This window comes from Podarcis filfolensis (assembly GCF_964270895.1).
Source record: "Podarcis filfolensis genome assembly, chromosome: 1".
Lineage (NCBI taxonomy): Eukaryota > Metazoa > Chordata > Lepidosauria > Squamata > Lacertidae > Podarcis > Podarcis filfolensis.
The window spans coordinates 36,035,069-36,107,157 of NC_139604.1; the positions used below are offsets into that span (position 1 = coordinate 36,035,069).

General features: G+C 42.1%; 1 long non-coding RNA gene across 1 annotated transcript; it reads left to right on the plus strand.

Moving 5' to 3' along the window:
• The first annotated feature begins 27,887 nt into the window (after positions 1-27,887).
• On the plus strand, positions 27,888-56,760 carry LOC310746225. Its single transcript, XR_014540520.1, has 4 exons — positions 27,888-27,940; positions 29,877-30,084; positions 50,563-50,770; positions 56,581-56,760. It is a non-coding gene; the product is annotated as an uncharacterized lncRNA (long non-coding RNA).
• The last annotated feature ends 15,329 nt before the right edge of the window (positions 56,761-72,089 follow it).

Sequence of the window (72,089 nt, forward strand, 5' to 3'; positions counted from 1 at the left end):
GAACTGGTTTTCAGTTCCGAATTCCATGGCACACACATGGGAAAGCCTTACGTGCAGGATTTCTCACCACCAAATTTCATATTTTATACTCTAAATAAGGGGTAGTCAACCTTTTTATACCTACCGCCCACTAATACATCATTTTTGATGGTAAAATTTCCTTACCGCCCACCAGTGCTCAATGGAAGGAGGATTCAGCTTGTGCAGTAGAACCCCTGACCACCCACCCAGAATTCTGAAACACCCACTAGTGGACGCTAGGGACCAGGTTGACAACCACTGCTCTAAATTGTCTAATGAAGAAGCCTTCATTATATAAGTAGCATCTCATAAACCAGATGAAGGAAGCTGTCCTAATTTTGTTGGAGAAATTGTAGCATTTATCTATTATCTCATTTGTTATTTAGGGGACAGTACTATGGAAAAATCAGCCAGGATGGGCAGCTAAGAATGAAAGTTGAGTTGAGGCTGGTCTAGGTCCTCAAAAAGGGACATTCCACAGGTGTGGTGGGAGTGGGATCAAAAGCCAGGGGACTTAGGCTGGGCTGTAAGCACATTCAGCTCAGACACGTGACCCGGCAACCAAGTGTAGAACACTATTTTAAAGGCTTGTTGTCTCTCTACCAGTTTAAGACAGAGCAGCAGCAACAGCCTCGATGTTGAATGGTGAGCTGAATCCGGTTACATCAACTTGCTTTTTGCCAGTTTCTTGTGTGTAGGCTTGTTCCTTAAGCTGTGTGTGTGTGTGTGTGTGTGTGTGTGTGTGTGTGTATATATATATATATATATATATATATATATATATATATATATATAATCACACACATTATTTCCAATGAATCTACCTGATAGTTTGTTTTATTGGGGGGCAAAGGAGTCTTTTCTTAGTCATATAGTTTGATATACTTTTATTTGTTTTGGTGATTTCTGCTGGTATCATTACTACAGGCTGTATCCAATGCTAATCCTACTCGGAGCAGACCCACTGAAATTAATAGACATGACTAACATAGTCTGAGTATGACCAGTGGGATGCAATCCCATGAGCTGTGTTATTTTTCTGGGGAAAAGAGGTGCCCAAACTCACCATAAATGCCTCCCTTGTTCTCTTATAATTGCAATGGTGCCCACATGACAGGTGTCAGCACTGAGTTCCATTGAGTTCCTGCTGAAATCATCATCATCATCATCATCATCACCATCATCATCATCATCATCATCATCATCATCATCATCATAATAGAAAAGAAGCCCTCCCTATGAGTAATACTACACTCTTAGACTTTGCTGATTTGGTCCAGTTTTTTTTTATTAATGTCATTTTTCAGTCTTTAAGCAATCGATCCTCATAATGTGTGGGGAATATTTTATTGCACTGTTGCTGGAAACTTTTGAAGATTTCTATTATCTTTACCTCACTGTTCTTCCATGGAGCTCAGGGTGGCATAGAGAATTCCCCTCTTTTAACTTCACAACAACCCTTAGAAGTAGGCTGGCATAGGAGAAAGTGACTGACTCAAGGTCACTCAGTAAACTTTGTTGCTGATCAAGAATTTGAATCCAAGTCTCCCAATCTAAATCACACACTAAGTACTGTGTTGTTGTTTCTCTGCAAAGCAAATAAAGCAATAAGCATCCTGTCAGCTTAGATGGGCCCCTACACATTTTGCTGCTTAACCTGAAAACACAGCCAAATTTTGGCAGTGGTTGCCATAAATATTTATTTTACTTAGTAACTGAAATAATGGTTCTGTTGTTTTCCATTTCGTTTTGGGGTCACTCTTCTTCCTTGCCAGGTAAATATATTTAAACAAACAAACAAATAAAATGTGCTCACATTTCTCTATGGAGATGAATTCACTAGAGAAGTGGAAAATGTTCTTAACTTAATCTACCTTAAGTGGATTCTCTTCGCTCTAAACAGGTGAGCGTTAAGTCATTTTCTCCACATTTAATGCTTGAATTTCCTTTCAGACTTTTGATGGAAGCATTTTTTTTTTGACTACTAAATAAAGAAGCCATAAGACAATATTATATTCCTTTCTCACTCAAGGTAGTCATTCACTTCCATAAACCCAAAGGTAATAACTACATAAAGTTGACTAGTCACAATGCCTGTGGTATTTTTCTTTGCTTTCCAAATTATATGATTAAATTTTATTTCTTCCTGTGTTCCCCTTTTATATTACATTTCTTTCTCTTTTTTTTAAAAAAAGCAATTATAGCTTCTTTTATGCAGTGACGTTCTTATTGATCATTCAAAGATATATAGATTTGTTTTGAGACTCTGGTTGCATTTTTGACTATATAGTCAAAAACCACCATTTGTGTGGTTATTAATTCCTCCTGTATGTTTTATGACAAATGCTATTAAGAACAAACTGAAATTTTTATAACTGAATCCTATGCATGGCATAAGTCCCATTGTATTCTGTGGTGTTTGCATAGGCTTGCAGCTTTAAAAATGCAGCAAGCTTTACAGACTGAAATTTTAAAACAAAAAAAGTATTTTTCAGGCATCAACTTGTCCATTCATGAGTAATGTGGGTTTGTTCTAATATATGAAAACTTCTGCATAGTAAGGGACTTAAGAAGACCCATGGGCATTAGGTAAAGTCCAGAAATTGGAATGGGGTTCAGCTACACCCTCACAGAATGGGACCTATAGTCCTAGGCACTCCCAGCCAAAGAAGGCACACACCTGACAGTTAATACATTTTTGACAACAGCACATACAGTGGTACCTCGGGTTACAGATGCTTCAGGTTACAGACGCTTCAGGTTACAGACTCCGCTAACCCAGAAATAGTACCTCGGGTTAAGAACTTTGCTTCAGGATGAGAACAGAAATTGTGCGGCGGCGGCGCGGCGGCAGTGGGAGGCCCCATTAGCTAAAGTGGTACCCTAGGTTAAGAACAGTTTCAGGTTAAGAACGGACCTCAGGAATGAATTAAGTTCTTAAACCACGGTACCACTGTACTTACACCAATTTCCATGTTTCCCCTCAGATACACACAACCACATACTTCTAGCCTCTAGGCAGCTGACCCGATGTCTATACCCCACAGAGCAGTTGCAGCAACAGTAGGCCCATGCCCCCTCCAGCTTATGTACCCTCATCTGATGAGCTGTGCATACACAACCTGAGGCTTCACCTACATTGAAGTTGTTGATGCTCTTCCCTCTTCAAGCCCCTTCTGGTTCTAGGAGACAGGAGGGTGGTAAGGATTTGAATGGCCTGCTCCTCACCCAAACAGCCTCTTCCTCCAACACATCCTATGCATCCATCTCTGTTTCTGATAGCTCTGACCATTCATCTTCCTCCCCACCTGGATGCCAAACCCTATAAATCGCTGGCCCCCTTCCCTGGGTCAATCCCCTGGACTCCTGCCTCCACCACACACACATCAGAGCCCTGCCAGTCCCTGACACCTATGTCCACCAACCACCTTCCTCCCAGGTTAAACAGTTGAGCTAAGCCAGTGTGGAAGCTGATGCCCAATAGTCATGCCAGGATGACTAAGTCCAAAGTTCATATCTATGTGCACCAAACTAACTGGATGTTTTTGGGTTGTTATCAAGAACTCCACCCCACAAAGGAATCTTCCAGCAGGAGTAGAAGCCTTTCTAGAGTACCCTCTGCTTTCTGATGGACCAGCTCTGGAAATAAAGAGTGGCTTCCAGGACAGGGAGCTGGACGGATTTTCACCTTCCTATCTCTGCTTCAAAGATTTTGAGGTGTGAACGGGGTTCTAATACTAGTTCTAATCCACACATGGCAGTAAAGGAGCTCTCAGATCCGTCAGTCTGTCACGTATGAAAGTTCTTGAGGAAACCAAGAAGCTGTATGAGATTCCTAGTGCCTGAAGTTCTTTACATGATGGCAGTGTATATGTACATTGAGTATCCCTTTGCTGGATGGATCTGTATACTTGAAATCCTCCATCCAACATGTCTTCTGTTATTTATCCTGGAGTTTGCGTGGGGTGGAATCCAATCATTCTATTCTCTGTCAAAGCCAAAGTTTCTGCCCATCTCTTAACACCCAGCTCTGTCTTCTGGATGATCTTTTCTTGCCTGTGCCTGCTTGATAAAATGAAGGTTGAGATGTATTTCCCTGTGTGCTTTGCAAAAACGCTTTTAGAGTGGGAGGGTGGCACCTGACTCACTCGACTCTTAAAGAATAATGAAGAACATTGAAAAAGTCATCCAATATTTAAGGCATACATTTTTGTTCAGTAGAAGTGTACTTCTCTGGTTGATATTATATTTTGCCTTTTTCTTGTTATTAGGAACAGGCTGCATTCACAATAATTCAGGTAGCTGCAAACTTTGGCTGTCCTTTAATTCACAACCACTTACCCCCACATATACTTCCTTTTCTCTGCAACTTGTCAGCTGGGAAAGTCATTATCTGAATGGATAGCCTCACATCTGTCAGCTGGGAAAGCAATTATCTCAATTGATAGCAGTTGTTTTAGTTGAAAATAGGCAGGTATGTCTCTTTAAATGTCTCAGAATGTTGTCGTTTCATTATATAGTCAGTTGACATTACTGTGTTGTAAACATGACAAAGCTAAACAACTACAAAGTGTTACAGCCTATGGGAAACAGGGTGAAGGGAAACTCTCAATTCAGAACTGATCCTTTCAAAAGTAGAACTGCATCATCTTTTATTACAAGAGTCATGAATTTTGAAAGTGCATGAGCATACTAGGTGAATAATTCTCTTGTATGGAGTATTTTTTCCACTGTTCTTAATACCCTTGTCACCTTGCTTTTCACCTTGCCATTAAATGTAGTTTATTAGGAATTAGGCATTAGGAATTACTCAGTGCACACCAACCTTCCAGTCTTTCACTGCTGCTACTACTCACAGTAGTACAGTATAATAAATTTCTTATTTAATAACAATAGTGACAGCAGCAACAATAGTTAAACTACACCCACCATATCTGTACACAATGGTAACCCAAGATAGTACTCAGAAGAGGCTTGCCAAGTGGAGTGGCTAGGCTAGGGAGAAGAAAGAGGTTGGCAGGAAGGTCAGTGTAGTCTAAACATACTGTTGCGTGGCAAGTCCCCTCCCCCATGTGAAATGAAGACTCCAGACACATTATTTAAGATTAATGGGCATAAAAAGGCCACAACTTTATTTATTACAGGAGTTGAAAGGTATTGGCCTTAGGCATTGGCTCCTATCGACTACCCGGCACGGAGACCGGGAAGGGTTATCCACAAGCCGTGGGAGTCCTGTTGAAGTACGCCAACTAGGATCCCACGGGTGTCACCGCTCGGGGGCGTACCGGAGGCCCTTACCTCCCTAGGTTTCGGACAAGGCAACGCCCCCCGGAGTCCTCTACTGGACTACCCTTTTCATTGGGGGAAGGTGATAGTGCGCCAAGTTGGAAAAATTCCTACCAGGCCCCTTGCGGCGACCAACCGGAGTCCATAGCAAGGTCATAGCTAGCTAACCTAGAGGGTGGGTGGGATGGGAAAACCCGATCAGCTGCAAAGGGGCAAAGAGGGCGGTCCCCGGGCGCGCCTGGCCTTAAATGGGCTAGGCCACGCCTCCCCAGCCCGCCAATTGGCGGGCAGGGTCACAGGCACGCCCGGGGATTCCCTTGTTCTCGCGGGGGCAAAAGGTCAGCCCCCGCATGTGCGGGAGGGGGTGGCCCACAACCCCCTCTCCTCTCAAGTTCGGAAATGGCTTTGTAGCCTATCTGCCCATCTGGCAATCTTGCCGTTGTGTTTACACTGCACCAACCTCTCCACTGCATCATCCCGCTCTCCATCCTGGTAAGCAACAGCAACCGGCCACCAGGATGCTGGCTCAGTGGCTCCGCCTCACCTGGCGATCTGCTTCTGAAAGACAGGCATTATATTGTGTCAAAACTTAATCGCTCCTCTTTTCCTATCAGCAATAATAAGGCATATTTCACGGTTCTTGTGTTCTTCACTGGAGTTATACAGGCACAATGCCTCTTCTTGTTGAAACAGTGCTTTTTTCTAAAAAAAGATATTTAGGGGGTACTCTCATTTTCCTACTCATATTGAAATACTGCCCCTCAATGAGGCCAAACTTAGATTCACAAAATGTTTAGGGGTATGCGTACACCTGCGCCTCCCCAAAAAGAGCACTGTGTGGAAAACAATAACAATTGAAAGCTTGTTGTGCATATAGAATAAATCCCAAAATAATATAATCATAGATCGATGATAGATGATGATAGATATATAGATGATAGATGATAGATAGGTAGATGATAGATGATAGATGATAGATGATAGATGATAGATAGATAGATAGATAGATAGATGATAGATAGATAGATGTACCTCACCCAGGAGGACTTTCCAAAGTTGGGAAACTGCCACCGAGAAGGTCTTGCCATGGGTCCACCAACTGGGTCTACCAAATGGAGGGGCTCTTTTAGGGCTTTGTACTATCACTAGTTGGTACTATCACTACTTTAATTGGGGCCAGTAGCTCATTGGCAGCCAGAACAGTGTTTTCACAACCGGTTGGTGGTGGTTGTGGTAAATATGCTTGTTTAAGACTCAGTGATGGTGACAGAGGTAGCAAAAAGAGGGTTATGGTAGTTCCCTCCTATACACATAGCTGGGTCTGTGAATTATTTCTTCATTTTTTTCTTATGTATATTACTTACTTACATCTCAGATATCAAAGGCCAGAATAAAGAGGTGCATCTTCAGTACATGCCAAAAACTCAGTGCCATTTAGACTGCAGTACTATTCACAGTTACTTGGGAATAAGTTCTGCTGTGGAATTTACTTTCCAAAAAATACATGAAGAGAGCTTAGTTTCAATGCTAGTGTTCTATTACTTCACTGACTCCCTTCTCATGCCATTCCAGTTCCATTGCCACTGGCCAGGTGTGCAGACTTCGAAGACTTCTGGGTTACAGAACTGCTTCTGGGAAAAACGTATGTTCTTCACATTACTTAATTTCTTGATACATAGGTAAATACAGGTGTACAAACCAGCGCTGTGTGGTGGCAGAAATGCAGTGAACAAGAAGGTCAGTGAATGCACATAAGAGGTTAGGTGCTTAGTTACCTACCTGTTGTTCTGAAAACCTATGTGGTGTTAAGGCTTCCAGGGGGTATAGGGTTGTAGTTGACACCATCTATATCAACAGGCTTTAGTTCAGAGAACGTGCATTTAGGATGGGCGCTTTAATGTGAAATATGCAATTATTTATGTTTCATAAATCTAATATGTGGGGCAAAGCTTAGGAGTGCACATTGCTCTCTCTCTCAGCCATCAGGAACAGATTTCCGATACAAAATGCACATGCACAGCATTGCATGTATTTAGACAGCAAAATCCTCAGTTCATCCATTCATAAATTATCTCACGCTTGTATATTTTGTGCTCTGAAACCTGTCTCTTGGGGCTTTACTGCATGTAATGTTCGTGATGTTGTGATGAGCCATCATGTTGTGTGTTCAAATATCAGCAGTGGAGGTGCGTCATTGGTTATCAATATTGCAGAATGCCGGGAGTTGATGTTCAAGTCTACGCACAGCTACAATTGCCATGAAACACCCCACCTTCAGCAGCCCAGCAGCTATCATTAAGCAGGGAAAACTCCCATTGTTACCAGTGGAAGGCAACCCCCCTCCCCAATGCTATTAGCTTCATGCACCCTGGGAGAGGATTTCACAGAGCTTGTAGGTGAGGAAAGAAGGCTTAAACGTCAATTCCCTGCATGCTGCAATCTTAATAGCAACCTTCATACCCTACTATTTACATACATACATATATATATATATGGCAAGATTGCTAATCACATCATTCACGTCACATGTGGTTAGGGATGTATTACAAATAAAGTACAAAGTTGTCTTCAGCACCTTTGGTGCATCTCAGGAATATACATGGATAAGATGGTGCATAATTTAAGAATACAAATTAACAATTTAAGGGAACTACTAATACAATGCCGCTACTGTGAGATGAGAAGGAAGTTGAAAGTTATGACACAAGGCTGAACTTCTTGATTTTCCGTAGGTTATCAATGCACAGTAGGATCTCAGACACCAACCTTGCCATTAGTGAGAAACCCAGAATAATGGAGTGGTAGCAAGTTTGCTTGCATAATTCATGCTTCCAGTGCTGAAACGTCAACTGCTCATTCGCTCTAAATATTAACAATATTCTAAATAAATGTTTTGTTTTTTGCTTTGAACTAAAACCTGCTAAAACCTATCTGTGGAAACTGGCATTGTTCTAAATACGCTCCCCTTACATTGCACGGTCTTATCTGTGAGGCCTTTATGTCTGGAATCCTGATTTGTGGCAAAAAGGAGTAAATATTTTCCCTGATGAGAATATCAAAGCCATGTGCCATTTCAGTGAAGTCTGGATGACACCTGCGGAGAAGCAAGTCATGACATTTTAGCTGACTGGTTGTTTTTCTCTCTCCTCGTCGTGGTTTGTTACTTCATTTTTATTTATGCTGACAGAGAAAAAGGACCGTACATGAATCCATTCAGATGAGGCCTTGGCATACTTTTCCAATAATTCACATGATTCCTCCCCCCTACCTAACCATTCCCTTGTTAAGTAAGTCAACTGAACATGCTAGCCTTATCTATGTGTGACAGTTCTACTGAGGAGGAAAGACGGTGAGGAGGAGAGAAACTTAAGGACATTTGTTTTAGCAGTCATGGAGCTTCGTATCCATCTGGATTTCTCAAGCACAGCCACCTTTTATCAAGATAATAAGGTTTGGGTTTCATAATACGGAGAGACCTATTTACATGTCAGCTTGGCAAAGTCATGACTGACTAAGGCTCTGTGATTCTTGAGAAGATGAAGTCAGGATCGATAATATTTATTACAGACCCATTTATAACGCAGGAGTCATGAAGAGCCTTGCAAGAAAGCTAGGTCTATTAATGGAACACACTCTAGGGGTTTTTCATATTTACCATGGTCTAATCCTACTTCTCATTGGTCTAAACAGCCCAAACCCATCATAGGTGCATTCATAATGGAGAAACATGGGCAGGACATGTTATTTTATGTGATTTACATACACTGCAATCCTTATATACAAATCCCTATTGGCTTGGCAGGGTTTATTTCTGAGTAGGCATACTTCTGATTGCATGTAGTTTCTGTTCTCATAGCCTTCCAGTAGGGTAGCCATTTTAGTCTGTCGTAATAAAACCCAAGAGTCTTGTGACACGCAAAGGCTAACAATTTTTTTGTGCCAGAAGCATTGGTGAAGCACAGTCCACTTCATCAAACACATTAAGTATAATCAAACATACACAAGGTGGGGGGTGGGGGGACAGCAGTGGCATGTGAGAAGAAAGCAGTACCGGCGATGCCTTCTTGGCAGTGGTGGCGCTGCACTGGCTTGGATGAGGATGGGCCGAGGTGAAGAGGCACCAAGGCAAGGGAGCTCTGGGTGGGTTGGTGGCGTCATCATCCCCACAGAGCGGCAGCACTGCTACTACCAGGAGGCTGCTCCTGCTACACCCCTCTCCTCACACACCACTGTTGATAGCAAGTGGGGAAATAATAGTCAAGTGAGTTCAGGGGAAATTTAAATGCAAAAAGCAGTGATAGTACCTGAAAGCAAATAGGTACAGTGGTTAATTAACCGGGTGCTACAGGAGCCAAAGGGAGAGCATTTCAACCTACTGGGACAGTCTGCAAGTGAGCTTAAGGGGGGCCAACTTGAACAAAGGCATGTCAGATGGAAACTGTGGGAGAAAATCATTGAATTACATTTTATCAGGCAATTCCATTCTGTCACTGGTGTCTTGAATTGAGTTTAAGGTGGATTTATTTTTACACTATATGTGTTAATTAACTTACTCATGCCAAGATATTTGTTACCACCAACAATGCCTTGTTAACTGGTAGCTATAAATATTTTTATTTCAGATGACCACATTTTTGTATTTCATGTGTGTACACACTTGCCAGTTCAAGGTTATTCTTCATGCATCTTCATGTGGACTATGGTCTACAAAAGATTAGGTCATAATAAATTTGTTAGTCTTTAAGACGATGCAGGACTTGTTCTTCCTACCCACCAACCATTTCTCCCCAGGATGTTTTTGTTTTGCTGTGGGCTCTATTCAAGAATACAATAAATATATTGTAATAAAACTGAAATAAAAGTTATTGCCATAATTTAAGTTCCATTTGCTGTGCAATATGGCAGTGTATGATAACTTTATGCCGCCATCATAACTATACTACCAATTTAGCAATAGCCCTACTGTGCTCGTGCTATGTTCCTCTGAGATACAGTGCAACCTTATTTGACAGTTGTAGGTGAGATGCACACCATTAGGTGTATGCGTGTATACATATGTATACATAGGTGTGCACATAAGGCTGTTCTATTTGGTGAGAATCAACAAACCAACCAAGCAGAAGCAGAAATATGGGGATGAGAAATGCATCTATGGAGATTCCTGGTGGCTCCTGCTGAGCTCTCTGGAATCATTAAATGACCAACAACATGAAGCTCACTTGAGATGGAGCAAACCATGTTCCAGATATTGTGGTCACGGGTAGGGATAAGGTTTAGCCTCCACCCTCTAATGACATTGCTGAGTGTACTCTTGTACTTTCTCTCACTAATGTATTCTCTTGAGATTTGCAGACAATATTGTTGGAAGCGCAAAGACTCTGCCACCCTGAAATTACATGGGCTGGCCTTGGCTGTAGCCTATGGGGGATCAGAGAGCAATAGAGTTGCAAAAATGGGTACTGAAACCATCATACAGCATCAGAAGGAATGAGCCAGCACACTTGACACCAGAAAAGGCGTCTGGCTGGACCAGGGATGGGGAAGAAAGATTCAGTGCATATTTTAATGTGAGTCTCCCAAATGCACACTTCCCCAAAGCAATGGGTGAAGGCGTATCTGAAATTTGCCCTTCTCTGAATTTTCTGATACAGCTTTCCAACAAAATGTGTAGACACAGAAATGTATACGCTAGTGAAAACAATGTATAAAAATGCATTATAGAGGTTTTTTATTTTGATTAAAAATGCATATGCTGGGCAAAACTACACACACAAGTGTGTGTGTGTGTGTGTGTGTGTGTGTGTGTGTGTGTTAGGAGAAATGTGCCTGAAAATGCATACAAATTTTCATGCAGGATCTTTTTTTTAAAAAAAAGAAAAAGAAAATATATGCAGAAATGGGGCAAACCAAAGTTAAGACTGGGAGGGGGAATGAGAAATGGAAATAGACAAATTCACTCATCCCTAGTTAGAACAAGGCACTTATTTTAAACATGTTACAGCCACCCTTCCTATAAATATAATTTTGGATGGAAGGAATTTGTTTACTGAAAGATGTGAAGTAGACAATGAGTCTCTATTTGTTCGGTGACATGTACATTTATGCGCAACACACACACAAACACCAGTATTTTAATAAACACTTTAAACCACCTTAATGACCAGTTTCTTATACCAGGGAGCTCATCAATATCTAGACAGGCATGGAAGCAGCTAGGAGGCTAGTCTGTTAATGAAATGTTAATGACTGAATTAGACCTGTAATAACCGAGGTAGGGTATACTGCTGTGAGTCCATTAGCATCAGCAGACCCTGCTGGGGAAAAAGAAAACATACAATGCACAATGGAAAAAACTTTTTACTTCTTCTAAAAACATTTCATGCAACTATATAAAGGTGTCCATGACCTAGAGTTGAGTTTTTATAATACAATATGGAAACTCAGCTGACATACATTTAACAACCTGATAAAACACATCAGTTGGCATTCATGTATAATGCCTCCAGTCCTGGAAAAACAGAGCTTGTGTGAGTCTCATTATTTTCACTGCGAGTTGCATGCATATAGCTGCTATAGGAATTCATATACAACACTTATAAACTGATGGGCGAGAGCTCCCTAGTCAGATTCATAATTTGGCTCGAGTGGGGGCTGATTTTCCCAAACTCGGAAAATAGTGTGGTTCTTTTGAATCCCATTTTGAGACTATTTTGCATCTTGTCCTGTCACCCCCAAAAAATAAGTCATTGGGAGAGTAATAGGATTTGCTACCTCTCCCTTGGGAGTTCAACATGTCCTCATCCACCTGTTCATATCTATCATGGTTGCATGTGCAACTGAGATGTTCCATACCAGATAAACTTCACTTTGGAAATCCACTCAGCCTTTCTAGACCCACCCCTTAAAAAAGGAAAGAACTGTTTCATGGTTTTGTCTCACCTTCCATTCCTGGTGCCACAGAGCTGGTGCTACATTTTGAAAACCACATTTTGAAATGGACTGTCCCATCAGTGGAAGACCAGCTCAAGGACTTGAACTTGTGTGATGGGCTTTCCCCTCTCTCCTTCCCCCAAGCCCCCTTGTGCATGCCCCAAAACTGGCTTGGGTGGGGGTGGGAGAAGCTCCAGAACAGTGCACAGGGGGAAGAGAGGAGAATCATTCCATCTAGCAAGCTGCAACGCTTGCGCAGACAGAACAGTTGGAAGAGCAGAGTGCTGGAATCCCACTCTTTGTTTTTAACTGTATGCAAGCCAGAAATGAAACGAAGACTTTATTATGTTTATTTATAACCTGCCTTTCTCCCTGGCAGGACTCAAGGTAGCTTACAGATAAAAGCAAGAATCACTGAAAACATAAACAAAAAAATAGACTTTATCATGATTATGTTATTAACTGAACATTCCAAACCAGGGTTATCCTTTCAAGTTTTGCTGCACTAGTGCCAGGCTGGTACAGCTAAGGTAGGGTTACCAGATGCCCCCGGTTCCCGGGGACAGTCCCCGGATTTGCAGATCTGTCCCCGGAAAAAATCCATCCCCGGAATGTCCCCACATTTGCAAATCTATCCCCGGGAAACATGGCACCGGCAGCCTCAGCAGCCCAGAGCCAGCCTGGTAGCGCAGTTGGCTTTGGCTGGCTTCAGGAGCTGCCCGCTGCTGTGGCGCCCGCCATTTTTCCTCGCTGGAAGTCCCCATATGATGTGTCTTGTGCGCTGTACCGGGGACGTCCAGCGGTACAGATCTCCTACCCCCTTTCCTCTTTGTTTTGACTGATCAGGGGAGGCTCGGGAGTTGCAGGAGGGCAACCGTTGCCCAGGTTTTTTTTAAAAAACCTCTGCGCATTTATGTTTCACAGGGTGTGAAAGAAGGGCTTTGCTCCTTTATACAATATGCATGTGTGCTTGGGCCCAGGGTCTTTTGCCTCACCATCCCCACTACTGACTCCCTGTTGCTACTCAGCTTAAAAAAAAAAAAGTGTCCCTGGATTCATTGAAAAAAATCTGGTAACCATAAGCTAAGGGGACCAAATCAGGTCACTTTCTTGAAAATGGACTTGTTCAGGTTCCAGCTGATCCATGGTGTGTCCTGCTCTGCCCTTGTAATAGCCCAAGTATTTTTTTCCCCTTCATACTTTTTACAGCTATCTTCAGTAGAAGTGCCCTCCTCTTCTGCTTGCTGTTAGAGGCATGGAATTTATCCAAAATCCTAACCCCTTCCAGCAACATCGAGGGTGAGGATTGCAGCCTTAGATCAATAATAATTCAAGCAAGTATCATTGTTTGTGCTGTGAGTACAATAATGAAATAATCCACACAGGATCATGCTGGTTGCTAGAAACTAGAGATTGTATAGACTCCAACATACCTATAAACAATTCCATTGGATTCTGTAGTGTTAACCTGATGGGCCTTAATTGTGTGAGCAACCTAGTGAATAATCTTCACTTCCCCCCCTTTCAGGAAGGAGAGTTGCCAGAGATGTGTACAAAACGTGTCATGCTCTCTACAAATTGCTTGTCAGCTACGCTGTTTTTCTTGCTTTTGATGTTTTGTGTTGTTTTTTTTTTGAAAAAAGAAAAATAACTTGTTTCCTGAAGCCTTTGTCAGCTCTCTTATTGAAATTGCACTTGGTTATCAAAATTGGAAGGAACTCTTTCTTGTATAGTACTCTTGACTGAAAACTGAAATCAGGACTGTGAGATGAAATAGCCTATGAAGATAAGGTTGAAGGTAAATTGCAACACATGACAAAGGAAAAGGTCTTATTTGAGCCATGCTAATAGAATATGCTCCTTTATAGCATATCTGACACCTGTGAGAACAGTGGTGCAATTTGTCAAAAGCCACAAATATTCCAAAGTCCAGAGCACGCCATTGCATCATTACATGGGCCATCACAAGGCCAAAATAAATTTCTTCAGTTGCCTGGTTTTGCTAAGTGATTTCTGAAGCATTGTACAAATGTAGTTATTGTTTCATTCTAAGGCTTAGCCCTAGCCCTATTTCTGGCTTTGAAAGTCCTTCAGCATGCCATATCTGTTCATGTACTCAGCATCGCCTCACAAAACAGAGCCTTTTGTCCTGGGCCTAATTTCCCCTTGAAGTTGATTCTTAGTGAACGTAATTTGAAGTTAGTCAGAAAATATCAGATGGAATGCTTCCTCAGGAAAAATCGAAATTGCAAATTTTCTGCAGGAAATGTTTGCTTTCGTTCACCCTGTGGAACATCTCTTGTAGAATCGTCCATATTGATCGGAGATGAAGATGCGCATAATTGCGGCCCAGTGAGGCTTGCTTCAGCGCAAGCTGCACCTCCCGCAAAAGATGGACTGCGTCTGGCAAGCATGAATAGAATGGAAACGCATATACCCAAAGCAAACTTTGAAGGCAAGCAACAGTAACAACAGAATGTTTTCATTCCAAAGAAGGATCACCAGCCTCAGGATGAGTTGAAGGCATAGACTGACTGTGACAGTAGTTCAGTTCCACATAGAAATGCCTGCCTTCCACTTCATGTGAATAATATTTATGGACTTCATCCAAGAATAACCTGGGGGAGAGGAAGGGCTGTAGGATAGTGGGAGTCATGTGGTCACGCTTCCAACAAGGAGACATGACATGGACAGATCCATCGAAAGATGGCAAGCAAATGAACCTATTGTATAACCTCAGGAAAACATTTTTTGTTGTTGTTTAGTCGTGTCCGACTGTTCATGACCCCATGGACCAGAGCACGCCAGGCACTCCTGTCTTCCACTGCCTCCCGCAGTTTGGTCAAACTCATGCTGGTAGCTTCGAGAGCACTATCCAGCCATCTCATCCTCTGTCATCCCCTTCTCCTTGTGCCCTCCATCTTTCCCAACATCAGGGTCTTTTCCAGGAAGTCTTCTCTCCTCATGAGGTGGCCAAAGTATTGCAGTCTCAGCTTCAGGATCTGTCCTTCCAGTGAGCACTCAGGGCTGATTTCCTTAAGAATGGATAGGTTAACAGTTAAATTTGGAGGAAATGACAGGCCACAGGCCACAGCTTCTGATGCTGATGTTGAAGTTGAGTAGGTACATACAGGATGAAGATGATCCTTAAGATATCCTGGTGTCATGTGAGGCTTAAAAAGTTATTCCCAGCACTTCAAATTGAGCCCAGAAACTAACTGTTAAGCACTTCATTTATATAATATAATATAAAACAATTGTGCATTCATACTGTTTGAACTGCTTCACAGGCTGCTGAACAAATGGTCTACCCCAAAGAAAAGGTGACATGACTCTTCCGAGCACACCAATGTAAATATTATAACTTGTAATACAAGGAATATTGAGCAGCATTAATCTTTGCCCAGCTATTAAACAATGAGAAATATTGGGCTGTTTTTTTTTTTTTTTTGCTAAGGACTGAGGAAATGCTTTTGGAAAGAAACCATCATTTGTCCCTGCTGGAAATTCCCTCAGATGCAATGCATCATTATGCCTGACAAACCCTAGAAACCTTAGAAAGACAAAATATGTACAAGGCGGTTGTTAAGCATATGTGATATGTTTTGCCTTGTCACTGGGCAACAGAAAGTGTTATGGAACACATTTTATATGTTGCCAGAGCCGTAACTTTCTGAAAGACATAAGGTGTGTTGTTTTTGTTGTTATTTGTATAATTACTCCCAGCCAATGACAGTGGTGCTTTAGACAATGGGCGGGTCCTGCGTTTTTCTGTCCAAAAGCCCATTAAGTACTTACTTTTAACTCTGAAATGCAGGATGATCTTTATCAGGTGCTGTCCAAACTGTCAAACACAACAACAAAATGAATTATATAGCCCATCTGTGCAATTTCAAAAATGACAATTCATTGATTTGTTTTCTGTGGTGAGTTTAGACATACATAGGCCGTTGACAAATTTATTACAGTGGTACCTCAGTTTATGAACTTAATCTGTTCCGGAAGTCCGTTTTAAAACAGAAACTGTTCTTAAACTGAGGCACACTTTCCCTAACGAGGCCTCCCGCCGCTGGTGCCCTTCCACCATTCAGATTCCGTTCTTAGACTGAAGTAAATTTCGCAAACCGGGACACTACTTCCGGTTTTGCGGAGTTCGTAAACCGAATCGTTCGTAAACCGAATCATTCGGAAACAGGGCTGTTCTTAAACCGAGATATCACTGTATCAGATATATAGTGCCTGGTCCCAGCAGTTTGTTGGAGTTGTAATCAGCATTCCCTATTCATTTCGATGGAGAACGAAGCTCCACATTTGTAGCAGTCCATAACAACCCAAGGAGCTGGCCCTCAAATTACAATGCACACAAAAGCCTGTTTGTCTTGTGCTTGGAATGTCAGTTTAAACCGGTCCTAGGGTGGGCAGTGATTGCATCCTATCACATCTACCTCTCTTGCCCCTTGGGGGCGATATGCTTCCTCATTGCAGCCGAGCATTGGGCCGTCCTCTGACCAGGCACTATTGATGGTGGGATAGCCCACCACCCACAAATCTGAATTGCCCTATCAGGGGCAGGAGGCGGAGCCTGGGTACTCACAGCCTGTGGACTGGATTGTACTCACAGCCTGTGGACTGGATTGGGGAAGTTTCACCCCTGTCCGCCACCTGGAAATAAAAGCCAGCTGTGCCCAAGCACAGTACCAAAGTTGGCTGAAGTCAGTTGGTTTGGAATTTTTCCGCTTGTATATTTCCCACTGACAGCTGTGGGACCATATGCAGATTTTCTCGAATTTAGTATTTTTTGTCTTTATTTCTATTTTCTTTATTAAATTTATGTACTGCCCTTCATCAGAAGACCCCAAGGCAGCTTACAACGAAAAGCACAAATCACTACATCACATAATATCTATACAGCATAAAAAGAAAAACAAATATGTTATAATACTAAGAATTAAATAATAATAATAATAATAATAATAATAATAATAATAATAATAATAATAATAATAATGCTTTTTTACGTCTTTGATAATAGACAGAGAAACATTGGTTCTTGTTTTACAATGTTCTGTTCAAAATATTTGTTGAAATCAACAAACATAAATTATCTGAAATGATAACAAACAATTTATTTCTTTTTTAGATTGCTATTCCTTCTCTGCAGGGAGCTCAAGGTGGCCTATAAAGTTCGTCCTCCATCTTTTATGCATTCAGTAACCCTATAACACAGTTTGGGCAGAGAGATGGTGACAGCCTAAAGTCAGCTTCATGGCTGAGGAGGAATTGGAACTTCTCGGTTACAGTCCAACAACTTCTCCATGCTAGGCAGAATCACAGGGTGGACATGTTTCTCCATGTTGCTAAATGCTTTCGGGGTAGTGAAATAACGTATTTCAGGCTTTAACTGGCTTAGAATTGGCCTAAATTGGTGAGGATTCACTAACTTGAGTAGAATTGGTGAGAGCTCATTTCAAATCCAAATTCAAAATTCTGCTCTTCCATAAAGGTCATTGGGTATCTGTGGGTGAACTACAGTTTCACAGCCTTATCTATCTATCTATCTATCTATCTATCTATCTATCTATCATCTATCATCTATCATCTATCATCTATCTATCATCTATCATCTATCTATCTATCTATCTATCATCTATCTATCTATCTATCTATCTATCTATCTATCTATCTATATCTATCTATTATCATCATCTATCTATCATCTATCTATCTCTATATAAAAGCTTTGTTGTGAAGCTAATATGGGGTAATATCATGAATGCTTTTTTGGGAAAAAGGATGGGATGTAAATGTATAAGCAGACAGTCTTCTAACCTGGCAAACTCTAGCAGAATAGCCACACATCTCTCCTAGAACAGCCTCAGAAATATGTTCCACGTTTGCATTCCAACCTTCATAATCCATATAGGTTTGTCCTCCATTCCCCTTTTTCCCTTCCGCCCCCAGTAGTGTCAACGAGGACACGAGCCAGTGCTTATGCGATCACAGTTCATTACCATGATGAAGGTGATTGGGATTTGCACAAACAATGGACTGTGACATCATTGAATGAATCAGGCAGGCAAGGGGAGGCAACCGATTATAAATGACAACGCTTCTATAATGACATAGGGAGACTGGGAGCCAGCGGTGATGAGCAGTCCCCTTAACATCATCTTTGGTAGCAGAAAAAATTACACCCAGAAAATAAAGATGGATGGTTTCAGTATGATTCATGCACAATTTCAGCAATGCCGTATTAGTAACAGTGACATTGGAAGGAACACAAATGCTAAAAATGAATGGTTGTCACTGGATGTGCAGCCCATGAAATGGACATGTGCTCAACAGTGACAAGTAATGGAAGCCTGCACAGGAAGAAGAAGTATTCCAATTCCTTTTATTGCGTTAATAATAAAATAAATGTTTTTTTTAAAAAAAATATTGCCCCAGATCTTTATGCCATAAAGGAGAAGAATAGATTTTTAAATGGTAAGACAATGGCGAGCCTCTTTGCTGAAAGATGTGGCACTTAGCAATAATGCAGTACATTTTGGAAAGATCTGTATTTTTTCAAAGACAAACATCAAATAGAAGAGAAAAGGTTATGTCACCTTCACCCTCTCAGTACTGTCATTTATATGCTATCAGCTCATTAAATTCACATTAGGATACTCTATGGGACTTTAGGAGCTATTAGTGCATCTAAAATGGCATAACAAAATCTCAGTTCACTTTAAGGGAGATGGCATTGCGACATTTTGTATTTCATCACTGAGTTATTATAGTCTCAGATGCATTCTGCTGTGATGGTAATGGAAGGAGGAATTCTAGAGAGGAAAGCTGTCCATTTGTTTATCCCTGGGGAGAGAGGGAGAGAGAGAGGGAGAGAGAGAGAAATCCAAAGTTTGATTAAAAAAAGAAAGGAAACTCAAGTGAAAGTAAAGCATTAACAATTTAACCCCTGTAGCAGTGCAATGTGTGTGTGTGTGTGTGTGTGTGTGTGTGTGTGTGCATGCACGTGTGCTCACACACACACACACACACACACTCTCCCTCCTATTCTTTTTTTTTCTTTTTAAGAAAAATAATAAATATTTAAGTAGAAGACAGACTATGTGGATGGCACATTTGCTGGATATAATGAATGAACATAGCTATCCTAGCTGTATGCAGGTACAGACATTACTGTGCAGTCCTGAAAACAAATCCCATTGAATTTCATATGCTCTATTTGCCCCTATCTGGCAGGGACAACTCCTGTTTTCCTGTACCTATACAGGAGAAATCACTCTCCTTGTTTTGCCTTTGGGTGAAATTTGGGGAATAACAATTTCAAAGTGTTGTTATTCTGCGAAAGTCTCAGCTTCCTACTCCCTAAGTAACTAGGACAGCATATTTCTGCATGCTTACTTGGGAGTAAGCACCACTGAATACAGTGGGACTTACTTCTACATAGAGCTTGCTTGGCTTGCAGTGCACACTTGAGATAAAAAAGAAGGACCAAAAAAGGGAGATTAGGGGGATGGCTTGATGGCTTGAAGTTTCCCATCCCTAGCTAGTGCTTAGACAGCAGGCTGAGCAGCACACAGGTCAGCTGGTCTCATCCCTCCCCACTATGGTGAGATGTATCTAAATAATAGGAACTTTCTGAATTCACACCCATACATAAAACAAATAAAACCCACAAAATTTGCACCCTCTTTTAGTTTGGTTCAATGTCTTCTCCTTTTTGGCTTCCCATCCCCTGCTCTGAATCTACTTTATGTAATTAAATCATAAAAGTTGGTGGAATAGGTTTGAGCCGTGACTGCTCTAGCCCCCAGATGCAATATTCCTATTTTGTTTCTCTCAAGATACCTATTCTGATCAGTTTGCTAATACAGTGTGTTGGAAGCCAGGGTGGGACAAGATGTTGCAGAGAAAACGACCACAGTGTGTAGCAGACATGGAGATGCTTTCTCGACACTGTTGACTCACCTTGTTAGCAAATGTGTCCGCTCTACATTTGTTGAGATTGGCTTTAAGCCAATCAAGAATGTTACAGAACACACAAGGCATTAGCAAAGCTGTGGCTCACAATCCAAACTATCCCCTATATATAATCTGTCTTCAGGACAGGCATGTGGGTGCAAAGGATGAGCTGTCCCTCTGTTCCACGGAAAGGCTGCCGGGAAGCAGCCACACTCCTGTTTGAGAATGCAAGTGAATGCAAGTGAGTAAAAAACAAACAGTTAAAATCCTGTTGTTCATTTCATTTCTTCCCTGTCATCTCTCAAGAAATTAAGTCCTATAACTAGTTTATAATCTGTGCATTATCTTACACATCTGCCAGGTGGAAATAAAGCAAGCGCTGACATCCGTACTGTTCACTGGAGACAGAGATTTTTACAATGAAAACATGAGGTAACCTTTTTCTTCGCCTGCCAAGAGATTCAGCAAACCTTGTATTTAATAAAAACTCATGGATATCTAATTTATAATCTTTCCCCCCTTCTTTTTTTCTTTTTCACTCCCTCTGAAGAATTTGTATTATCAGTTTATTGTAATTCTGTTATGGGACAGACTTTCTCTTCGTAGTGTTTTGACTGACAAAACTCTGTTCATGCTGATCCTAAGTCTTTGTTTCACATAGCCTCTGATTGTCCTATTGCCCTGTGTATTCTCTTCTCTTGGGGTAAACATCTTAATTCTGTACCTTAATTTTCATGATATCCTATGACTCATAGCAGGTACTTATCATAGCTACTAATTGCTTACCTCTGTTGCTAATCCTGTGCCATTATTAAGTACAATGATCCAAAGTCAACGCTGCTTTGCTTACAAACTTCTCCACAGTGGGAAGCTTATTCCGGAAATTGCAGCTTCTGTCATGCTGCCTGGTTCCGCAAAGGGCTCAGTATCACCTAGGCTGCTCCTGAAAGCAGTTTGCCCCAAAGTTACAAGTGAGCCTATATCTGTCTCTATATTTTGAGCATTCTGATCCAGCAAATAGATACTTAGCTCAGTACCTGAGGCTTCCAGCTTAGTTGACTGAGAGCCACACCATACATTCAAAACACACCCAAGACTTTTTTAAAAGCATGTGACTTCCCCTAAAGAAGAACCATAGGAGCTAACTCCTAGGGGTTGTGGGGGCTTCAGCTCACACAATAAAATATTTGAGGGGGGCTGGGGCCCCACAAAGTTTATGGGCATTCTCATTCAAATGGTGTGTGTGCACTGTGTCATGTGATTGATTATGCAGGGCAGGGCTTACCTTGGCACCCCTGCTGGAAACTGTAGTTTGCCAAGCTTGCTGGGAATTGTAATTGATGGGAAACTACAGTTCCTAGGATTCTTAGCGGTGAGTCGTATTCTTCAAATGTGTGTTGGATGTATGTTAAATGCATGGTGTGCATCTGCCTTGAGTTGGGACGTAATAGTATTGCACAAACTAAGTAGTCTAAGATGCTGGCTATAGGTTTCTTGGAGAAACCTCTGCCTTTTGTCCCATTGCTTTGCATGACTATAAGCCAAACTGAGTTCCTGGTATAGCACATGGGAATTAATAAAAGAAAGCATTTGCCATAATTTTATCTGCATGCAAGGAAACGCTTCACTAACTTAATTTCTCCTGTTGAGCAGGGGAGTAAAATAAAAATAAAAATGATAAGCCTGTTGCACAATAGAAGCCTCGTCATTGCGTTGTATAAGACCCAATTTTGAGGGCGGGGGGGGGCGAGGAATATTCCAAGAACTTATACATTTTGCACAGTCTGAAAGGCACAACATTCAGTGCAACCTTCGTAAAATAAAGTATAAAAACTTGGTTTCCAAAACAGCTATTGATTGATTTCTGTTTTATCATCTGAAACCTCAATCAAACCAAATTGAACAAGACATTAGACAATGAGCTAGAAATATTATGTTGTCTTCATTAACATGGTCTCTGATGAGCCAGTTAGAGAATGGACAATTGCTTGTATTCAGATTCCAACATGGAAGACCCAACAGGCTACCTGCTGGTACTCTTGTGACTCACACTAGGTCTAAATATTTACAGATCAGACCATGGTATCACTCATATTCACTCTATCCAATATTATCAGAGCTACGAGAGCTGACATAGAAAGTAGCTGTGCACAGTTTGTCATGTACATTGCTTAATAGTGTCTTAACAGCAACAAAGGTTAAGGCAGTTTTATAAATCTACAGTAGACTTTAACAGTGCAGTCCTATTCATGGCTACGCAAAAGTAATCCAGTGGAACTTACTTCCCAGGTGAATGTGGATAGGACTGTAGCCTATAGTAGTTAAATGTCCAATAGAAGATTCAGAAGTTTAGAGGAAAAAGGCTTGCTGGTTGCTAACTTGCCTCTGGATGAGTTTTAAAAATACAAAAGTAACTCTTCTTTCATTAGCTTAATCGAGAGACTCAGATCAGGAACAAAAGACATGGTTTTATAACAAGATAGACTCAACAGGAAACGGTGAGGATGGCAGTATGGATAAATTGATTGAAGGAATTACATATATTGAGGGGGGAGAATTGATATATGCAACTTACATTCCATAGACAGAGATAGTTTGGGCTGAATGGGAAATAGAAATGATAACAAAAACCTGATCTTAGAAGACTGTGATATGCCTTCAGGGCAGGATCAGGAAATGTTTATAGAGATAAGTAAAGCCTAGAACACCGGCCGCAGGGAATTTCAATTATCTGAATAGAAAAACTGAGGAAGAACTACTCTTTTCTTGAGAACAACTCCACAGCAGAAATATCATTCTACACAGGATGCTGACATACTAGCAAGATTAGAGACTTTGTCTCAGAGACCATAATATAATTAGACAACCAAAAGAGAAAAAAAGAGTTCATTAAAAACAATGAAGGGAGGAAATACCATAGAAGTTTCTCCTTTAATATCTAATATACAAAACTGGGATCCGTTTGAAATAAGTGACTGAGATTTCACAGCCTCACAATACATGTCATTCTCTTTTTGTGTGTCTTCTAGCATGCTGGCTACCTTCACCCACTCAGGCAAGAATGCTTCATCACCCTTGTCACAATAAATAAAGCCCCACACCTGCCTCGCTGGCTCTAAATCTACCCTGAAGAAATGCAGTGATGGATGCACACCTTGGAATGACTGCACAGTAGAGGCCCTCCAACATGTTGCATCACTATTTCCAAGTACCCTCTGTGTGTAATTCAACACAGCAAATAGCAACCATACCCTGAATGGCATCTTATCATGAATACAGTATACCTCTTAACCCCTGTCCCTCTCGTCGACCTTCAGAATTAGAAGGTTCTGCAGGTGAAAATATTTTTTCTAGGTGATTCGTTTCATTCAGCTAAGAACATAAACTTTGTGGCTGAAAGGGTTTATTGACACTAAGTAGGAAGGAGTCATAACCGCAGGGAATCTGTATAAATCAAGGAATATATGCTTTGGTACTACATTCTGTCCAAGCCTACTTATAAATCTTCACCCAGTTGTTGTGCCATTACACAAAGGGCTTTCTAGTTCCACTAGTACTATTTCAGTTGCATTTTTTCAGGCGCCTTTTCAGTGCAAAGTTAACACACACATGAGGAAAGCCATCTTAATTTACACAAGACGCTTTGCCCCACCCTATCACTCTCTAAAATCTATAAAACTGAGCTTGAAGATCTATGAAAAGATATGCACACTAGAACATTGCATTTTGGGTAAATTAAGACAGTGGGTGGCTTTGGCCACCCCAGAAACAGGTCAAGTTTGGTGTGCATTCAGAAGTGTTACTGCCAAAATGCTGTTAGAGGGCATTGTGTGGTGTTGATGGCAATGAAGAAAAAAAATCCTATGGGACAATGGAAGTGTGGGGGTAATGGGGGGCAATGGTGGCACCATGCTAAGGGCACCATGAAGTCTTTTGCTGGCCCTGTGTGGTTCAAATAGCTTATTTCTTTGTCGTTACTCCAGCCACTTCCACTTTTCCAACTTCCTATGCTGCTCTCTATTTACATAAATGATCATAGGACCATATGTATACATTGAAAGATGCCAAACAAGTTAGTTCTTCTAGGCTGGAGAAATAGATGTGTTTGTTTTCACTTACCACCTAGCCATATGTTTGCCGTACAATCACTGAATTTTGTTCTCATGACATCAGCTTCAAGAGGCTAAGGAAGAAGCAATGTGCCTTCATAAATCCTTTCCCAGCAGCCTTGCTTACATCCAAGACATGCTACAGCTAGCTTAATATTCAACTGTAAATCTATGGAGCCTGGGGGAATGGAAAGAGGGAAGGAAATAAGTGAAAACCAGGAGAGAAGGAGAAGGAGAAGGAGAAGGAAGGAGAGTTGGCAACCCTAATAAGAAAGGTAGTGTGGATTTGTCAAAAGAATCAGATTACCAATATCTAATCATTTGTAGATGGTTAATAAATTCCTCATTTCTGCTTCTACATCCCACATCTGACAGATGTATCACGCACCTGATTACCAAAACAGTGACCCCTATTATGGCACTCAGGTCTTCTCCCAGAACAAAAACAATATATTTTCATAATTGCCTTCATATTTATAGGTATCACAAGCCTTGGGATTCTGACGTATATTTTCCATAGAGGGGGATACAGAAAAATGAAAATTGAAAAATGCTCTTTAGTTTCTGCGCCAGGATTAGCCAACATGGTGATCTGGATATGTGATTGGGTTATGATTCTCATCAGCTCCTGCCACCAAGACCAGTGGTCTATGATGATGGGAGTTGTAGTCTAATAACATCTGGATGGCACTGTGTTGGCTCAGCCTGGCTGGGTACATGGTTTCATGATCAAAGCATCATCTTTTTAGGTGGGGTGAAAGCAGCTAGCATGGAAAAGTCTTAGTTTTGGTTCAAGCCAACAACCTCTATAGTTACATCCCTCTGGCTACTTGGCTATTGGGAGCTTGAAAATGGTGGAAACAATAGCACAACTGGGCAGGAACATACCAAGATGGCCTCCCAGCGAAATATGAGTTCCAGCATGATGCTTCATTCACATTAATCACTGGGCTTACAATAACCACAATAAGTAAAATTAGGAACTGGGGGAAAAAATGCAATCCATGTCAATCACTGGATGGAAACAGGTGGCCATTTATGCATGACCGAAAAAAAGGATGAAATGAATCAACAAAGAAGAGGGCAGAAGAAAACATTGAAATGTGCCTGTGTGGATTTATTTCTAAATTCCCATTTATACATATATCATATATCTATATATCTATCTCTATCTCTATCTATAGATAGATAGATATAGATATATAATTTAAATAGAAGTACAATACAGAGTGGGGAAGATGTGACCATATAACCTGTGTGCCTGCTTGTTCTGGTATCCAGGTGTGAACACTTGATGGGCAAATTCAGTTCTCCCTTTTAGGGTTCTTTATCTTTAAACTGGGCTTGGAACTTTCAACCTTTCAAATAAAGGACACTTTCATATAGCCAATGAAACCTGTCCTCTGTAAAGTATGAAACATGGCCACACTAGGGGGGATAATGAGCCTCTTGCTCATCTTGCTCACTTGCATTGATGTATATTCAGCTAGCACCCATAACTCGTTTACTTCCTTATAAAAACCCCAACGCAACATGTTGCATGACACCAGGTGACACTAAATATCTTTGGTCTACTGTTGTGATCATATTAGACAATAAAGCTGATGGACTGTAGATTTGTTTGAATCATCAAAAAATCAGGTCCTACTTTCTCACTACAAGTGAGTATCTTCTTCTTCTTCTTCTTCTTCTTCTTCTTCTTCTTCTTCTTCCTCCTTCTCCTCCTCCTCCTCCTCCTCCTCCCCCTTTCTTCTCGTCCTCCTCCTTCATTTCTTATGCTTAAAGTTCCAGGGCAAGTTACAACAACTGAAACACAAATTTTAAAAACAGTTTAAAGTGACTTAAAATCACAAAAATAAAGAAAGTCCTTGAAAGTATACATCTCATGAACCAACAACACAAAATGTGATTCCCTCAGTGAAAGCAAAAAAGGAAAACCTAGACCTTTTGTTCATTCTCATGCTCTCTCTCTCTCCCTCTCCCTCCATTTCAACTTCAGTCTTCTATAGCTTTCTGCATTTTATTTCACTTCAGTGATATCTCATGGTTGTTCTACAAGGAACATCGAACGGTTCCAATGCATGTTTTTATTTTATAACCCTCTTTTGGCCATGTTCAACAATCATATAATTCAAAATTCATTTGAAAGGCCATTTATTCAGATAGAGTTGAAAGCGGAATATCAAGGAAAACTTTTAATCCAGGTTCTTGAAGCACTCACTCTTCCTCAGTTTTTGAAAAAGGGTGAGCATTTTCCACATGAAAATACCAGTTGGGGATAAAACTGACAAATATATTCAATCAAAGATGATTTTTTTCTCTCTCTCTTACATTCCAAAATGGCTTCATTAAAATAAAAGCACCACCTTAGGGATTGTACAGAACAGAATACTGGGTACCTAAATGGTATTTATGACTGGCCTAAATGTAAAGCGAATTAAAATTTAAAATATTGTACTCAGGTAGGCCACAGAAGCCTGTGAAAGAATGTCCATTAAGAAGAGGAAAGAACCCAGAGTGCTCAAGTGACAGGGACATGTCAGGTTAGCGGTCAGGCATACCTTTACACTTAATGGCAAGGCAAATGAAAGAAATATTGCCAGCGTCCTCAGTTACTCACATATTTATTTTAGCCCAGGAAAACAAGGTCATGTCTTTAAAAGGATATTCGCTGAAAGAAAAAGCTACACAGAAACAAAAAAGTAAGAGCAGAGTTCCTACTGTTGTGAAATAAAGTGACAATTCTATGCCCATGGAGTGTGAACTCTATTGAACACAGTGAGGCATCTTCTGATTAAGCGTGCATCACATTGCACTGGGCGTCTAGTGGCAAACAGACACATTTCCTTGGACATGCTTGAACCTAGGCACCCTCAAATGTCACCTATTTCTTTCCTCTTTCCTGCATCACTCTTTGCTTCTTTTCTCCCCAATAACTACTAAACCAAGAAGCCCAACTATTTCACTTCTCTGCCACCTTTGTTCATGTTTAAGTCAAAAACTCATTGTTAGAACAATTTTTAAAGCAGCTCTATATAAAGAGCTCTGTCCTTCATAAGTGATTTTTTAAAAAAATCATACTTTGCAGATCTTTGCCCGATTTCCATGGATCAATGCTGAGTGTGACTTCTTTTGCCAACTGAAGGCAGAGAGGATCGCTTCCAGAAATCAGCTAAGTAAAGTCATGGACTCTATAACTTTAACTTTATATGCAGATTTCTCAGCCTCTAGCTTTTTTTCTGTTTCAAAATCAGGCATTCATTGAACATGTGTAAGTTTGAAAGAAGTGTGGCAATAGCAGGAGGCTCTATCTCCAAGCATCAGTCAGATGTTGAAGGTCAGCATGGAGCCCTGCAAGTGTTGGCCAGTAGACCTTCCATCCCCAGTCTCATGTCTCCAGTTGTTCCTGCAATACAACTCCAGTCATCCCTGATGAGCCATGTTGGCTGGGGCTGATGGGAGTTGTAGTTCAACAACATCTAGAGGGCACTGGGTTAGGAAGGCTTCAATAGACTCCAAATGAGTGATTGGAGAGAATGCCTTTTGTAGATTCCTCAGTCACACTGACAGAGTCTATATGCAATTGTATACATGGAGGGCTCCATACAAACCTTAAACTGAACATGGTGAGTTTCAATGGGGCAATCACACGCCTCATCAATGCACACATGGAAGCCCTTTCGTTACTTAGCTGGTTGGAACACTAGTTTCAAATGTTACTTCACATTTATTTTTGTTCACCTGAATTTACATTGTGGGATTTCTAAAGAATGCTTAATTTTGTCTTACAAATTCTTTTATGTTCTTCCAGTTTTGTACAAAGCCTTCCAAAGCCTTGAAAATTGCTTAAAAAACACATAATATTATTCTTGACATAATACACAGGAGATTTACTCAGTTATGTTCAATAGGTATTTGAATTGTGTAGGGGCGGAAACGTGTGCATAGAATTAGGTTATAAGATTCATAAGAGCTGGAAGGCACCTCAAAGGCAATCTGGGCCAACCAACTACTAGTGTAGGAGATCCACATCTACAGCATTCCTGAGAGGTGGCCATGCAGCCTCTCCTTCAAAATATCTAATGAAGGAAAGTCCACCACCTTCCAAGGTTGTGTTTTCCACTATTAAACAGATCATCCAATCAGGAACTTCTTCTAAATGATCTAGAAAAAGTCTATAAAACCAGATTGTTAATTTAGGTACTGATAGGCTGTTTGGACATCTGTAACCGCTTTTCTGACTGGAAGTTGTATGCATAGTTAATGCTTCAAAGGTAAAAATGGTTTTATTTTTCCTGTTCATTTTAAGGTGCAAAAGATGGGCATGCATACATCAGCCTGTTTAATGTTTGCATGTTAGCACTCATACCTGTCAATCTAGAGTGAAACCAAAGCTTTACAAGGCCCATGAGGCCTTGTGGGGCTGGCTGTGACATTTATCTCCTGCCTCAAGTTGTTGCAGGCCAAATGGGTCAAGTGGGTGTGAACTGCCGCCCGTTAAACTCCTGCAGCTTATGAAACAGAGCAGGGTTGAGTTGTACCGACCTCTCTCATAACTAGCAGCTGTTGTTGGCCACTCTGAAGCTCTGGGTGGGAGACTTCTAAAGCTTCACTAGTATTGTTAAAGGTTGCTTTATTCTTGAAACCGTTCTAAGCCTTGTCTTTCCAGAGATGATAGGTAACACAGAAACATAGGGAGTTGCCCTATTCCATCTCAGGCAACTAGCTCAGAAGGACCAAAGAGAACTGGCATTGACTCTCCAGGATTCTCAGATGAGTGTCACTCTCAGGCCTACCTGGAGATGCCAGGGATTGAACCTGGAATCTTTTGCATGCAAAGCAGATGCTGTACCATGAATTTAACTTAGGGTATCCATTCCATGGATGACAACTGAAATAGCCCAATATATTAAATTCATATTGATATAATTAATTATGGGTGTTAAGGCTTAAGTGACTTATGGCTCACACTCACTACACAGTTATGAGAAAGTAATTTTAAGGGTTGTTCTGTTCATATCCATAGGCAAGATAAGAAAATAAAAAATTCGGAACAGCCACCAGAGGGGAATCCCATTTGCTCTATTGTTACTTTCACAGAATTCATGTCCCCTCCCCACAAAAGAACCCCCCCAGAAAACAAAAATGTATCTTTTGTACTATTTTCTCATGCATAAGTTTAAAGCAATGCACAGTGGATCTACATATGAGTTAATGTGTGGCCTTTGTGCCTTCTTATGCTATTCTGAATATTCAGGGGCCTCAAAATTTATCATTATGGTCTTTTAGTTAAGGATTGCCACTGTTATTGCAGAAACCGTGACAATAAAAGCACTACCACACATTTGACCTGATAAGGTTTCCTAACATCCTCTCCCTTGCTGCCGTCCCCCAATAGCATACCACTTCTAGACGGGAGAAACATCATCAGCAATTATGAAGAATTTTCAAAAGGAGACTAATTAAATGTATACATTTTTTAAAAAACCTGTAACTCCATTATTTAATTACATATGTTGAACTGTGGCAAAAGTCTGAAAACACTCCACTTTCTCTTAATAGGGTAAAATGCAAAGAGCTACATGACAGATGACAAAGCCAAGCCAAAGTCTACATGAATGGCATCTTTGCCAGACGCACGATTTCTAGTGGCACCAGGGGCATTTCTGGGGCAGGACTAGCACCATCACTGAAGCTCTCAGCTTTGTTGTCGTTTTAAGAATGACTTGAGCACCTGAATCCATCAACATCATCATCAGTCACCAGTTGGGTATGTAGGGGGTAGGCAAACTTTTTAGGAATACTGGTCTCAAGCTGCATGTTCAAGCTGCATATACTTCAGATACGTTTCCTGAGTAATTCTTACAACAGCCTTGTAAGAAAGTCCACATTGCTCACGGGGAACTGATGCTTTGAGTCACTGGCTTCCCTAAGACCTCTAGCAAGTTCCCTGCATAGACAAGCAATGAACAGGGATTTTCCTGGATTACAACTCAGTCACTGCTGTAGCTATATTGGTGCTACAGATGTGCTAATGGTAGCAATAGCATATAAACAGTAGCTGTTCTCTCAATAACTTAGAAAGGCTAATGATTAAGCAGTATATAAATTCCTCAAATAAAATATAAATACAGTGGTACCTCGGGTTACATACGCTTCAGGTTACAGACTCCGCTAACCCAGAAATAGTGCTTCAGGTTAAGAACTCTGCTTCAGGATGAGAACAGAAATCGTGCTCCGGCAGCGTGGTGGCAGCAGGAGGCCCCATTAGCAGTGGCGTAGCGTGGGGGGTGCAGGGGGGGTGGGCCGCACCGGGCGCAACATCTGGGGTTAGGGCAAATCCACGGGTTAGGGGGCGCAAATCCACGGGTTAGGGGGCGCAAATCCACGGGTTAGGGGGCGCAAATTACTTGCCTTGCCCCGGGTGCTGACAACCCACGCTACGCCACTGCCCATTAGCTAAAGTGGTGCTTCAGGTTAAGAACAGTTTCAGGTTAAGAACAGACCTCCGGAACGAATTAAGTACTTAACCCGAGGTACCACTGTATTGGTAAAGTATCAGCAGCAAAACAGGCTCAGCGAGCAACCCTAGTAAAAGTAAGTGTGCCAGTCCTGTGTTTGTCCCAGATAAAGAGGGATTTGCAGCCCCTTACTATTCTCCTCCATCAAGGCAAACAGCAATACCTAGTTAGTTTCTTTGCCTTGAAGGCAGTGCATTGCAACCCTTTATATTTTAATCGCAGCAGTTGTATTTCTGGGACACCAAGACACAGCTTTTGCATTCTCCACCCCACCCCACCCCGTTACACAATTCAAAAGCTACACTCTGCTCCTCTGCACATCAGCTGCATTCTTATTAATGGCGTGGCCGATTTCTGATGCTCCTGATTTGTTTGATAAAGAGCTAGTTGAGATGCTGGGCATGTTAATAAGGGGTCGTATGCTTTCCCTGTGTTCTCAGCAAGGTGCCCGCCTGTGGCACACAACCTGGCACAGCCCACATTCTTATACTGCTCCTAACAGGCGGGGTGCACCGGCCTTTTTCCCCCAATTCACCCGATCATTCACAAGTTAGCTGCAACCCAGCCTTGTAATTGCCATTCGTCACACTTATAGGGTACGCTTTTATGTGCTGTATCTCACTGATGTCTCTCAACGCCAGGCCAGTGCCACAGGGTACTAGTCTACAACAAAGATCTCAAACGCAGTTTAAAAGGTAACACCATAAAAGAGAAAAATAATAGCTAAAATCACGGCCGGATACCTACAGGCTCTGTGGATTTTCTCAGTTCAACCGGTGCTCAGATTCAGAGCTAGTATCTTCACTGGCATGCACAGAGTGTCAAGCTGTCTTCTTATGCCCCTGCCCAGACAGCAATCTTGAAGACGTATTTTCCGGCAAGGGAAGACAATTGATTATGTAGATATGAAAAGGCTTTTTGTCTCAGCACCTTCCAGCTAAGGGTGAGACAGGAGGAAATACAGGCTTATTCTTTTGTCATGGGTGTTAGCTCTGAGTTTAGGTTATGAATTCAATACTGTTTCAGGCAAGTTCATATGGCTGGCAATCCTCACTGTATCTAGGAAAAAGAGAGGGGAGGCTTGCCATCTGGATATGATGATGTGAATACACTGACAGCATGAACCAGCAAGTCCATGTAGCGGGTGGACACTTGACCAATGCAGTCTTGACCACTTTCAGATCCTTTCTGAACTGTTGCCATCAGGCAACCATGCAATTTGCAACCATGCAAATTACAGCAGCCACACACACACACACATGCACGTACACACACACACCTGACAATAGTTCATCCCATCTGGATCACAAAGGAATGAGTGATTCCACATTCTCTCAGAGGTATTGAAAAGGGGGCACCTGTTTACAAACCGGTCCATAGACTTGGACCTACAGTTTCTCAGATGGGATATGTGCCCAAGACAAGTGCTGTTTTCAAGCTGTGGTACCAAGGAGTTTGAAAACATATTGGATAGTGCAGGCTAGGATGGTAGAATGTGAAAGAAAGAAAGAAAGAAAGAAAGAAAGAAAGAAAGAAAGAAAGAAAGAAATAGCTAAACTTGCTACCAAAATTTAATATAAAGTGAAATTCAAAGCAAATTGTAAGGTTCCTGTACATATATATGTTAAGAGGAATGTAAGTTGAGCAGTTAATGTGCATAATAATCAGCTATTGTGCACATTTACCAGGAGAATGAACACATGATCCTTGAAGAGGGAATTGGGGACATTACCCAGTCAATATGCATAACCATAACAAGCCTTGGGGAATGTGCTTATCTTGGTTGAATTCTGTACATTCTCTGGCCATTATGCGTAACCCCCAAAGGCTTTGGGGAATATGTATATCTGGGCTTCATCATCTACAATTCTGGGCAATGTGCACATTTTCTAGTCAGTATGCAAAGTCTCTCTAAGAAAAGTGCATTTCTCCCCACCTCTATTTCTTGTTCAGATGTATGCAATTTCAGCTCCCCAGGCTGTTTCTAGACCACTGCCTAATCTTAAATAGGCCAATACATACCCTCTCACTCATCAGCCAAGGAGCAGGAAGAAGTGGGGAGATAAAGATTTATCCAGATAAATATTCATTCATTCATTTATAACCTACCCTTTCTCCATTGGCACCTTTTTTTGCATCCCACCCCCCTTTTAATCACTCTCAATTCATGTCCTAAAATGCAACTAATATTCATGTACTTAGGGTCTGTTGTTTTAACACAGAAATACATTTTCTGTAAGTTTTAGAAAGTTTTCATAGTTAAACAACTGAATAATAAAATACATCTGAGTTTCATTTCTTATTGGGGGGACCTCATGGAGATTTAGCTATACTAAAGTCAGGAATCAATTCTAGACAATATTCTGAGAAGATGTATTTCTGTTTCATGGGGTCCATTAATAGGAAGAAAACAATGTTAAATAACAAAGAGAAAAATGGGTTTCCTTTCTTTTTGCAAGCCCTTGTGTGTTGTAAGTAATTATATACATTGCTGAGAACTATAAACTAGCCTCACAAATACAGATTGACCTACCTGTATATTTTCCAGTAAGAAGCAATGTCTACTATTTCCAGGGGGGTAAAGTCTGCAGTTCTAAGCTATATACAAATGATAAAAGCAAAGACATCAAAGTGTTCAGCCTTTCAACTCATGCTCAATTAGAATAAAAGTTTTGGTTGATGTTTTAAACATTTAGGGCTAACTAACTGTGACAGCATCTCAGCTCTGCAAATGGGATGATTTTGGATTGACTTTTGATCTGACTGACAGTTTCTTATACACTTCAGTGTCGGTTTATAACACACAAGTCCACATTTGAATGCACATGTGTCTAATTAGAAACTGTTTATGGACTAGCCACATAAATTTAACACACAAGAGTAAAAGGACTTCTTTTTTTAAAGGGGGGGTGCAGTTTAATGGAAGGGAGCTAATTTGAAAAGGTGCCTGATGTATTCATTTCTTTTGCAACTTGAAGAAAAAGGCACATTTACCATATGGGAAATCTTTAACAGGAGCATTTAAAATAAAAGGTCAATAAATGACCCATCAAAAATAGTTTAGTACAAACAGAAGTGTGGAGAGGTAAATGGCCAAAAACATTTTTAGGGAACAATCCTGACCTCAGCAGGAGGACGAGGAATATCAGTGCAGCTACTTTGGCATTGTCAATAATATGGTACACTCTTGCTTCCTTTAATGAAGCTTGTGTGAAGATTTTAACACCAAAAAAAGTCTGAGAAAAGAATCGTTCTATTGCAAGGGACATGGAAATTAGTTTTAAAAACCAATCCCACCTTTGGCTCATCACCAGTTATTTTACATTGTGGGGCAATGGCAATAGCATCCATTAGCAGAATGTCCTTGTGAATTACACCGTCCTGTTTCCATCAGACCTATTGTACTCAGAACAGAAAATTTACTTCATCTTGAGGCATGACTTTCCACCTTTCCATTGCACTGCATTTTAGAGTGGCTGATAGAAATGTATTTGTACTCATGTCCTGCAGACTTTAAGGCAAAAATAAAAATAAAAAATAAAATACCATACTAGCTCATGTTACATATCCACAAAGCAAAAGTGCCCAAGGGCCGCCTTGGTTGCATGCAGGGTGGCCATGGAAGCCAGTCAGAGAATAGCCCTCTGTTTGAATGGCTCTTCAGTCCAAGTCTAATTCAAGGTTTCATCTTGCTCTTAAAGAAAAAATTTCTAAACCCTGCTTCAGGATTGTGTTCTGCTATCTTACATGTGACCACATAATACCAGTCCTGAAAGGCCGACGTTGGCTCCCAGTATGTTTCTGAGCACAATTCTAAGTGTTGGTGCTGACCTTTAAAGCCCTAAATGGCCTTGGCCCAGTATACCTGAAGGAGCATCTCCACCCCCATTGTTCTACCCGGACACTGAGGTCCAGCACTGAGGGCCTTCTGGCGGTTCCCTCACTGCGAGAAGCAAAGGTACAGGGAACCAGGCAGAGAGCGGTCTTGGTAGTGGCACCCACCCTGTGGAATGCCCTCCCATTAGATGTCAAAGAGATAAACAACTTTCTGACCTTTAGAAGACATCTGAAGGCAGCCCTGTTTAGGGAAGTTTTTAATGTTTGATGTTTTATTGTGTTTTTAATATTCTGTTGGGAGCCGCCCAGAGTGGCTGGGGAAACCCAGCCAGATGGGCAGGATATTATTATTATTATTATTATTATTATTATTATTATTATTATTAAATAATAATAATAATAATAATAATAAGAAGAAGAAGAAGAAGAAGAAGAAGAAGAAGATTTTACTTCATTATAGTCCCTCAGTGCATATAGAAGAGTACTTACTTCTGGCCTCAAAAATATTTTCCACAGCCACTTTGCATGCAGGAAAAATAAAAAATGACACAGCTTTAGCATCAAGGTTTGCATATGGAACACGTCAGATAAGGAAGGGAAGGCCCACCTGAAGCTGAGGATTTTCTTCCTGTGTTTTGTCTGGAAAGGATGAAGAAAAAAATGAAATGGAAGAATATGAGTTTATTCAGATCACTTAATCTACCTCTCTCATAGAGGATTCGTGACATCCCAGGTGACGCAGTAGCACTGATACCAGTGAACACAGATGGGGTTGGCGAAGAGCCTGAAGTGGGAAGCGCCAAAATGAATAAGAATATAATAACATTTTCTTGATGAAATAATACTTCCATGTCAGAGAAAACGAAACTGTCAGCATTCCTTTGTAGGTCTCTCTCAGGCTTAAGAAAGGGTCCTTGACAGTTCTCGCACTGCCTTTAAATATCTTATTGAAATGTAGATTAAGTCTGTACATCTTATAATAGTTGGAAAGCCTTTTCATTTTAAGTCTTGTAGAAAACCAAGAATTAAGTAAGTATTAACTTTAGCAGTTATATTTCAGCATTTTTTTCCGCAGGTTGATCCTTCCTAGACCTAATATTTAGATTTATTTAAAGCGACAGTAGATTACCTGCCAGTACAGTAGGAATGGCATTATGCATTGCTAGCAATTGCTATAAAGTAAGATTGATTGCATCCATAACATTGCTGTCTTTCATGCATTTTATATACAGAGTGGCACAGAAAGTCCTTTCATTTGTGAGGATATTTCAGTAGTTCTGGGTTTTTAAAATTTTCATTATTTCAAAGCGTTCTCTGGCATAGTTTACTGCTGCTTATCTGTTTAGATGTAAAAGTCATGATCTGGAAACGTATGGCATATAAATTATCTGCCAGGAGATTTATGGGGCAGGGTTAGTCCTCAAACTTTTGATATGTCCTGTGGTGTTTTTAGTTACTAAATTGTACACAGGAAGCAACTTCCAATAGAACTTGGGCAGTGCAAGTTCTAATTGACTGAATTAGACCAATTACACTAGAGTGCTGGTGTAAATTGAATATAAGATTGCACTTTTTATCTGATGATATTATTAAATTGTGTTGTAATAGTCACAATTGTTTTACAAGTAAAGATTTCTATAGATTTCATTTATTTACTTTTTTACATTTTAACCTTTGCATTTTTGTTTTTAACTAAAGTGCATACCTAAACTTCTCAGAAGGAACTAACAATGAGTAAGCATATGTGTTGAAATAGGATTTCAGAAGAGGTGCTGCAATGGTCTATGTATAGGGGGGGAAAGACTTCAGGCTTTCAGCAGATGCTCAGAAAGCACGCATAAGTCTGAGGTGCAGTAGGATAGTTGGGTGTTTTGCCCAAAAATAAATGCACATTTGTGATTTCCTGGTTCCGTCTACTATACTTTTAATTGTTTCATCCCTCCCACTCACAAAAAATTGACTGTGAAAACTTGCATTCACAGAAATCCCTCTAAAACCAATGACATCTAAGCAATAAAACTGTCAGATAACACACAGCTAAACTTTCATCTCACAAATGATACTTAGAGGCTGAGGCTACCAATGATTGCTAATCACGATAGCTCTTGGTTACCTCAACTATCGGGACTGAATATGAATTCTTGGAGAGCAACAGCATGAAAGGCCTATTGTCCTCATGTTCTGCCTGGAGGTTTCCCATCGGAATCTCTTTGGCCATCGCGGGAAACACTCAGGAATCCCTTCTAATCCAGAAGGGCTCTTTGTGTGTTCCTATGTTCTTAAAATACATATATATATACAGGGCACACTGCCCTTCCAGCATGTGGAAGTAGAACACTCTCTTCCAAAGTCTGAATGAGAAATGAGTGCAAGGGGAACGTTTCAGGCATATTTTGGCCTAATGTATGTGTATGCAAATATTTGAATGTAGATAAGAAAATATTGTCCCTGGCTCATTTGAAATGGAGCAAGAACATTTCAGAAGGAAATGATTCATGAATGGGCAAAGATAGAGTCTGAGTTATGCAGAAAGCGAAAATTCAAAGCAAGTTAACGTTGAAATACTACATGGGAAATTATCTAACTCCTCTGGTAGCAGTTAAATGCAACAACTTGAACATTTTGGCAATCTCCGTAAGAGGGTACTGGCATGCTTTTTCGTGGGTTTGGGGAATGCTATTTAAATAATCCAGGAAATTATTTTTTCCCTTTTTCTTTAAGCATTGAAATAGATTTGAATCTAAGACCTACCCTTGAGTTATGCATATTTGGTCTTGGATTGGCATGGCCAATTGAGCAGCATGGCCAACAGAATTTTGCAGCCATGAACAACAGCCAAGTTAATAATCTGTAAAAGATGGAAAGACTGGAAGGGATCTTCTAGCCTTGAATAGTGCATATTTTCCATGAAAAAAATATCAGTTGGCACACTAAGGAAATAATCAAGTGACTGGTTAGAAAGAGAGAGAGAGAATGCTGAATGGATATAAGATTTACTGCACACACTTTATAAGGAATGTTTTCTCTTCATGGATTTTTCTTTATTTCACTCTTTCTCCGCTTTTAAAAAATGCCTGGATTCTTCCCATTCTGCATGACTGAACATCGAAGAAAGTACAATACCTTCTTGCAGCTTATAGATACAATGGTACAACAAACTTGACAGCAATATCTGCTTGCAAGTATTGAATATTTGTTCAAAGGGGACGAAAATTAAACAGGAGAGCTGAAAATATTATGTATTCTAAAGCAAATTGTTTAATGGGTAACAAAGGAACACGGAAGCTACTTTTCTGTGAGTAGCTCCTGTTCAGCTGGTAAAAGGTAAAGGGACCCCTGACTCTGGGGTTGCGGCACTCATCTTGCTTTACTGGCCAAGGGAGCTGGTGTACAGCTTCCAGGTCATGTGGCCAGCATGACTAAGCTGCTTCTGGCTAACCAGAGCAGTGGACGGAAACACCATTTACCTTCCCGCTGCACCGGTACCTATTTATCTACTTGCACTTTGATGTGCTTTCAAACTGCTAGGTTGGCAGGATCAGAGACTGAACAATGGGAGCTCACCCCATCACAGGGATTCAAACTGCTGACCTTCCAATTGGCAAGCCCAAGAGGGTCTGTGGTTTAGACCAAAGCGCCACCCGCGTCCCAGCTGGAGGAACATTTAAATGACCCCATCATGAAGTCAGGATCAGTCATAGTAGTCCTAGCCTTAAGCTATGCATTTCCATGCGGCTCTGCATGATGTGAAAGCTGAAATCTAAAACTCTGAAAGGGTCAAGACACCCCAAATGTACCACAAATATAGATTGCTTGGTAGGTAAAGAGGGACTTAATGAATGTCCTGTGGAGTTGTGTTTAGTTGTGGATTGATAATGCCAATTGTGTTGTATTTCCGTGTGGATTTTTTTGTGGTTTCTCAGTTGTGGTTCATTGGGTCAAAAAATATTTAAAAGTGGCACTGAAACCCTAGAAAGGATCTGTGACATGCATACAAATGGGGAAATAATTTATCTCTGATCGGATTCCCAATTCAATTAAGTCGAGACTTCACTGGGAACTGTACTAGGCAGCTCTTTTGTGTATACTCTCTCCTTGAAATAATAATAGCAAGCACCACTGAATGCAATGGTGGTTATTCCCAGTAATTTTAGGATTGCATTGTTAAAAAGGGAAGGTATGGGAAGGCTGGGATAGAATTAGGACCAAGCTAGGTAATATGTAAACTATGTATCAGGGCCTAAGGACAGTGGAGAATTCTGAAGGAAACAGAAGTGGAAATCAAAGGCCCCTGGCACCCCTGACAAGGAGTTGCATTGGTGTCCCCTGTCCACACACAAAAAAAAAAGCCTTTGAGTAACAGTGCAAGAAGGATGGAAAGGTTCTCTTGCATCTGATCTAACCGTGAGAGCAGTGGTGCATAGCCCACACATATATATCATACACTCCATAGTCTGAAATGTGGTTTTTGTTTTAGAGGGGGCAGGACTGCACTCCCAGCAGGGGACGGGTGTTCCAACAACCTCTGGGTACACCTGTGGTGGAAATTGCCAATGTTCACTTCTTCTTCTCATGCCCTGAATAGAAATCAACCTAGCAAATACAATCAATGTGTGCTGTTGTTGCTCTTCTCAGTTTGCAAACAACACATAATTGATGACGCTCCCCCCCTTTACATTGTGTTACCTTTCCATTTAAATGAATTGCGAGGGGAAAATGTAATGTAAAATTTCACCACGGCAGACAGTGAGATTACTAACATAATTTTTGTTGGAAGTTGAACTGCAGTGGAATGGAAACAGGGCTGCATGCAATGAAGAAAGGTCAGCAGAGAAATTCATGCCTTTTCAAATCCTTATAGCTGTGTCCTTAAGTGCAGTGCTCTTCTTCCCCACAGACTGCAAGGTCAGTGAGTGGGGACCCTAGAGTGGTAGTAGGGGCACTTTAACCCTACATCATCCACTGTGGTCCTTTTGTAGATCAGAACTCCTGTTTATGACATTTGTACTGGAAAAACTACTCACTTCAGTGGCAGGGTTCCCTCCCCTCCATATATGAGCTGCAGTACTTATTGGTGCAGATATGAAGTTAATATATCGCTATGAGAAACTAAGAAAGCATTCTGGGTAAAAACACAGAAAAATCATCCATTTCCAAATGCCTCCTGTTGTAGCATTGTGTCCTGCTGTCTGGACGACAGTTTGTAAGTTGTTTCTGCTTGACTCCATATTTATTGCAAGGACATGGTAAATACATATTGATTACCCTCTTTGTTCTAAATAGTTCCTGTTTTGCTGGCAAAGTTCCCCTTGTTTTCTTCCTCCCTTTCTTTGAAAACACACAAAAAGCAGCCTTTAAATTTTATTACAATAGCTGGATGGCTGAGCTCCTTTGCTCCCTCTGTTGGTTCTGCTGTTGAAGGATATTAGGATGTAAAAGGGACCTTGTGAGGACTACGCCTCTGGCAGTTATGGGGAAAGAACAGGAAGGGGTTGAGAGTGAAAGAGGAAACAAGTTATGCAAGTATGTTGCATGAGCCATGCTTAAGGGAGCATGCGTGGAAGAGGGAGAAGCAGGAACCAATGAGGAAATGCCAACAGAGCATTGAGCGAGCCATATAAGGGAATAAATGAAAAGGTTTATGTGACTGGACAAAGGAGGTGGGATGACAAGGGATGGGGTGATGTGAAGGGTATAAAAGTGCTTGCCTGTTTGCTGTAAAGCCGGCCAGCCTTTGGAAGCGATTCCGCTGGCCGCCTCTGCGCAGAACTGAATAAACTCTTTCTCTGTGAACCACACCCTGGTGTTCTTTGACTCCTCTGTCTCCCCTCCCCCGTGGGGGTACATGCTCCAGTGGACAAGGTAAAAGGCTTCACTGTTGAAGTTAAGTCAATAAATAAAATGCCCTTCTCGAGTAGAAATTATCCTGTAAAAGTAAATAATAATAATAATAATAATAATAATAATTGTAGCAAGACAGTATTTGTCACAGTTATAATCTAAAGCTTGAGGGAAGGAAGCTGAAGAATGTATTATTTCAATTTTTTTATTTGTTTATATTTCATTTACTAATTGTAAAGCCTTTTTACTAAAGTTTCCTACTCAAAATGGTGTGAGATTGAAGAATAATGATGGGATGAAGGAACTCGACTTTTGGCGCAATTAAAGGCTCTCCCATGCATGCTGCTAGATTTTTAATTATTTTAGATGCTTGATGTTCTATATAAAGAGAGAGAGGTTTCATATCCATTAAAGAAAGTACAGAAGGTTGACCTTGCCTTTCATAGTTTTGCATTGTATTTGGACCTTGTCATGCACCACGGTCAACTTTTTTTTGTAACACAATCAGCAGTTTAGCCTTATTGGAGACAGAGGGATTATGATACATGCTATTGAACAAATCTAATCTCTTGAAGAAAGGCTAATCTGTGGAATGGAAGGTCCATTCCCACCAACAAGTATGTTATGGCCTACCAGCCCATTCACAGTGATGCTACCAGGCAGAAGCCCAGAGCCCCACTCAGCAGAAGGAGCAGGAAGACCCCAAATACAGTGGTACCTCGGGTTACAAACACCTTGGGTTACAAACACTTTGGGGCACAGACTATGCTAACCCAGAAGTAGTACCTTGGGTTAAGAACTTTTCCTCAGGATGAGAACAGAAATTCCGTGGTGGCGGCAGCAGGAGGCCCCATTAGCTAAAGTGGTACCTCAGGTTAAGAACGGTTTCAGGTTAAGAATGGACCTCCGGAACGAATTAAGTTCATAACCAGAGGTACCACTGTAATAGTAGTAGTAGTATTAGTAATAATAATAATTTATTATTTCTACCCCACCCATCTGGCTGGGTTTCCCCAGCCACTCTGGGCAGCTTCCAACAGAAGGTTAAAAATACATTAAATACAGTACATTAAAATAAAATGCAGCAGGAGTCGTTCTCTGCATTTGGAAGTAGTTCCAGAGTCTAAAAACATCACACTGTAATGCTGCTCCTACATTCTTCCCAGTTTGCTCAAAAACCTATGCTGTTTTCTTCCACCATGTGATATATATGATAAAGGGCAGGTGAGCAGATCTACAAAACCTGTGACAGCTCTGGACAGATCTACTTGCAAAGGAGAGAGCAAAGTGTTCCAATACTTGCTTCTGGGTGCTGCCACTTTACCTACATAAGCATAGATACCCTCTACAAAAGATTTTACAATCCCACACATATAGGGTGTGTGTGTGTGTGTGTGTGTGTGTGTGTGTGCGCGCGCACACACACACACACACACACACACAGTTACATATATGAATCAAAGCCCCCCTCAGAAATTCTGTTTTCTTACTGTTCCATACGCCTGCTGAATAGTTAGTTTCTGATGACTCTGGACATTACAGATCCTCTTTACCTTCTTGGTGGACGTGTTACCCTCACTGCAACATGGATTTGACATTTGGGCCTAACTGTTAGCATCGCCATCAGACTCAACAGAGAAGACAAACATTCCTTCCCAGTAATGGAGCAGCGGAAGTTCATTGGTCTCAAAGAGCCTCCTCCCTGATTGCTCACCTGCCACCCTTCTCAAGCCCAGTAAACTGTAAATAAAATGAAGCACTGAAACCTAATCTTTGAGTGCTCTGTATTCATGAATTTTGTCTTGGTTCAGAGATTATCTTCTGTGGCGTTTGAAACCTGAGCAGTGTGGCTTAGTTCCTTTCCCATATCTATAATAAACAACCATTCTTATTTGTTTCAGTAAGCATGATGTAAGAGTCAGAAAGCTGGACATAAGGGTACCCAGGGAAACTATTTAAACTATAGGTAATGGGCTAGATTCCCAGGCTCAGCTACCAAGGAGCAAGGTAATTAAATACCTTGCCCAAATAATGAAAGTTCCAAATTCATCACTGATTTAATTTGATCAATACAAAAAGTAAAGAAAATTCTGTTTTCTATATAATAGGAATACAACATTTCTTACTGGGTTGCTGGGTTTGTTTGAATGTTTTACGTCTTGCTCTCAGACACTACACATTTACAGTATTTCCCTGTTAGAGAGCAGATAGTGTTGTGATATAGTAACACTGTGTGGTTGTGTGTGGAAAGAGAGAAATGGAGGGTGGGGGAAGAAAGAGCTTCTGGGATCAGACGGAATCAAGAAGGCACAGGAAATAACTAGGATGAAGGGGCAGCGGAGACGAGAACAGAATAGGAAAGAAAACCAATGACAAAATGTGTTCTCCCTAACAGAGAGCACGTGTGGCGGTGGGGGCTTACAGGCCACCCCCACTGTTACTGGGCAGATGTTTGAAGAGACCCAGGCAGGGATTGGTTAAATTGGGTCTCTGGGGAGATTTGCTTGTTGCCAATTTGGAGGAGAGGACAGAGGTTTTAAATACTTGATGCCCAACATAGGGTGTCCTCTTGGCTGTTTGCACTGGATCACCCGCCCACCCTCCCTGAATTGGGGGGGGGGGTGCTCACTTGACCTTGCTATGCCTGTCATGGGGTCATCTGCTTTGAGGCAGGGGCCTGGTAGGAATTTTGTCCATTTGGCTGATTGGCTGGTGCCATTTGGTTTTTGCCTACTGTGTAGCAAATCGTCACAACTTGTAAGGTTGGGTGTTAGGCATTGGTTAAATTGGTTGGTGGAGGGGTAAGTGCCTACCCCTCCAATGGTGGTGCTGAGAGGGAATTCCGTTAAAGGAATCCAGGGGCTTGCCATCCTTTTCATCCTTGTCCCTGGCATCGGACTTGGGTCGTGCAAGCCCCCAGGAGCATGCTGGTGAGAAGTGAGGGACTGATGCCCAGCTTCATTTCTCCCCAACATTGTTTCCCTGACTGGCTTCCACTGGAATCTGGAAGTCAGTTCTGTCCCTGGGGCAAGGACAGATAGTCGTAACCAATGCCTAAGTATTTAAATAAAGTTGTGGCCAAAATCATGCCAAAAACCTTAGACAAAAATTGATGTGTGATCTGTGAGTTATTTGGGGGTGGCTTGGGGACCTCGACGTGCAAAGAAAGTCACATGAAAAGAGGAAGAGCAAAGGGAAAGCATGGAAATGTACCTAATATGGCGCATTGAATTTTAACTTGCTGATTTTGCTGGGGGTCAAATGCATTCATGTGACATGGCATTTCAACCAATAACCCGTCATCCCTTGTCACATCTTTATTACTATGGGGAGGGCCATAGCTCTGCTCCGCATGTACAAGGTCCCAGGTAGGGATGTAAGAAGATATTTTCCATTCTGCCCTCTCCTTGGTAGCATATAGGACTGTTTCTGTACCACAGCAGTTTGCTGCCCACTGTGGCAAAATTATATCAGAATAATTTACATAATTAGCCCTGTAAATTACTTCACCCTTTGGCTATTCCACCCCATTAATTTAAATGTAAAGACAACACAATGCAAACTTTTGGAAGGGGGGGCGTTATTGGGTTGTTTTTATTTTGATTATGTGTTTTGTGTTTTCATATTGTGATTTTATCCTGTGATTCTGTGAATTTTACTATTTATACCCCAACCATATGACTGAGTTGCCCCATCTACCCTGGGTGGCTTCCAACATATATCAAAACATAACAAGACATTAAACATTAAAAAAATCTTCCCTAAGCAGGGCTGCCTTCAGATGGCTCAGGGGTCAGATAACTCCAACTTTTCTCCAATGAAAATAGGGACATCCTCTCATACCCTCCACGGGACATGGGTGGCGCTGTGGGTTAAACCACAGAGCCTAGGGTTTGCAGATCAGAAGGTCGGCAGCTCGAATACCCACGACGGGGTGAGCTCCCGTTGCTCAGTCCCTGCTCCTGCCAACCTAGCAGTTCGAAAGCATGTCAAAGGGCAAGTAGATAAATAGGTATCGCTCCAGCGGGAAGGTAAACGGTGTTTCTGTGCGCTGCTCTGGTTTGCCAGAAGTGGCTTAATCTTGTTGACCACATGACCTGGAAGCTGTATGCCAGCTCCCTTGGCCAATAAAGCGAGATGAGCGCCGCAACCCCAGAGTCGTCCGTGACTGGACTTAATGGTCAGGGGTCCCTTTACCTTTACCTTACCATACCCTCCAGTATTTCTCTGATGAAAATAGGGACACGCTAAGGAAAAGTGGGACATTCCAGGATCAAATTAGAAACTCGGACAGCTTCTGTAAATCTGGGACTGTCCCTGGAAAATAGGGACACTTGGAGGGTCTGAGAAAAACCATTAAGGGGAAGAAGGCAGGCAAGCAGATATATATGCACCAATAGTACAGAGATGCAAATGCTGTGCATGACTAATGATGGGAGTGTCACTGGAATTTGTTCCCAGTAAATTGCAAGGCCTTGAATAAGGTAATACAGAATAATTTAAAGTTTGGGAAGCTTTTACCTCCTCGCTTGCTCATGTATGAATTCCCGTGGGTCCTCTGAGTCCGGGTTTATTGACCCTTAGGGCATGAAGCCAAGCCCATCTGTTTATCGAAGCCAGCTTTGTGTGGGAGGTGCCTTGCGTCTAAATGACCAGCTGGGGATGCCATTTCCAAGGCCCTTTAAATTATGGTGGCTGTTGGTGATTAATCTCAGGTTTGTCTGGATTTTGCCCGTTACCAGCAATCTCTCTCTTGAATTTCAATTGCATACAGAGACTGTCATGGGGTGTAAGCAAGCCTTTCAAATCCAGGTAATACGCATAAGCAAAAGTAATGACTAATTTTTGTCCTTAACTATTTACCTAGGTTTGCATTGGAAAAGCATCTGACTTAAAAAATAATGATGATAGCATTCCTATAAGGATAGTGCTATAATGCATTAGTACTTTTCGCAGAGTGTTTGAATGTCACTCAGTGTGATGTCGATTAAAAAGGTAAAGGTAAAGGACCCCTGACAGTTAAGTCTAGTCACAGATGATTCTGGGGTTGCGGCACTCATCTCGCTTTACACGCTGAGGGAGCCACCGTTTGTCCGCAGACAGTTTTTCTGGGTCATGTGGCCAGCATGCCTAAGCCACTTCTGGCGCAATGGAACACTGAAACCAGAGCAGTGCACGGAAACGCCATTTACCTTCCCACCGGAGCAGTACCTATTTATCTACTTGCACTTTTTTGGTGTGCTTTTGAACTGCTAGGTTGGCAGGAGCAGGGACCGAGCAACGGGAGCTCACCCCGTCACGGGGATTTGAACCGCCGACCTTCTGATCAGCAAGCCCAAGAAGCTCAATGGTTTAGACCACAGCACCACCCACATGATATCTGTTTTGCTAATAGATTCTGTTCTTCTCCATCCGGCACGTGGTGCTCTGGCAACATCCCATTCAGGAGCAGCACATCTGCTCAGCATCAACAGAAGAATGCATCGTGTCTGAGATGGCTGTATGTAGGAAGGGACCGTAGATCAGCTGTAGAGCAACTGCTTGGCATGCAGAAGGCCCCAACTTCACTTGTCAGCATTTCCAGCTGAAAAAGATTTGGGAAAGCAGGTTTGGGAAATGCTGCTGTGCCTGAGACCCCGGAGAATTACACTTTGCATTCAGTGGAAGAGCACCAATTTGCATGCAAAAGAATCTATCCCTGGCATACGGCTGAGAAGACCCCTTCTCTGAAACGTCAAGAGCTGCTGCCTATCAATATAGGCAGTGGGTGGAGCAATGATCTGACTCAGGACAGCCATGCACAGGGCTTTCCCCCACCCCAGCCAGAGCTCACTGCAGCTTAGTTCTGGCACCTCTCAGGTAGACACCATTGCCATTCTAAGAGAATAAGGGAGATGTTCATGGTGAGCTCCAGCACCTATTTTTCTAGAAAAATAGCACCAGCCATGCATACATAGAAGTTCCTTTCACACCAGCTACTGAACATGTGGAGGCTGTGGGAAGGGCCATCTGGCAAAGGAGATCAGAGAGTGGGTCCACCGGGCAGGATCCCTCTTTCCTCTCCACATTTTTAGGAAATACAGATATATTCCAAGAGTTTGTAGTTCTCAAGAAGCACTCCAACCTTCTATGGGCAGTCTATTCTCATAGGGGAGGGGAATAAATGTGCTTGCTCTGACCTCCACTGCCATCCTCATCAGCCTCTGTGAGTTGGAGGCAGATCTCTGCAACAGGGAACTTGGTCTTTCTTCTCATGGAGAACCCTGAAAGCATAGGAGGTCAAATCATGCAGCGAGCCTACATGAGTAGAAAAGTGGCCCTTCCTGCAGAGGGATGCAGGGGGTGGAGATGATGCACTTGTTCTCATTGTGTAATGGATTAGAAGTTATGGAGAAGGGCTGCAGAACATCTCCTTTGCACACAGAATGTTCCAGGCTCAACCACAGGCATCTCCAGGTAGGGTTCAGAGAGACTGTTCCAGATGATGGAGAGCTGCTGCCATTCCCTGTAGACAATACTAAGCTACGTGGACCGAATCTGACTCTTCATAAGACAGCTTCAGAATCTCTATAGATGTTTGTGTGGAAGGAATGAATGTATGAAGCTGCACATGTGAGATGAGCTGAACCAGGATCCTAATTTAATTGCGATGTGGCTCGAGATGCAGACCCTGAACAGGCCTGCCTATATTCTTTTCTTGCTGCTTTACAACAGCAGTGAAAAGAAGAAGAAGAAATACATTTATTAGAGCAATTAAGTGGTGTCTGTGTGTTTGCAAGAGGGGGGGTGGGGTGGGGTTGTCCTGTTTCTTCCCCTTTGCCAACGTCCTTCTGAGTAGCATGTTTGGCAGCTACCAAATGACATGGCCTGCACAGAGTTGATTTTGACGAAGCCTCTGGGATGTGTTAAAAAGTAAACCAGATCAAATCACGTACTGGAAAGCATAACTCAATCAAAGAGAAATGTATGATTAAGGGTGACATGGGCAAGGCAAGCTTTGCCAGAGCTCAGGGTAAATATTTGTATCTGTGTGAAGTGAAAGCTTCACATCGCTGATGTCAAGCAGCTGGAATTTTCATTGTTTATAAACTTTTGTTGTTACAGTTGGGTTTTGGCAGAAAAGTTACCAAAGACCAGGGGAGAGGGGGGCGGGGAACCTAGTTCTCCTAGAAAGAACGTTTGGCTTTTGGTGTATCAGCTTGGCTAGGTAAGAATATAACGAACCTGCATTCCTTCACCCTTTTAGCAAAAATAAAAAATGGAGCCCTAGAGATATGCATGGGTCAGCAGCGATTGCACCACGCTTCTTCAGTATAATGGAAGCACAGGGAATAGTCAAAGCCCCAAGGGCAGAATCCTCTACAGAACCATCAGACCCCAATTAAACCTCATTATCCAGCCTAAAGCAGGCATGGGGGCCGATGTGCTGTACTCTAAAGATTTACAGATGAATCTAGATGACTCTAGAAAGTGAGCCAAGCCACAGGTTGCAGAAGAAGGATGAAAATCCCCAGGTTAATCTGGCACAGGTTAATCTTCCTTCCCAGTCCCAGTTACAGCAATCATTTCAACCCTGAATGCAAAGTAAATCTCAGCTAGTGCAATGGCATGGGAGGAAATTGCAATCAGGCACATGTTATCATGCCTTTTTATTCATAACGCAGATTGCCTTTCCAAAACCAATGGGAAAAATGCAACAACCTGTTCAAAGAATGGGAGGTAGATATATAGGAGCAAAGATAATGTCTTATACGGAGCCACAGTCACAAGAGTCCCAGTTATCAGCATAAAATCAGTGTAGATTGTGAAAATCTCAACTAGAAAGAAAGGTCATAACAAGCAACAAGAGAGAACATCATAACAGGACTATAGCTCAAAATTGGAATATTGCAAGATCTCGTGCTCACTTTGCCCACTTTTAAACACTTGTTTATGATCATCATGGCAGTGATCATTCTTCGCTATGCTCCTGGTACCACATCTTCCTCTTTCATCTTTATTTGATCTAGAAAATCCCGGAACAGGACACAAAAGTTGTGCCTTTCCTTCAATTTGGCCTCAGATGTCAAATCGGCCATGTTTCCTACCCCTAACGTGATTTACCGTTATGAGAATGCTCTGTGTCAATGAAATTTGGCTGTACAGTGACATTTCTTCCCCACCCTGCATCCTTATCATCATTCAGGAATATAGATTTGTGCGAATTAGTGTCTTCTTTCTCAGATAAAGGAATTTCCCTACTCCCAAAGCATTTTCTAGATTTTGAGGCATGACATACACCCACAACATTCTAAAATACAAGACATACTCTAGAGTGCATTGGTTACAGCATACTACAGTGTTGGACCAATCTGTCATGTTTAAAAAAGTATCTTCTTAAATAAGTAAACTTTACATTTCTGTTGAAATGTTTCTTTTATTGATGTGGTTAGTAGAGGGGGGAAATGAGGGGGGAAATATGTTGACCTACTTAGGGACTGAACCCAGAACGTTGGGAATTGTGTCCAAGAGCCTTAAGAAGATAAACTAATAGGCCAACTAGGCTCTCTCCTTACTCATGCCATTAAACTGCAGCTACAGATGTGTGTTGCTGCATTATTATTATTTTTTGCAATATATTACTGACTAGATTAGCTTATTAGAGCATCTCAAGGGGTTGGAGATGGAAGTTTAATCTCTAGCTATTTCTTTCTCTGTGTCAAAAAGAAATCAGGATTCCAATGCTAAGTAATTTTTTTTAAAAAAAATCTCTTGCATTGAGCTATAAGCTGCACATTACACATAATACTGGAGGCAGGGTCTTCTTATGACAATTTAGGGGGTTGATCCAAAGACTATTGAAGTCAATGGGAATTTTTCTGGGATTAAGTCCCCGGTGATCAAGTATCAAAAGAATATATTTCAAGATGAGATGGACACATTTTATTTCGAAGACAAATTCCTCCTCCTTGGATGAGAGCTTAGCAAAGGGACAGTTTGCAAATGTGTGCGGTAGCGGAGAAGGGAGAAGGGAGGTAGCTGAGCAAATAAATTAAGGAAGCAGATGAACTTTACAGCTCTTATTACTCCAGGCAGGGAATATACTGAAGCAGCTTTGAAGGTCTTTGAGAAGAGTTGCTTCTGTTTTGATCTGGTGGGAAGTCACATGCTATAAAGCCAAGGCCTTTCAGAAGAAGGGACTTTATATTGGTGCAAGAGAACTCAGCAGGCTAAAGTGAAAACAAAACACCCCTAACATAAGGTATTCGGAGAGGGTATTTTAATTAGAATTCCCCCAAAGACAAAGCACATGACAAAGACACAGAACAGCTTGAGGCTGCTAAACATTTGAAGAATGAAATTGATAGGAGAAAAACAAGGGTACCACTGTGATGGTTGTGTTGAAGTAGGTGAAATCTGACTGCTTGGTGGGAAGGGGATGGAGGTTAGTTCCTAGGCACTTGGATATGAGAGAGAGAGAGAGAGAGAGAGAGAGAGAGAGAGAGAGAGACTACTGGGCAAGTTATTTTCGTATCCCATTTAGATGCTTTCAGAGCACTGCTAACTGTTTCAAACATCCTTCCCCTATTCTTGTCCTTTAGAAAATAAGAACTGTGTTGGAGCAAATAAAATGCCTATCTAGTCCAGAATTCTGTTCTCACAGTAGGTAACCAGATGCCTGTGGGATGCCCAAAAACCTATCTCATTGGTGAGAGGAGTTTCCTGATCAGGCTCCCCAGAAACTGATATTATCTTGCCTCTAATTCTGGAGACAGCATGGAGTCACCATGAAGACTAGTAGCACTGATAGCCCTATCTTCCAGGAATGTGTCTAATTCCCCTTTAGAACCGACTACAGTGGTGGGCCTTGCTATCTCTTGAGGGAAGTGAATTCCACAGTATAGTTTTGCACCATGTGAAGAAATGCTGCCTGATTCCATCCCTGTAAAGCATCATTGGTTAACTCCAGGCTCAAGTATTATGAGAATGATGAATACTTCCTATCCGCTTTCGTCACTGCACATTCAGAGTATCATGATGTGCTCTAGATGGTTTTCTTTATCTTTCAGACCAATAAAGAAGCAGTGGCCTTGCTACTGATGTTGGAGGAGGCTTCCGTTGTCACTTCTTCCTGGCTTCTGGAAAAGCACAGAGGCAGTTGATAGCACAGTTTGAGGAGGACCCTCAAGGATGTTTTATATGTGTGCCTGCCAATAGTGGAGCTCACCCTCACCCCTCACTGTGCATGCCTGGAGTGACTGAAGAACCAATAAATAGGTAGGTAGCCTTATTCTGAGATGGACCATTGGTCCTTCTGCTTCAGTTCATTTAGGTAAAGGTAAAGGGACCCCTGACCATTAGGTCCAGTCGTGACCAACTCTGGGGTTGCGACGCTCATCTCGCTTTATTGGCTGAGGGAGCCGGCGTCCAGCTTCCGGGTCATGTGGCTAGCATGACTAAGCCACTTCTAGCGAACCAGAACAGTGCATGGAAACTCTGTTTACCTTCCCGCCAGAGTGGTACCTATTTATCTACTTGCACTTTGACGTGCTTTCAAACTGCTAGGTTGGCAGGAGTCCGTTCATTTAGTTAAGTCTATATAGACAGACGACGACTCTCCAGGTTTTTTTTGTGGGGGAGCAATGACAGCTTTCACAGACCTACCTGGGAGATGTCAAGGACTGAATCTGGGACTTTTCCATGCAAAGCAGGAGCCACAGTCCCTTGCACCCTTGGCAAACAGATGTATTGACACCCCTGGCAATTGGCTGTATTGGCGCTCCCGCCTAAAAAAATCACTTTACTGCAATAGCCACAGTAAAAATTACTACATGTTATGTGACCCAGGTACTCAAAGCATCCTCAGTGAGGGTGAGGCAAGGAGGAAGGGCAAAAAAGATAATGGGAAGCTTCTCCAGAAGAAGAAGGTGCCACACACATCTGTCATATACTCCATTGTCTGATAGGTGATTTCTTTTGTGCCCGTTTCACAAACCCATAAGTACACCTCTGGGTCCATCCCCAAATATTTTATATTTCACAATGCTAGCCAATACTTTTGGAGTGGTTATTCTCATCCAGTGTTCGAAATTCCCATTGTTCTAGACACATTTTGCAATAGGGAATTTCATTAGCACAAGCAGTTTCTGAGCTCTGGGCACATTACTGTGCCTAGGTTTTCAGATTAAAACTGCAGAGTGGAAGGAAAGGAGGACCTTTTTCTGCTTCCCCACTTCCAGCTACTCTCTGAAGACCAGAGAAGAGACCTTCTTAAGAATATTAGAGGGGTGGGCAGGGGAAGGACTAGAACATGTGAAAAATGAACATTATATTTTAACCTCAGTTCATTCATTTTCAGCTTTGTATTCTTGTTATACAAAAAACACGCCTAGCCATTCCGTTGTTGCACCCATAGCCTAAGTTTAAGGTGCCCTTTAGCTCCTAGCTTTCATATCTCAGTTTCTAACACTGTTCTTATCCTATCCCAAAGCCCTAAACGCTTTCCTTTGATCCACTTGTCTTTCTGAGCTATTGAGTAGGTGATATAACATATTACCATTTGAAGACTTTCAACTGAAGATGTGCTGCATACTTGTTGTCTTTTTAAAAGTTATTGGAATCCCAATATGACCAACAGGAAGAAGCCCAAATCCACTAAAGCTGTTTTTGAACGGCATCTAATTATTGGCTCTCAGAGTTCCTTCTGCAATAATATTTTGTAGCATCTCCTGCTTGCCACTTTTTTACCTCCCCTCTGCTGTGAAACTGACTGAGGAAACCACCCATGAATGTTCTTATGTAAGCGTGTAGAATTAAGTGGATTGTACATGCGCCCATGTTGAATTCCCCACTGTGCATGTAAGTAAACAAACAGGTACACTGATTCGGCACATGTTTAACACAGCTTCTGAACAGGGATTTTGTCTGCTGGTAAAGCAGAGGTTAGCACATGATGCCCTTGCGAAAGATGCTTGTGCACCACCAATATTCAACAACATTAGCCAGCTCTATTAGGAACAGAAATCAAGCCCCTGCTGGTGTAATTAAGAAATCTTCCCTTCCAGTCCCTGGGCTTCAGAGACTTGGATCACTAGCTAATTCCAATTTAGAGAGCTTTCTTGATAACAGTCTTTGTAAACTAGGTAATAATAATCACAGGACAAAAACTTTTCCTTGAAGCAAGGACTGCAGTTACAGCTGCCTGTCTGGGGTAAAAGAAACTGGTTATGCCTTGGATCAATCCACCAGTAATGTGGGCCTTTTTGTTTTTTTGATACTGGGGCAAGCTAATGTGGCTCTTAAAAATACAATTGCTTGAACTTGCATTCTCAGGTCATTCAACTCCAAGTGATTCAATGGAGAGGGAAGAGAATATTTCTTACCTAAGTCTAATGCAGGCTATACCAACCTGCAATGCTCCAAATGTTTTGGACTATTATTGTTTAAACTTGTTAGTTGCTTTTTAAAACAAAATTAATTTAGAGTGACTTACAACAATAAATAACATACATTAAAATAAGGACAAAATAAAACAGAAACTCAAACTCCCATCAGCCAGGGGTGCCAACCTGAACAAAATATTGGGGGGAGAGCAGGTAAGCCCCACCCTGCATAATCAATCACATGATGCAGTGCACACACACCATTTGAATGGCAATGCCCATCAATTTTAAGGGGCCCCCAACTTATGGGAGGGTGAAGCCCTCTCAGCCTCTAGGAGTTGGTTCCTATGGTCCCAACTGACATGGCTAGCAGTTAGGCATGGTGGAAGCTGTAGTTTAAAGGAGGGCGCCAGGTTATGATCACCTACATGGCAATGGAGCAATGTTACTGGAATTGGAAAATACATATTTATGAAGGTGAAATATGGAGAGACAGAGACAGAGACAGAGAGAAATAGATCTGAGAAGACTAACATCTGCTCTGTGCAATCATCACAGATCCTCTGAACCCACCTTCTAGCGTACAGTGCCCGGGCAGGAAGGACTAGCAAATATGGGAAATGATTGCAGGAAGGTATATTATCACACAGCTAGGGATGGCCGGATCTGTCAACTTCAGCATTTCTTAGCTTCCCATTTTTCTAGTCTTAAATTTAGTTCCCACATTTTTGTACCATATTGTGTGTGTGCATTTTTAATGAAGACCTCATGAACATTAATCAACATTTTAGAGTGAATTCTAATATGCTGATTTTGTGTGTGTGCGCGCGCATATATAATACACCTTTCTTTAAAGCAGTATTTCCTAACATACTGTATTTTTCGCCCTATAGGACGCACTTTTTCCCCTCCAAAAATGAAGGGGAAATCTCTGTGCGTCCTATGGGGTGAATACAGGCTTTCGCTGAAGCTTGGAGAGCGAGAGGGGTCGGTGCGCACCGACCCCTCTTGCTCTCCAGGCTTCAGGAAGCTATCAGCAAGCCTGGGGAGCCCGCGGGAGTTCCCGCAGGGCTCCCTAGGCTGCGGATAACAGCCTGCTGCACGGAGCACGGGGCGCGCTGAAGCAGAGCACCCCGCGCTTCGGGCAGACATCGGCCAGCCCCACAAGCTCGGGGGACAGCGGGGAGGCGCAGCGCCACCATCCCGCTGTTCCTCGACCTGGTTTGGAGGCTGGCACTGGGGAGAAGCGCACTTCTCCCTAGCGCCAGCCCCACAGGCTCGGGGGACAGCGGGGAGGCGCAGCACCGCCATACCGCTGTTCCCTGACCTGGTTTGGTTTACCTGACCTGGTTTTGGGGGGGAAATAAAGGGGGGGAATTTCCTTTATTCCCCCCCCCAAAAAAAAACTAGGTGCGTCCTATGGGACGGAGCGTCCTATGGGACGAAAAATACGGTAATCCACTTTAACCTAGTTTCCGCATTCTTTTTTTGCTACACATTACTTGGATGAAGAACTACATCTCAAAATTCAAAGTTTCAAAGTGCAGCTGTGGTTTTTTCAGTTCATGTGCTGTTGCAGAAAATGTGCATTAGGTAGGCTTGCCCTTAAGTGAAAACTGAATCAAATTTTGCCCCGACACATTTCATTTCCATCCCAGTTGAAAAATGGATGGAATTTTTTTAGACTGCAATCCTAAACACACTCACTTAGGAAGCACCGCTGTATATAGTGGAACTTGCTTCTAAACCCAGAACCCTTTCATTTCCCCCTTCCCTTTCCCATTCCCAAATTTCCAGACTCCTGAATTTATACTCTGAATGAATTTGCACTGGTGTGTGTGTGTGTGTGGCTGGATTTTCAGTGTGTGGTGGGAATGGGGGAAGAGGTAGAGAACTGTCAATGCAACCATTTTGGTGCAGTCAATCTAGCAGGGCCAGGGATGAGGTTGCCAGCACACATGTCACCTAATGAAAGCTGCTGAAGCAGCTGTTGCAAAGCCGCAACTTCGACCTGAGGCCCTGTTACTCTCCTCTTCTGTGAGATCCAAGCAGCTCCCACTTCAGCCCAGCAGGAACCTTGGCAAAGTTTCAAGCTAATGGCTTCGAGGTGAAAGGCTTCAGATCCCGTTACTTGTCCCCAGAGCTATCTCACTCTCCCTTGTGACCCAAGCCTTTTCTTTGAAAACACACAGCCTCCACAGGCAAAGCGTGACGTCTAGCTAGGAGCAGATGCAAGAGTTTTACACTAAAACCAGCACAGCAAAGGAAGGGTGGCTTTGCTAGCTGCTCTAACTCTTAAAGGCAGAAGCCATGTGAAAAGCAAAAGTTGTGTTGTTCTTGGTTTTTTTCCTTTTCTTTCCTCAGGCTGTTTGAGGAGCACATTGTAGAGCCAAACAAATGTCATAGCCGTGCTGGAAGGGCCCGAACTCTCTCCTCCAACTATGGACTGAATATGGGAACATTTTCTGCCACCCCGTGAGGGCCACAGATTCAGGAAAATGAATTTTGAAATGGGGGGGGGGGATAAGGAATTGCAATAAGCAACAGGAGGTATTTAAGAAGTACAAAATGCTTCCTAGACACCTAACACCAATAGGATTCCTCAGTATTCATGGTTTTTTAATATGGGGAAAGGTGTGTGGGGAGACACAAAAAGGATAGAATCAGGAGGAAAGAGAGAAATATTTTTATTTTTTTTTAAAAAACACCCAAAAAATCAGGAGGGGGAAAGTTTCCCTGTTAGATTCCCTCCGCTTTTCTTGCAGCCAGAGCGTACGTTTTGCAAATGTTCCTGTAGATGGAGCTACACTCTGCAATTCCATGCTCTTAACTCCTCACACAATGAAGCAATTGTTTCCTGTCTCTATTTAGCCAAGCCGCCTTCCCTCTTCTGTTCTGTTCTGCTTACATGTTCTATTTATTTTAATGTATACCTTTGTGCAAAGCCTGGCTCTGAGTGGTTAGATACCCCGTTGATATGTGGCCTTCAAGGGAGAGCAGGGGGGAAAGGAGCGCAGCTTATTCCCATGACATCCTTGTGCTTTTGTAGAGCCAAAATAAAAAAAAAACCAAAACCCTTCACAGGAACACCTAATCCTTGGGCGCCGTCCAAGTACCACAGGCTTGCTGTACAACTGACACGGGCCACATGGGACCCTTGAGAGATTTAGGTGTGTCTCTCTGAAGTCAGACCACAGCCAAACAGGCAAATGTGCCCAGACCAAAGAAAATAAATTATGCGGACTCCAATTTTCAGCAGTTATGATGTATTAAATTACACATCTGAAGGGATTAACCCTTTGGAACCTAAACACAGTTTTGTCATGAACTCGTTCCTGGAGGAATCCTGCTGTGCGTCTTGCCTGTTTCTCAAAGGCATGTGGGTCATTGATCACAGGGCTGGAACACTAATTGAAACATGTGCCATAATTAACTGGGATGCTTTAAGAAATGAAAACAGATACCTACCTGAGCAAAGAGAAGGGAGAGACGGAGTCCGTATTTGTGGCCCTGTGTACCTTCTGACCTATGGAGAAGGGTTCTTGTTTACCCGAATGGGTTTAACACTTACGGCAAGTGTTTTCTTTTCTTTTCTTTCTTTCTTTTCCTTAAAGAAACCCTTTTGGAACCGTGAATGCAACTTCCAGCACTTAATTAGTATGCATTTATCACAATTAGCATGGCCCCTGTGGCTCCTTCTTTCAGGTTTAAAGAAGTCGTCAAGAGGCAATGGAACTCCACTTTAATCAGTCCTGAAAAGCTCCTGGAAAAGCATTAGCCCTGGGTAAGAGATATAAAAAGTACATCCTTCCCTGCCTCTTGGAAACATTTCTGGTTCCCCGCAACCATCTGTAGCATCAACTCTGCAGTACATTATGTTGCTGAAACGTACATATTGGAAAAACAAACCACTGACATTTTCTTTCCTTTTGAAAAGTTACTCTATTCTCTCTCTCCCCCCCCCCCACTCTGTACTTTCTCTTTTTAACTAAGCAATTGTATGGCAGAAAACTTGTAATGATAATAAACAGCCTTGATGATTGGGGAGGAACCCTTTCGGAGATTATCAGGATGGGATGGGCGGTATGTTTCACTTGTATGCAAGTCAATCAAGCTCTTTTAATTCAGTCTTCCTAACTGGAGAGGCAGGCAGTGTAATTATAATCAGAACCCGGGTAAACATACCGAAAGGTGAGCTCACTCGAGTATCTGTGGAATGAGGGGGTCTGTGTCTCCTGTTACACACATGGCGTTATGGACGGGTGTGTGCAATGTGGTCAGAAAAAATGAAATCATAGGCCATAGTACTTTGCAACACTTACCCATCCGACTTGAGTTTCATTTGTTAAAAGACTCACAAACCGCTCGCTTTTGAACCTATGCATGGATGGAAAGCTGAGGCAGTGAAAATTAAAAACAAACTAGAAATTATCTGGAACACCCCCCCCCCCAAAAGTAATTTGTTTCAAATGTCTCATTATGTCAGAGACCAGGCTGAGGAGTACTGCTCTGATGAGGAATGGTGGGAGCCTCCCCTTCCCCCTGACCAGGATCCTGGAGCTGCCCAGGAGCAGTGGAGCAGTATAGATTTGGAACAGTGGCTTGCAGAGGGGCATAGTTCTGAAGACAAAAGTTGGGAAGAACTGGGGCGTGAACAGCAAAGTGAAGAAGACATGGAAGTGAGAGAGCTAACAGATTCTTTCTCTTGATGGAAAGTGTCCAGTCTAAGGTCATGTAGATCAGATAAGGTGGCTACACAAAAAGAACGGTGGTTGCAAGATCAGGTTGCAAGCAGCAAAAGTGACTAGGGGAGAAGTGGGTGGAAACCTTAATTGGGAACACCTTCATTCTGAGAATGGTTGCTTTGTTCTTTTGCTGTGATCATTAAAGACTCTTTTCGCTTTGTCCTGCTTATCTATAGTCGGGGGGGGGGGGAGGCCAAGTCCGCGAAGCCTGACACATTATTATGTACATGTGATTGGAAAAGCCATGTCCCCCTTTTAAATAAATTTGTGGTCCAAGAGAAGGAGATCCTAACTTTCATCTGTTCCTAAGCAGTCCCACAATTCCAAGCCCCTGACAGCTCCCCTTGGGCTGCCTCTTAATGCAGTGTTTGGGGGGAGCCACATATCACTCCATGTGGTTAAATGTATGCCCCACTAGATAATAAGAAACCAGGAGGTGTTGTAATTGTATTATAATTGTTGTTAGTTCTTGAGAGTCAAAGGAAACCTTAGCATCTTAGTGCAGTGATAGAGTCCTTCTGGCCCACGGGCCTCATTAGACCCCACCATGGTCCTTATTTTTCCCACGTGGCTGTTTTCCAAAAGTCACGCCCACCCACCTGACATCACCAATGATAAGACAAAAATTTGGCAGCCTTAAAATGTGCTCCCAAGGCTTCCTTTCCAAGTAGGACTTGTATTTGTTGCCCTTTTAATTTGGCACCCAGTGTGAGCCCCACTGGAATCGGTTTCACATGGGAGTCCCCAAGTGGGAGCTCCTGCCAAAAGTGGAACATAAAGTCAGCAGCCCTGACTAGCTGTTTGGCTGTGATTTCAAGCTAAGCTGGGATCAGGAACTCTGGAGTGTAGCCAGTCCCTGCCCAAAGTGGAAGGGGGATAGACTTTAAGGAGCTTGCAGTTTATTAATGGTACCCAAAGTTCAGAGCTGAGTGCAAGAAGGAGGAACCATGCCAGTTGTTGTGGCACTGATAAAGCAGACTCCTCTGACCTGGAAGTTCTTGCGTCATGGGACAGATTCATGGGACAGGCAGGAAGCAGCCATTGAGAAGTATTGAAAAGTCACTTTGCATATGCTCCAAGGTGCCCTCTTCTTTATCTTTATTATGTATATTCAAGGGTTCCAGCCAACCCCAGTACTGAAAACTTGTCCCATCATTCATCTCTGATGAACCTCTGCTCAAATTAACCATGAGGCTGTTTCTGTTTCCTGATCAGCCTTCCAAAAGTCTACCGCTCCATCCTTGCAGCTCCTTTCCTTCCTTTGATCTCTACAGAGGAGGATCGAACTCCTAAAGTGACTCGCTTGATGTTTTTTCTGGCAAGGGAGAGCTGCTCCTTCCTCTTTCACTTCTTTCTTGTACTCGATCCCATGGCTAGACTTCCCGTGGAGCAAGGCAGTAAATAACAACACAGCCCAATACTAGAATCAAATGACTGGGAACTTTAGGGGAAAGCTGAGAAGGGGGTAGTGTATCTGGATGTAGTCAGGCAGATTCAGAATAGAAGAGAATTGTGTAGTGCAGTGGTTAGAGGACTGGACTAGGACCTGAGAGGTCCATGTGTAAATCCCCACTCTGCCATGAAGCTGACTGGAGGACTTTGGGCCAGTCACTGTCTCTTAGCCTAATCTACCTCACAGGGTTGATGCAAGGCTAAAATGAAGACTCACCAAGAGGAAGGAAAAGGTGAGATGCAAGTGTAAGGTAAACAGATAAATGAATAAACAAGCTTCCATGTTCAGAGGTGAACTCCATTTGCCCCCTGTCTTGACACACGCTGGATCAGGAAGTTGGGCTCCTGATTGGTCACTCGGAGAAAGTGAATGATGAAACAAATGGACCCTTCATCTGACCAACCAAGACTCTTTGTATGCCTTAGAAAAAGCTAAAAGTGCATTAATATCTGGCTAGACATATTTGCCTGCTTGCCAGCAGCTTCCTCTTACTCTCTTTTCCCAAAGGTTGCTGTAGCCAAGGGAAACAAAAGTGGACTTCAGGTGAGCTCAGATGCTATAGGGGGAAGGTCTGAAAAGCTATGGCAGCTGATCAAAAGGTATGGTGCCTGTAAGTTCATGGGGAGCTGATCACCCACCATTTCTGACAATGTGGCTTTAGCCACTGTTGCTAGCTCTCTATTCCACTTCCATAGGTTTGCTGGCATCAACACCCTGCTTACCAACTCAGTTGTGCTGCACAGTACTCGGTCATGGCACATGAGCTATTAGCCATAACGACCATGTTCTTCCCACATTGTCAGTAGGCATCTGAATACCAGTTGCTAGGAAATGCAAGCTCAGGAGACAGGTTGCTGCAATATCAGGTTATGGGGCTATGTGTGTATATGGAGAGATGAAATTGTCCAAGATTTCCCGCCCTCAGAAATCTTGTCTCAGGGTTGAATGAACCTCTTTTGATAGTTCATACTGGTGTATTATGGAAGCCATGGGCCAAGAGAGGAGTCAGAGCTGAACCCATCACTTCCTTCAGTGCAGAAGTGACGCAGGAGTAGAGCCACTATGCTAGCTTTCTGGCAAGTGGGTTGCTGTTGCTTCTTGCGAATAGAGAGGGTGTTATGTACTGAGTTGAATAGGATCCAAACTTCAGCAGTCTGATTGGTCCTAGAACAATAGGATCCAAAAGGCAGCAGTCTGATTGGTCCTAGAACAATAGGATTCAGAATGCAGCAGTCTGATTGGTCCTAGAACAATGCAGCAGTATGATTGGTTGGCAGGAACCACCCAATCATGCTCCAGATAGAAGTGAATCCACAACCTGATTGGCTTACAGTAGAATTCCGGAATTAGCCAATCATGTGCAGCCCATTGTGTAAATAATGTATATAAAGCAGATGCTTTGAGGGGACTTTCATTCATTCCTCCTCACCACTATGAGCTGAATAAAGAGCATGAAATCACTTTGCGACTCTGAGTATATTTCAGAGGGGCAAGCACTGAATTTGTCTTGCAGCATGCTGACCTCCCTACTGGCTCGACCCTTTTGCTTTCCACTCTGGTAAACAACAGCAACCCGCCTGCTAGGAAGCTAGCATGGCAGCTCTTCTCCAAGCCAGTTCTGCTTTGATAGCTTTAAAATATTGGCGCTCAGAAAATGAATTTATCAAAATTAATGGGTGCAATAGTTCCATCTGCTGGCAGTTGAAATAACCACAGAGTGCATTTCAATCCACTCCAGTATTCTTCAATTAACTCTTGTGCATTTGGAATAAAGCTTGGGTGACTGGAAAAGGGATACCTGGAGGATTCTTAGTTGCTGCTGAACAGGTTTAGATACAAGTATAGAAATGAAATGAAATGGAAGGGAAGGGAAGGGAAGGGAAGGGAAGGGGGGGCATGCTCTATTTAACGGAATAGGACTTTACAACTATGTATCTCCACAAATAAATTAATGATAGAGGCCTCCATAATTATTTCTGACCTGCATCAGCTTTAATCTGCCCTTATGAGAGAAACATTTTCTTACCTAACCACAAAGTATTAAGAAAAGTCTAAACTACCAGTGAGGCAATTCCACTAAAAATAAAATAAAATAAAATAAAATCATGCACAGTCTTAACTGACTTTTTAAAAATTTCTCTATCTCCCTCTCCTCCTTCTCTTTTTGCATTAGAATCCAGGCAAAGCTTGTTGTGTGTCAATCCAGGTTTTTATGCTTAACCATTCTCTTTCATTGTTTTAAATCATATCCTTAATGTAACTTAAATGTTGTTTTTATAGCTGAATTATTTCTCCTTTTTTCTGTGCTCATAAAATTCAGACATCTAACATGACAGGCACGTTGAAGTCAGTCCTTCATCGAGGCTTCTGCACTCCATCAAATGGCAGTCTCTTCCTAAACCCAGAAATTGCAGGCTTTCTGAACAGTTACATTTTATTGCAGAATGGCCTAAAGCTACATGGAAACTGGAAACATTTTTTCTTCACGGAATCTGGATTCCATTCTCTCCCCCACACCCAGGTAGAGACTTTTCTCTGAGAGTCTACATTGGCATCAAGTCAAATGATCTCTGCTTGAGGACTAATGACCAAATGTTATTTCTTATTAATTTTCATACGGTTTCAGCTATTTCATTGGGGGGGGGGCGTATTAGGGGATGTGGAATTTAGTCAAAATGGATTGTCAGGAGTCTTGTTGATGAAGCTGGCTGTTCCAGTACAGATATGAAGGTTGCTGGATCTAGGCTGGTCTGCAACAGGGGAAATTCTCCCCACCTTCCAGAGAGGCTATACACGAATGTAGCTCTTACACATGTGACCTGCCCCTTTGGTTTCAGTAGAGCAGAGGGATCAAAGATGCACCACGGAATGTAATCACGGATAAGCTTTCTCCCTTGAAAACAGATGGAGAAGACTCTGTGGCTGGGAAACCTTTGTTTGTGTATCACGGCTCACGTGCTAAAACCAATCCCTAGGTGACTGTTAATGGTATTTACAAAACCTGGTTGTAGATTAAGATTTTGCTCTTACCATTGAAAATTCAGCTTGGATTCATATCATGGAAAATTAGTTACCCTTCCATCTTGTCTGGTGAAGAATTTTGTGTAACTCACATCTGCCTCCTACCTCAAAGGGGTATGAGGATGTAAGAAGTTGCAAGACAGTTTGAGAATGTTACACGGATCCTGGTCCGACTGCACTGGCTACCAATGAGTTTCCAGGCCCAATTCAAAGTGCTGGTTTTGACCTATAAAGCCTTAAATGGCTCAGGACAGCAATACCTCAAGGACCGCCTCTTTCCATATAAACCTACCCGGACCCTGAGATCATCTTCTGAGACCCTTCTTTGTGTGCCCCCTCATCAAGAGGTCTGGAGGGTGGCAACATGAGAAGGGGCTTTCTCTGCAGTGGCTCCCTGTCTGTGCAATGCTCTCCCTAGGGAAATTCGCCTGGCGCCTTCATTATATATCTTTAGACACCAGACAAAAATATTCCTTTTTAACCAGGCCTTTGGTTGATCTGATTTATATCCTATGCCCTTTTAAAATGTTTTTTTTTAGGGGGGGCTATTGGGTTGTTGTTTTTATTTTTATTGTGCATTTTGTATTTTGTATAGGGTGATGATGATAATAATAATAATAATAATAATAATAATAATAATAATAATAATAATACGTTAAATCAGACCACGGGCACATCTGGTCCAGTGTTGTCTAACTAAATTACAGTGGGCCTTTCACAGTTTCTGGGCAGACATTTGCCACCTGAGATCTTTATACTGGGGTATCAATGCAGGTGAGTGTCTGCATAGTGAAAAGATGTACAGCCCCTCAAGAATTTTGAGTACCACCTCCTATTTTGAGCCACCCTAGCATAAAGCTCTTGTATGGAAAGGTGCCTGGAGACCACCAACCTCGCAACATTTCTGACACTCGGGAGAAGAGCAAAAGGAATCAGCAGCCGAATAACGCCTATCAGTTTAGGCAGCAGATACTGCTTGCCTACTGCAGAAAAGCCCAGGTCCAGCTGAGTTCAGTCACAGAGCTCATTTGAAGTTGCTCACTTTGAGGGATGCGTGTGATGCCTTAAAGTTCTCTCTACCAACTGCAAGCGACTAGTAGCACATCCTGTGATGACTTCTCTTGGAATGAGAAGCCTAAACCCCCCGAGGCGACAGCAGGTCTTGTTGAAAACAATGGCAGAGACGCAGATGACATTGAGAGGCTGACATCTGACATTTGCAACAATGTGAAAACGATTCACAGTTTTCCGCAGACAAACTATTATGAGAGAGACCCCAGTGTTGCCGCTGCCACCTGCACTAATAATATGTTGCTTGCCCTGAGCACTGCGGAATGCTGATTCTCCTCTCTCCCATTTACGGATTGCTCGCCCAACCTTGTGCCAATATTTGATTTGATACTGGGGCTGCATTGTTGAGCTGAAAATGTATTGTGCTAATTCACTTAACAGTTGATTCACACAAAGTCTGCACTAATCAGGAAAGGAAATTAAAAGGCAGCTGGTACTTCTTAGCCAGAGTGTATGCCTTTAGGAGGAAGGCTGAGGAGTGGTTTGGAGGCAGAGGTGCACAACTGCTGTTTGCCGTCTGTCAATCAGGCAGGTATATGGTCACCTCTTCATGCTTGGCTTGCCCCGCAGCAGTATATCCTATTGTGTCCTGCTTAGTTTGCAAGCATGGTAGCAGGCTTATCACAGGCCTCCAATAGCAGAGGATTAAAAGTCATTTCCCTCTGAATAGCTGTCCTTCACACTACGGGCCAGACCCATTCACATAACCAACTGACATAATAAAGAGTGTGTTAATGTCTCACAACAAATGAAACTGATCTGTAGAAAACGCAACTTGAAAAAATTGACAATGCATGCATCTTTGTAAACTAAGAAATCTTTAATAAAAATGAAGAAGTGTGTGTCAAGTAGATGCATTGCAACTTTGCTACATCACATACCCCCAAAGCAGCTCTTTATATTACTGACCCTCACTCTGTGCATTTCAATTGATGCCTGGGTCATCATTTGTCCTAAACGTTAGGCATTCTGCTGTTGCTTCCAATGTTCTTGATACAAAGTTTAGAGGGGAAGAGCCTCAGCAAAACTCCATTCAAAGAGCAAAAATTTGCATTCATGATTTTAGAATGTCAAGTTAATTAATAAAAGGAGAAATGGCAGGGCTGCATATCCAAAACTGGTCTTTACTGTGTGGATGTTGATGGCTCCCTTTCCTCCATTTTCCCCAGTCTCTGCATAACATGATATTTAGAACTTTGCCCCAGTAGATGCCAGAAGCTTCTTGCCTTGAGCCACTGTTGTCCTAGTACACTTGATCTATGTCATACCAAACAAGGAAGAGCCTCCAGTGATCCTGCAAGAACTGTGATCATCACACAAATGACATTTTCCTCTAAGTGCAGAACAAGGCCAGCGTTGATTTGTACTTGAAAGAAACAAAACAAAACTTATGATGGTGTGGCTGTTTCGTAAGAACCAACCTTATTTGTTTAAAGTTGTGACTTCTTTAATCCTCATTAGCAAAGCAATTAGGAACTTGACGATCCCTTCACATTTATTTTTTAATATATGTGAGTTTGCATCTATAAATACTGGGCACCTTTTTAGAGAGCATCGCTTCTCTCACTAACAATGTGCAGCTTTCCCCCGTCTAGTAGCAGAATGACCGCTCCCCGCTTAAAACTGGGGGCGCCCTTTGCGTGGACGCGTGCAGCCCCTGGATCTGGAGCGGCTCCAACAACATAGGCTTGGCTTTGCCTTCCCTCAGGTGGGATGCCTGGAGGTCTCCGCTTACCTCAGTCAGTCGTCCAATCCCACCTGGGGGAAGCGTTGCCAAGGAGACCAGGTCAGGTAGGGGAGGGATTACCTGCCCACACAATAGAGGGAGGATCTTACCTGGGAATCCTCACTTGGCTCCAGACACAGAACCTGATCCATTCTTGAAATAAGGCCTTATAATATCCAAAAGGTATTGTGTTACAGTGGTACCTCGGGTTACATACGCTTCAGGTTACATACGCTTCAGGTTACAGACTCCACTAACCCAGAAATATTACCTTGGGTTAAGAACTTTGCTTCAGGATGAGAACAGAAATCACACGGCGGTGGCGTGGCGGCAGCGGGAGGCCCCATTAGCTAAAGTGGTCTTCAGGTTAAGAACAGTTTCAGGTTAAGAACAGACCTCCAGAATGAATTACAGTGGTACCTCGGGTTAAGTACTTAATTCGTTCCGGAGGTCCGTTCTTAACCTGAAACTGTTCTTAACCTGAAGCAGCACTTTAGCTAATGGGGCCTCCTGCTGCCGCCGCACAGCCAAAGCATGATTTCTGTTCTCATCCTGAAGCAAAGTTCTTAACCTGAAGCACTACTTCTGGGTTAGCGGAGTATGTAACCTGAAGCGTATGTAACCTGAAGCGTATGTAACCTGAGGTACCACTGTAAGCACATAACCAGAGGTACCACTGTATTGTTTTAAATAAAGTTAGTCAAAAGATTGGTTACTGTTGAAAGTACACTAGCAAATACACAAAGGTCATCAACCCTTTGTGTTTACAGACTGAGAAAAGTGGATTAAGAGACTGGAGAAGGGACATAGCTTGATGGTGTAGCACTGCCTTGACATGCAGGAGGTCCCACTTGGGGCCAGGTGAGGCTCCTGTCTGGAGAGCCACTGATGGTCTGTATGGACAATACTGAGCTAGATGGACCAGTGGTCCAACTCAGCATAAGGCTGCTTCCTATGTACTTTATTTTCTTAGTAGATTCTCTGGGACAGTGTTGGTTGACACAGGCTGCAAGTGTGCAGGTCAGGGATAGGAAATTGGTGGCTCCCCACATGTTGTTGGACACCAATTAGCCCCAACCAGCATGGCCAATGGTAAGGAATGATGGGACCAGTTGTATCCCAGCAACATTTGGAAGGTACAGGTTCCCCAACCCTGATGTGGGCTCTACTTACAGGGGCATCCAGGTCGATGCTCAGTGTGGTCCCTTAATCCATGAAGGTCCCTGCTATTCTAATCCCATTTATAAATGGCATGTTCATGTGTTAGAGGAAAATATTCCTCATTGTGATACCTCCATGTCTAAGATGATTGGTCCATGCATGAATACTGATCACAGGTGACTTACCACAAATACCAATGTTTACATTCCCTCAAGCATAGAGCTTTGCAGTTGAACCAGCTCACACTTTCCACTGTCAGTCAATGAACATGTCCTGGGAAGCCAAGTGAGGTACATGCATGCGTGAATCGAGGCTCAAATTAACCAATGTGCATAAAGCAATATGCTGTATATTACCCAAATTAAATTATGGGATGCCCCTAAAATAAATTGCTGAACACTGCCATGCATTTAGACCCATGGGAGTAAACTTATATGATATGAATTGTGAGAGTATATTATTGTTTTAGAATGCATCTAAAAATGTTCTTAGATGTTCTTAATGTTTTAAATATGTTTTACTACTTGGGTTCTTCTTTGCTACTCTAAACTCAGTTAAGAGGAAGGATAGAATTTTAATTAATCGATGAATGGGGCAACCACTAAACACACCTACAAGAGAGCAGGCTCCACTGAACGTAGAGAGATTTTATTCTGATGTGTTGTATGGCTACAATCTGATACTTACTTAACTTAATCATAGGGAGGGAAGGGGGAGATGTCATTTAAAATTGAATTCATCGAATTCAGACTGTCCACAACAATATGAAAACCAAAACACAGGAATCCTTTGAAATTCACACTTGCCTGAATTTTGTAGTGAGGCCCTTCAGCCCAGTAAAGAGCACAAAAGTGCATGAACTGGGGCAAAGTGTCCATAAAAATGCATATATTTGTGAAAAGAAAAATGCATTATCAAAGGAAATTCCTTTGCAAAAATGTGTATATTAGGCAAAACTGCATGCAAACATCTGTGATATTAGGAGAAATCACACTAAAATGCTGATCAATTTCCACAAGGGCTTTTTTAAAATAAAAAATAAAAAAATTCACAAACTGATGTGGAAATCTGAAGAACTGAATGTAAGATTGGAAAAATGAGAAACTGAGAGAAACTAAAATGGACAGCTTTGCACATTCCTACACAATTGTAAGCCACACTGATGTCACTTCTATACTTGTCCTATGCTTGTGAGTAGACAAACATAGGACTGCACTAACAAGTCCTTTTTTCTGTTATACTTAACATTAAACACTTGGCAATGCAGATCTCTGTTTTGTCAATTGATGTATGAAATCCCACAACATTTGTATTCTGGAGTGCTCTGCATGTGCAGCATTCTGGAGCTTTGTATTGTGCCTCTAGAAACTGCATAAAATCAATGTGGGCATTTGTGACATGGAGATTGTGAAAGAAGGAAAGGCCTGTGCTTTGCATGACATACTTCATCGTTAATAATGAAACTGGGGCATCAAAGTGTGTTCTTTTCACCATGGACAGGCTTTGTTAGCACATATGTAAATAGGACTGCTGTGAAAGGTTAGGCTAAATTAGCTGGTACCGTTCGGCTGCTTGGAAAAACCATAGCAAATGGAAGCCTTTTAGGCTTAATGCAGTGGTGACATGAGTTAATGGCGCTGTTATCACCTGATAACACAACTCCATGTGAGGTAAGTTGTCCACAGGCCACTCTTTCCTGCCGAGCTGATGGCTTATGGTAATGTGGTGCAATGGGCAATCTGGAAAGCAAGTGTCTTAAATCTTTCAATTGACTAGGCAATTAATTTCTTCCATAACTGCACGACATGGGGAAATGTAACCACTCTTGCTAGGAGCAGCTGCTTGTTGTGTTAGAGGCGACTGTTTCACAAACTGAGGACACCTAAATGGTATGTTTCTGAGCACAATTCAAAGTGTTGGTGCTGACCTTGAAAGCCCTAAACGGCCTCAGCCTAGTATACTTGAAGGAAGGTCTCCACCCCCATCATTCTGCCCGGACACTGAGGTCCAGCGCTGAGGGCCTTCTGGCAGTTTCCTCACTGCAAGAAGTGAGGTTAGAGGGAACCAGGCAGAGAGCCTTCTCAATAGTGGTGCCCTCCCTGTAGACCACCCTCCCTTCAGATGTCAAGGACATAAACAACATTCTGACCTTTAGAAGACATCTGAAGGCAGCCCTGTTTAGGGAAGTTTTTAATGTTTGATGTTTTATCGTATTTTTAATATTCTATTGGAAGCTGCCTAGAGTGGCTAGGGAAACCCAGTCAGATGGGCGGGGTATAAATAAATAAATTATTATTATTATTATTATTATTATTATTATTATTATTATTATTATTATTTGGTGTCCCCACATGTGGAGGTTGACTTCTTCAGCTACCCATTAATTTGGAGTAGGGGAGCAGATCCACACATGCAAAGGATTACAGGTGTAGATTTGCTTCCTACCTTGGCATGTAATGGAAAGCTTCTCTACTGTTATCAAAGCTAATGCATGTATTTTTTCTGAAGCACCTCTGTATCAGACAAGATATGCACCCTGTTCTCTGTGTTCCATCAGAAATAAATATTCATAGAAAACTATGTATCTGAACTGAGCTTGTCTCTAGTCTCCTTTAGAAAGGGGGGGTGTAGAACTTTTAGAGCAGGCATAGGCAAACATCGGCCCTCCAGATGTTTTGGAACTACAACTCCCATCATCCCTGACCACTGGTCCTGTTAGCTAGGGATGATGGGAGTTGTAGTCCCAGAACATCTGGAGGGCCGATGTTTGGGGAATGCCTGTTTTAGAGGAAGGACGATGAAAGATGGTCAGAAATGAGGCCTGGACTAAATACCACCACTATCTACTTCGTGGGACTATTCAACACCCAGTAAAAGCAGTGGGCATAATATTTTGGCAACTTTCAGTTGGGCAAAATTCTCAAAGATCCTTTGCTTACCTGTAAGAGGAGGTGGCCAAAGATGTTTACTTTCTTTTCCTCTTTAAAAGGCCTTGCCATGGAGCATCGTCCTTAGGGATGCTGCTTAGCAGCTGCAGGTAGCCAAACCACCGCTTGATGCCATAGAGATAGATGATAGATACCTATAGATGATAGATATCTATAGATATAGATGATAGATAGATGATAGATAGATAGATGATAGATACATGATAGATAGAATCAAGAGGTGTTTTCTCTCCATCCTTGTGGAATGCCAGGGATAAAAAATGCTGGGCCGGATAGTTTAGCTCATCACTAGATGTGGCACTTACTTCAGATATATGGGGAATTCACCTACTATGCTGGTTTTCTTGTAACATAGGATAGGAAATGTTGCTGTTCGAATATGACTTTTCGTCTTGGTTTAAGCATGAATATTTTCGTGTGTGTGTGTGTGTGTGTGTGTGTGTGTGTGTATAGCTCTGCAGTGCTTGGAAAATGTTGACCAGCGACATCCCTCCCCTCCTCCTGAAGTCACGTAGGAATCAGGGAAATTCCAGTCACTGTTACTGTGTGCCTATCAACTTGCCTCACATTCTGTTCTGCCCTTGTGTTTTTCTTGGCTACCTTGCATTCTACCTTCTTACTCCTTTTGAGCATGTCTGTTGGTGGAATTCTGATGGCTCTTGTTTTATGCCTAAACAGTTCTAGCTTCCCCTTACCATATGGTCATCCTGATGTTACCATTTGCCTCAATCATCCTTTTTGTAGCTGCTTGAACATCTTAATTGATCTCATGAGCTATGTTAGGGATTTATAACAGACATCAATGTAATTCATCTCATAAGCACGTAACTGTCTTTCTCACCAATTGGAGGCCTGTGTCTCCTGCATCTATAAATATGCCCCCAAACAGCTTTTCATCCCTGTGGTGATATAAACATCTTGAAGGATGGTTGGGATTGCAGGCAAGTATTCCAGGTCCAGACGTATTACACACAGTTTGTGCTGTGATGCTCTGTCCTTTGGTTTCGAATAACCAGGGCATAGCAAAACACCCCCATTTCCCCTCAGTGGATAGTTCTACAGTAAAAGCAAAAATGTTATAGTGTCTATGATTTACTGGTTTACTAGTCTTCAATATGGTCCTGTTCTGAAGTTAGAACAGCTGAATGCTCAAATTCCTGACTCTGCTTCTCTTATGGCTTTCCAGATGATGTGGTGTACATACACAAGGCCATGCAATGCCATTGATGAATCACTGAGTTGAGGCTGCCCACGAAACATTTCCATTGTGTTTGTCAGGTTCTTCTGTGTCCAGCCAGGATTCCCTTTTAATGTGGAATGTGGTTGCATTAGCATCAGAGGTGCCTATTGGTCAGTGCCTGTGACATCACCATAAGATGCATACCACATGCCCTTTCCTGTATGCCCACTGCCCACCCTCTCCAGAGAACTTCTATACTTTTTTAAAAAAGATACTAGCCTCTTACATCTCTCAGCAATAAGCCTAGGTCCTGCCATTACACTGTGGGCATAGCAAATAGCAGGAAAATGTGAAGAGAAAATAGAAAGAACTTTGCAGGAGCCTCATTCAGGTGATCACATGAAGTGTTAAGTAACCACACAAACGGAGCAAAAGGATGGATGTCCTGGGTCTGCCCCCATCCTCATCCCACTCCAAAAGTTGGAGGGTGACCACTTGAAGTGAGGCACCTCTCTTCATCGAGACACCCTGGGTTCTAAAATGCCATTTCCTGCATCCCAGGTTCACCCTCCAACTTCTCAAGAGTGACAAGAATGATGACGCCTTGGGCAGAGCTAGCATGTTAATACCACACGTGTATGTTTACTTAGCACTTAACTAAAGAGGGCTAGGAAAGGGCTTTCCTCTGGAAAGGCTGCAACAAAGACCAGTGTTTGCTGCTGCTGCTGACTGCAGTCCAGCCACCCATTACTTTATCAACTCACTCTCTACTGCTACACTGATCAGTTTGCCACCGGAGGGTTTCCTGCAGTGGGCGACCTTTTCCTGCACTTTTGAACAATGCTTGTATCCCCAGGGACAATGTTTGGCAGAGGGCTGTGTTGGCAAAGTACCAACATTTAGTCGCCTCTCTGCCTGAGTGAACTTGTCACTTCTAAGTTACAATGGGATGAACCCAGAAGGTAAACCTACATTCACCGAGTCCCTTACCTTTACCTTCTCACTCACACCTTGATTCCTTGCCATGAGCTATTTAGACAATGCAGCTTTTCGCTGTGTTTCATCCAGCCAGCCTTGTGTCAATTTCCTCTTAAGACTCTTATCTAGGATGTGCTGATTTCTTTGTTGTGATGAGGAGGGAGGGCCCGTTGTTATTTTCCTGGGAAGTAAAAAAAAGTCTTTATGAGTGGACAGGATTTAAAAACAAAATAAAGTGAGGATTTGCCTCCAATTTTTCAGTTTGGGGCTTCTTGGTCAACATTGCCTAATATCAAAATACAAAACAGAGGTGCACTCTGACTTTTGAGTTTCAAAAAAAGTATTTGGCAGTTGGAGGCAATTTCAATACTGGAAAGTTTATTTCTCATTTTATTTTTCTTGTGTAGGATTGAATGGTTAGCTCTATTTGGGGTTGTGAGATACTAAAGTGAGTTTCACCTTAATAAAAGTTAGAGAACAGCTGGCTTGGTTTCACTTCCCCTTTAAGTTATCACTTCCAAATAGTGCTCAGTTTACTGGGCCAAAGCTCCTGACACTTATCTCTGTCTAAGCATTCAATGTTTTGTGTGATTTGATGCAGAGCATGCACAAAGTGCACTTTCCTTGTCACTCACTTTGCTTTTATAGGATGTTGCTTTTATAGGCGTTATCCACAATTCCTTTCTATAAATTAGTCACTGACAGAAAAAAATGATTAAAATACATTTGTTCTAGATTTCAGAGGCTTGAATTAAAGAACTGACTAGCCTCCTTCCCAATTTAAAAAAAGAACTTTTTTATTAAAAAAAACCCTGCTAAATTAAAACAACGGAAACATTGAAATACCCACTATCTTGAGCTTGAGTCATCTTTGTACATGAAAATGCAGCATTCAAGGCTAGAAATCAAACTCACAAATAGCAAAACTGAC